This window comes from Lepidochelys kempii, chromosome 2 (assembly GCF_965140265.1).
Source record: "Lepidochelys kempii isolate rLepKem1 chromosome 2, rLepKem1.hap2, whole genome shotgun sequence".
NCBI lineage: Eukaryota > Metazoa > Chordata > Testudines > Cheloniidae > Lepidochelys > Lepidochelys kempii.
Window position 1 is genome coordinate 148,153,993 of NC_133257.1, and position 72,089 is coordinate 148,226,081.

A 72,089-nucleotide genomic window follows, 5' to 3' on the forward strand; every position below is an offset into this window, starting at 1 on the left:
TGGCCAGGGATTAGGGTTGTGGTGCTGGGGCAGAGGGTATTACTGCAGCTGGTTGCTGCCCCTTTGGCTGTGGTGAGAGGACACTGACCTATAGTTGACTTTAAGACCTATAGTTGAATTTCATGTGTCATGGCATTTTTTAATAAAAAATTATGGAGCAGTAAACCTGTTACTTTTCCTAGATTTATTGTGACTGCTTTGTGATTTGTGATTTCTTTTTAAAAAAATACTGTGACAAATTTGCAGCACTACTAATTACCCATGTATTTAACTCACTGAAGTGTGTGTGTGTTGATGGATGTTTTGAGTTGCTTCCAATTCTTATGTGATTCTGGAAAACTAGGTGCCAACTCATGCCAAGGGCCCTATGCCTTACTTGGATATTGTCAAATACATAGCTGGAATCAGTCTTGTGCACCTGTGTGTTAGTATTGTTAAAATAGATATTAGAGTTATAAAAATGTCCTGAATGTTTATTTATTGAATGCTTGTAAATTGCTGCGTGCATTAATCTCTTAGAACATCTGTATCCCATATTTTAAGGTAATATTTGAGCATTTGCATTGTAAGGCTGTATAACTGTGTAAGGTCTGGTCTACACTACAGAGTTAGGTCGATGCAAGGTAGCTTACATCAACCTAATTATGGAAGTGTCTACACTTAAATTTCACTCCTGCCAATGTAACTGCCTCCCTACGCTGACTTAATAACTCCACCTTCACGAGTGGCATAGAGCCAAGGTCGATGATGTTAGGTCAACACAATATCAGTGTAGACACTGCATTGCTTATGTCGATTGTTACTGGCTTTCTGGAGCTGTCCCACAGTGTCCCACACTGGCAGTACAATTGATACATGTGCTCCTGGTGAGGACACACACTACTGATACAAGGAGCAAAGCATAGGCAAGCACAAGTGATGTAATTTCTGCCGTGGCTGTATGCCGATGTAAGTTAGGTTGACTTCATTTTATAATGTAGACATGGCTTAAATCACCAGACAGAGGAGACACATTTATTAGTGTGAAATGTTGGCCTCCAACACAAAGTGTTATGTCCTGCCTCACAAGGAAGATCCAGCAACATCAGACAAACTATTGTGGAACATCAAAATGGACTTTCGTGCCCCCTCCTGTCCTCCGCCCCATGAAGAGGAGATGTGCAAGTGAATTCTTCCCATCAGATGAATTCACAATTTGAAGCAGAAGAGGGGAAGCGATTAAAACCTCTAACAAGGAGGAACTATATCTTTATGCTGCTATGACTATGAGAGGCAAGGATTATGAAGCATAAGCAAAAGATCCCCAGTGCTTAGCCTGGGTTAGCCCTAAAGGACACGTAGAGGTTGCTTCTTTTAAAAACTTTTTTTGAAACTTCCAATTGGAACTCATTTGTGTGTGTGTATATAATCTTGTAAATAACTTTTTCTTACACAATAAATATTTAGATAGTTTATTATAGGATTGACTACAAGTGTTGTTTTTGGTGTGAGATCTAAGGTGCACTTGACCTGGGGTAAGTGGCCCTTTGGGACTGGGACTAATCTGAATGTTGCTGTGTTCTTCAGAGTATGGGACCATCTATCACAAAGGTAAGCCTACCTGAGTGGCAAGACAGATTGGAGTATCCAAGGGGACAATCTGTGACTCCATGTTAAGGCTGTTTTAGTGCCTGAGGAGTTTACAGTTGATAATTGGTTGGTGAAATCTAAGTATAGAACTCTCAACCAATTTGGGTTTTGTGCTGTTTCCTAACAGTCTGCCCTGAGGTTGGTACCCATGCTCTTAAGCCACTGCAGGACAGCCTGACACCTTAATTTTGTGGGGAAACCTTATCTTGGTGGGGCTATGTTGCAGAGGCTGTAATATTTGTGAAGCTCATATGGAGCACAGACCATATGGAGGCTGAGAAACTGACAGTAAGTGTTAGTGGGCAAAGCAAATGAAACTTCTTTTCATTTGTGGGAGGAGGGGAGCCCACTTCAGATACTCACAATGGGCTGCATAGATGGATAGTAGGTGCAGTGTTGAAGAGAGGGAGTGGGTAATCAGTGCAGAATTAGGATCCCACAGATTAAAAATTAGGGATTTGCAGGCAGATCTTGCAAAATATCTCAGTGCAAAACCCCCAGATTCCTATCTACAGGCAGAGTGACTGAAGCTACCATTTGGAATAAGTATACTGAGTGAGTCACCTGTGGTTCCTTTAGAAACTTTTTATATTTTCAGAATTGTTCTTTGAAAATTGGTAGTGCTCAAGATGGCATATGAAACCTTAATGTTAAGGACAACCTTTTCAGAAATAGTCATTAGACACTCAGACATTATGTGCCTCAGTTTATGGGTTCCCAACTTGAGATGCATTGGACCTAATATTTTAGAGGTGACGAGCATCTTCAACTCCCATTGATTTCATTTGGATTTGTGGTTGCTCAGTGCCTCTGACTGTCAGATCCAAGTTATCCCAGGTTTTAAAACTGCGTGAAGGGAATTAAATCCAGCATGTCAGTTCCACTTAATAATAACTAAGCAGTAGAAGTTGGCTACAGATTTATGGTGGGGGAAAAAGCCTCCAAGTTTTTTGAATAGCCATGAAAGTACTGTAATGTGGCTACCTAAATTTAGTATTTTTAAATACAGTAGTTCATTTTGTGTGTGCGGTCAGTAATGATAGAAAAAACAAGACTAAACTCTAAGAGGAAGGTTTTTTTTTTCTTTCAACAGTCAGTTGTGGTAGCACTAAATTGTTTTCATCTTACACATACAGCAAATGTCCCCTTTACTATGACTTTTACTACTCTCAGCAATTAAATCCTCAGTTAGTAGCAAAATGTGCAGAATTATTGGGTTAGGTTTAAGAGAGATCCAGGGTACAGGTCTGACACTGTAAACTTGCTCTAGAATAAAAGTTGTGTGTATTCTTCTCTTCTATTTTGAAAGATACAGACATTGATTGGGATGGATTTAATCTTACCATCTGATTTCTCTTGCTTACCTAGGTTGGTATTCTGAAAAAGATGTTTCTAAAACCTTTTACATATCCAGTACCTGAAACAAGGTTTCTTCATGCAGGCCGAAGTGTATATAAACTTAAAATCAGATATGGCAACTTCCTCAGGTAAGCAAGTTTCTTACTCCTAGGTATGAACCAAACCCATACTTTCAGCCCACAACAGCATGAAGCCACAGTATGAATGTATTGTACTGCTATCTCAAAATGAGGATTTTGGAAGATTCTTCATTTACTAAGCACTAGCCCCATTTCTGAAGGTTCCAAACTGCAACAGTTCTATTTTTGGTCATGTAGGACTGGATATTTCATCTTCAAAGTTCATTAACACCAGACTGAGCATTGGCCAGAGGGAGTCACCTGAGACTATGAAATGGTCCTCCTGCTCTCTTTTCCAGAAGAGTTGAGCACACTGCCCTGTTATTATTATTGGTGGAGCTCGTACCTATTCCTGTAATAAAGATTGCCTAACACTTTTCATTATAAGGCCTTGTTTTCAGTTGCTTATAACTTTGCTAAACTTTAAACGTTTAGTCTGAATTTTTCCTGTTGAGTATCTGCCTCAGACTTTTTTGAAACTTTCATCTAAAATAGTCCAATAGCAATTTACAAGAATGAAGTCAAGGAAAAATAGGTTAATTCATGTTAAAATATTCTTACAAGTGTTTAACTGAGAAGCTCTAGTGCCTTCATGGTTTGGAGCAGGGATTTGATAGGTTGCCCTAGTGTTAAGGATGTGCTTTTTGCTGTCTCTAGATAAGTTCACTAGGAGGGTGGTGAAACACTGGAATGCATTACCTAGGGAGGTGGTAGAATCTCCTTCCTTAGAAGGTTTCAGAGTAACAGCCGTGTTAGTCTGTATTCGCAAAAAGAAAAGGAGTACTTGTGGCACCTTAGAGACTAACCAATTTATTTGAGCATGAGCTTCAGCTCACTTCATCGGATGCATACTGTGGAAACTGCAGCAGACTTTATATACCATATAAAGTGCAGCAGACTTTATATACCAATGAGCTATTACCAGCAGGATAGTGAGTTTGTGTGTGTGTTTTTTGGAGAGGGGTGAGGGGGTGAGAGAACCTGGATTTGTGCAGGAAATGGCCCAACTTGATTATCATGCACATTGTGTAGAGAGTTGTCACTTTGGATGGGCTATTACCAGCAGGAGAGTGAATTTGTGTGTGGGGGGGGTGGAGGGTGAGAAAACCTGGATTTGTGCTGGAAATGGCCCAACTTGATGATCACTTTAGATAAGCTATTACCAGCAGGACAGTGGGGTGGGAGGAGGTATTGTTTCATATCCTCTGTGTGTATATAAAGTCTGCTGCAGTTTCCATGGTATGCATCCGATGAAGTGAGCTGTAGCTCACGAAAGCTCATGCTCAAATAAATTGGTTAGTCTCTAAGGTGCCACAAGTACTCCTTTTCTTCCTTAGAAGTTTAAGGTCAAGCTTGACAAAGCCCTGGCTGGGATGATTTAATTGGGGATTGGTCCTGCTTTGAGCAGGGGGTTGGACTAGATGACCTCCTGAGGTCCCTTCAACCCTGATATTCTATGATTAAGTTACAAGCCTTTGAAAATCTATTGTTACATGCTTAAAGGTTTGCTTGCTATATTGACAGCCCTATTCCACAGGAGATTCCATTTGCACTACATGTGCTCCATCTCCTCATAGCATTATGTGCTGACTAAATCAGTTCAGTGCCATCCCCATAGAGCAACAGCATGCCTCATTCTGGGGCTGCAGGGGCCGAGAAAGACTCTTTCTGTAATTGCTCCTCTCAACTGACAGATGTTGTAGTTCCAGGCACTGGAACTGAGAACAATGAGACTGGCTCTTATACTCTCAGTGCTTCCACTGCTGTCGCCTAAGCAGCAAGGAGGAGAAATCAGTATCTTTCCTTTTAGGGCCTGATCCAAAGTACACTCAGGTTAATACGTCTTTCCATTTCAGTCAAAGGCCTTTGGATCTGGCCCTTTCTGAATTGGGATTTTAAAAATGTATTTTATTTTTAAAGTTTTTCTGTTCAAGTGATTATGCACATGGGCATGTGCCCCATGCATGCAAAATCAGATTCTGTTGGCCAGCAGTGTCTGTTTCAGTTGCAACTGTGCCATGTACGTCGTTTGACCCTCCCCCAAGACATAAAGGGGAGAGCAGGCCCAAGCATTGCTCAGTTCCTCCTTACCACCCATGACCGTGAGATGCCTGCCTTTTCACTATGGTTGGTGTTGGGGTTATTTAGGATTATTGTTAATCAGTTTATTTATTTTGTTTAGCCAACTAACTATATAAATATAGGAATTTGCATCGTTTACATTTCAGTAAGACTAGACCCCTATCATCCAGCATGCAATCTAGCAGCATGGCAGAAACTACATCTCCAGGATTCAAGACCAGTCCCTTATGTGATGCTTTGATGCCTATTAAGTGGCACCGCCAGTGCCTACTCTACCTTGGAGAGGGACATGTCCATGAGCTATGAGCTGTTTGTTTCTGAGAGCACTGAGAGTTAAAGAAGCCCACCTGAAGGTTTTCCTCCTTGAGAGATCAATGCAAGCTTGGTCAGTCTCTGTCTGTTAGTGCCTGAGGAGCCAAGACCCACTCTTGAGCTCCTGGGGCACTCTAGTTAAAGTTCATCTACCATTATTCAAGCATCTGTCTTCTGACAAGGGTAGAAAGAAGCACCATTCTAAGGATGAGTGAAGGAACAGATTATGGTCTCTGGCACCTAGGAAGCTGAGACACAAGAATCATCCGACTTCTAACTTGTCTCAGGTTCAACCTTCCAAGGGCCAGAAGACTGAAAAGGCCTCTTCTGGTGTCCTGATGCAAACCACTAAAAACACAAGTGGTGTCACTATATCTGTGGATCATGCTTCTCTTGGTACTGACCCCTCAGCACCAGGTGCCTTAATTCTGCTGGTCATATATTTGGCCTTGTGTTCCTTGGCTTCCCTTATCAATTTTCTATAATTCCTGATTTCTGGTTTATATTCATTACCATCAACTTCCCTCTTTTTTTCACTTCCCTTCTAAATAATTTATTTATATCTGCTTTCACTTCCATTCTAAACCAGGTTGTTTTTTTTTAGCCAGCAGGGCATTCTTCCTCAGTTGTGATGATATGGCTTTTTGGGTATCTAGTAAGGTGTTCTTAAATGATTTGCAATTACCATTCAAATTTTTAAGATTAAATTCTTCCTCCAACCTGATATGGCTTGTAATTGTTTTCAGCTTTGTGAAATTGGTCTTATTAAAGCAGCAAGTATATGTATTACTGGTTTGGATTTTATTCTGCTTGCCCATGGTAAATTTGATCAAATCATGATCACTTGTACCTAAGCTACTATTAATTTTTAGTTCTCTGATTAGTTCCTCTTTGTCTGTTAGGACAAGGTCTAATAAAGAATTCACTTGTGTTGGCTGCAACATGTTTTGAATTAGGAAATTGTTATCTATAATGTTTAGAAAGTCCAAGTATGTTTTTAGTACTGGAAACACAAGACCTCCAACTGAAGTTCCCCCACTATCACACTGCTTTCCCCCCCCCCTTACAAACTACATATAGGTGAATAATGAGGTAGTTAACCTATTCCCTAGTGTGATTTGGTGGTTTGTAGAAGATACTAATATCCTATCTTGTACTTTATCTGTTAAGTGATTGATCCATAAGCATTCAAGATCATTTTCATTTGAGTTATCAAACAACTTCATGATCACCCAAGAACATTAGTGAGAATATGATTCAGGCTTTTGGGACCTATGGTCTCATGCACCTAGGTGATGCTGTTTGGCTTTTTTCTCCTGTGCTCTATGGAAGGGTGGCTGAAATCAGTGTATCTACTCAGCAAGCAGCACATGGACATATTGGTCATGGTCCCACAAAAAGTTCTGTCCTCATTAAAGTAATGGAAAGACTCTCCTGAAGTACGCACCTCTTCCTACCAATGTTCTGGTAACAGATCCCCCATCCCTGACTGGAGGTCTTATCTAGATTACCTTCAAATTCAGGGCCTATGGCTCTCTGAAGAGGCTTGCAAACGTCCTAGTGTTCAGAGCCATCTGCCTGACATGCAAAGGATTCCTGCCTCTTCTCCAGCAATCCACAACACATGTGCTGACAGACAACACCACAGCTAGCAAGGTCATCTCCACTCTCTCAGGAAGCCATGTGACTATTGAATTGGCACTGTCAAGGTTCCTTCCCCACTCTGAAATCTAGGCTACAGATGTGGGGACCTGCATGAAAACCCCCCTAAGCTTATTTTTACCAGCTTAGGTTAAAACTTCCACAAGGTAAAAACTATTTTACCTTTTGCCCCGGACTTTATTGCTGCCACCACCAAGTGTCTAGCAAATATATAACAGGGAAAGAGCCCGCTTGCAAACGTTTTTCCCCACCAAAATCTTCCCAAACCCAACACCCCCTTTCCTGGGGAAGACTTGACAAAAATCCTCACCAATTTGCATAGGTGAACACAGACCCAAACCCTTGGATCCTAAGAACGAGGAAAAAGCAATCGGGTTCTTAAAAGAAGAATTTTAATTAAAGTAAAAGAATCACCTCTGTAAAATCAGGATGGTAAATACCTTACTGGGTAATCAGATTCAAAACATAGAGAATCCCTCTAGGCAAAACCTTAAGTTACAAAAAGACACAAAAACAGGAATATACATTCCATTCAGCACCACTTATTTTATCAGCCATTTAAACAAAACAGAATCTAACGCATATCTAACTAGATTGCTTATTAGTCCTTTACAGGAGTTCTGAGCTGCATTCCTGCTCTGGTCCCGGCAAAAGCCACACACAGACCAAGAGAGCCTTTGTTTCGCCCTCCCCCCAGCTTTTGAAAGTATCTTGTCGTCTCATTGGTCATTTTGGTCAGGTGCCAGCGAGGTTATCCTAGCTTCTTAACCCTTTAACAGGTGAAAGGGTTTTTCCTCTGACCAGGAGGGATTTAGAGGTGTTTACCCTTCCCTTTATATTTATGACAGGCACATTCCAAAGAAAATCACATCATTGGCTCTGCATCTTCTCTGCCTTATAAATACCTAAGCTGATCAACTCACCAGGCTTAGACAACCAGGAGTGTTCTGTCAAACAATCAAACCTAGAGAACATCTTTTGCGAGTGAGGATGCCCAGAAATAGACTTGTGCCACAGACCAGAACAAGAAGTGTCAACATTCTGTTCTGGAGAGAGTGCAAGCCCAGGCTTCCTCATAAATGCTTTTTTCATTCCTTGGATATCAGGGTTGGTGTATGCCTTTCCACTGATCTCCATGATGCCGAAGATTCTGACAAAATAGAGACAAGATGCAGGATAGACTATTGTGATAACCACAATATAGGCCAACTAGTTCTGGTATTGAGATCTGACAAACCTTTAACACAGCCCTCCATCACCCTACTAGTTCTTCCTGACAGTCTCCCAGAACAACAGTTGGATCTTGCATTAGGACCCAGCTTCCTTATAATTGAAAGACTGGATACTGGCTGGATGACAAACTAAAAGAAGCTGTTCAGCTGAAGTTTGGAATATTCTGCTCCAAAACAAGAAACCCTGAACCAGATTGACTTATGAAGCTAAACTGGAAGAGGTATTCTATTTAAGCATCTCAATACTAGTAATTTCCCTTGACATCAAACAATCTCCCTTTGAGACCTTAGCAACATGTTCCCTAACCACCTTTCTACACCACCTATCAATAAATGCCTTTCTAGTAGCCACTACATCAGCTAGAATGGTAGGGCAGATGCAGGCCCTTATGGCCCTTCATACAGCGTTTTGTAAAGACAGGGTTACGCTCGGGACACATCCCAAATTTTCGTCCAAAGTTGTTTTAACATTTCAAATGAACTAATCCATCAATCTCCCAGTTTTCTCCCCAAAACTCACTCAACAATAAGGGAAACTAAACTTCATACACTTGATGTAGCAAGGGCATTGTCAGGCAACTTTATCAGGACAGAATCATTCAGGAACACACCTAGATTGTTTGTGGCCTTTGCTGATGGAGCTAAGAGTCAAGCAGTATTATCTCAGAGGTTGTCAAAGAGGGTCTCCACCTGTATAAGAACATGCTACAAGCCAGTTAGAATAGATCTGGTTAGCCACATTAGAGCTCATTCCACTAGAGCACAAGTAGCTTCTGTTGCCAGTTTGAAAAATGCCTGTGTCTGAAATCTCCTGGGTAGCTACATGTATTTCAGTCCACACCTTTACAAGACAATATTCCTTGGTAGACACTTCCAGATTGGGTTCCTGCTTTGATAGGGCGCTCCTGCAGGCATTGTTTAAGTAGGACTCCTAGCACCTACCTCCAAGCAAACAGATAACTGTTAGTCACCAAGAGTGGAATCCATGTGGACGGACATTCACTTGAAGAACAAACAATTATTTATCCTTCAGTAACTGTGATTCTTTGATATATGTTGAATATGTGGGTTCCACGACACCTCCCGTCCTTCTCTGCTACTTTGGAGTCCTACTCCTCTCAGATTCTGTGTTGGCAAAGGAATTGAGCAATGGTTGGACCCACCCTGAATTTTATGCCCTCAGTTGGGGAGGGGTTGCTGTCTCAGTGGACATTAGTGGCCCCAAAAAAAAAAAAGCCAACCTTGTGCGCATTGGGTGCAGTCACACCAAGAGTGAAATTCTCAAGAACAATGCATCTTAAAGAACCAGAGTTAGTGTGAGGAAATAACTGTTCTTTCACTTTAAGAATTCATTTGTCTCTTGCTTCATATTTTCCATGTGAAGTCAGATTCCATATATCAATATGGAAATAATTACAGTGCTTGAAGCTCCATCTTGTCTTGTGAGGCTAAATATATTTTTTGTTTGTTTCACAGCTGTAATGATATAGACAATAATGAAACTACTACCAAGGAACTAGAGGTAGGTTATCTAAATTTTACACTGGGTGCTCCTCATATATTTTATTCATTACAGGGTAATAGTATTCTGTCAAATGAAATATTCCCAGAGAAAAACACTTTTTTGATCTGCAGATTGAGGTTGACAATAAATATCACCAGTTAAGAAACTTAAGATACTATAGTTTTCATCCAAACCACAAATGTGAGCCTGTAAATGCAAAATTTTAAGGTTCCACCTTAAATATAGAAATACACCTAATAAATACCCAATCTAAAAAATGGAAATTGTCACGTTCATGGAGCTAGCTGCACCTCTCTTCCCTTTCTGGTCTCTCAGTGAACCCACCTCAGATTCTGGGCCTTTTTTGGGGTGGAATCTCAGTTGTTTTAACCTTTGTTCAGGAACTGGTTGCTCTATTCTGTGTATATCAGCTGCTTATCCTGCAGGTCTGATGGGCTTTGGGGCATCTTCAGGAACATGTGACCAGTGATATTGACCAACAGACTCTTAAAACAAAAATGTTCCCACGCTGGAAGCCCTAGTTAAAATTACTTCAACAGTAGAAATTTGCATATACTGTTAATATTTAATATTCCTCCCTAATTTTTTAATCTTTCAGGAAGCCATTCGAGTAATCATTGGAAATCTTGATAATTTACATCCATTTGCTACAGAACGCTTGACTATATTTCCATGTATCCTTTGCTCGGTGTGATAATAAATAAATTCAGTGAGCTAATCTGTGGGAAATTGATTATATTATCGCTATGTGGAATTTATGGGCCAGATCCTCAGCTGGCATAAATGAATATTGAAGTCAATGGATCTATGCAGTTTACATTAGCTGAAGATCTGTCCCTATGTCTTCTGTTGCAGAATTATTATTTGAATGCACGCAGTGCTTTTAAATCTTTTTTAGGGTGGTGGCCCCTTTTTTGAAATCAATAATTTTCATAACTCTTTACCTTTTAAAGTAAAAACATACCTTGTAACAGTAAGATCATATAATGCAATTTTTACTAATACATTTGACCTCACAAACTTAAGGTTTTGGCCACCTAAAGTTATTCTGGAAATTTTATTTTCTTGTTTTAGAATTATAATGAAAAGTTCCATTACCTTTTTTGATCTCACTGGGGGGAGGGGCTGTCAGGTCACATCCCCAATGATTGAGAAACACTGGAGTGCACAAAAGTAAATATTAGCAACACCTAAAATTGCAGTGTTTGAGTATTTATCCATATGGATTCTGCTTCTGTTGTGCCTCTGCTTCATGCACGTGAGGTTGAATTTTCTTGGCCAGCAGCTTTGGTTGAGGCCTCACCCGTGCTTTGCGCTACCTTGTACCTTTCTTTGGAGGGCATAAAAGACAGAGCAGCCCTCAGTTTCTTCTTACCACCCATGGCAGGGAGATGGAACTTCCATAGTTACATAGCATTGAGGGCCAGAAGGGATCATCTAATCTGACCTGCATATCATTTCGTGGAATTTAATGCCCTAACACTCTTATGCTGACCCCAATGTCTTTAGTTTAACAAAAGCATTTCGGTCCTCAGGTAGTGTCGTGTGCCAGATGTTCTGCCTCTGCCTGGTTTGAAGACTCAAATCTGAGCCCCACGTACCTCCAGCCGCAAAAAAAAAAATAAAAAAAAAATTCCTACACTAATAGAAATTTGCATACATTGTTAATATCCCTCCCTAATTTTTTAAATCTTTTTGAAAGCCATTTGAATAATTATTGGAAATCTTGATAATTTACATCTGTTTGCTACAGAATACTTTTACTACATTTCCGTGTATCCTTTGCATGGTGTCAATATAAATTCAGTGAGCCCAGGTATGAGACCTTGTTTAATTTATATTATTGGTATGTGGAATTTATGGGCCAGATTCTCAGCTGGCATAAATCAATATTGAAGTCAAGAGAGCTATGCAGTGTACATCAGCTGTGGATCTGTCCCTGTGTTTGTCTTCTGTTGCAGAATTTTTATTTGAGAATTTACTCTTACGAAGAGACTTTCCTAGACTTCTCTGAAACAAACAAACAATCTCATGCCTTGCTTCCTAATTTTCTATAGAAACCAGTTGACAGATAGTCTGGCCTTTCCTATCCCATGAATGTTCTTAGGTAGGTCTTGATTAATTTTAGCTTGCTGAAACTCCTTTTATTAGCAGCCATGGTTATAGGAAGATGGCAAAAAATATGCGGTGCTGTTTCCCTCTTTTGGGAAACTTTCATTTAAAAGCCTTTCATGAATGTAGCTAAGAGCTCAATCTCATGCTTTCTGCTTTCAGAATTTAAATCCTTAGGGCAGCTGCTTGCTGTGTTTTAAGCATGCCTCTTTAGATCTTTGCTGCTTGTCCATTAAAAAAGAAAATCTTACACATCCTCTTGTCCAGTTGTGATAATATTGTGTTTGAGATGGGGTTGAAAACCTTGTGTTCAGAAACTTTCAGGATTGGGTGACCTTTTGTCTTTTGCAAGTTTGCTTTGCATTACTTCCCTTGTCTGAGATGGTTTTTCTTTGGACTGTGTGGATATTCTTGAAGTTTCAGCCTGTGATGCAGTAGCTTCCTTACTGGCAATGAACCCAGAAGACTAATTCTGATAAAACATCTCAAAGGCGACCAAGTAAACTGCAAGCTGTTTGATTGTCAAGAACTGGACTCTGCAATTTTTTGCTCACAACATTAATTTTTTTTATGAGATAGCTACCATATCTCATCCAAAACAAGAAATTCAAACTCTGAAATGTTCATTTGCAAGCTATCTGCTTTCAGCATAAATTCTGGCATGTGATTGTGTGAAGCCTTTATCTTGTCTAAAGTGTTAAAAACCTTCAACCTGATTTCTATCCTTGCAGACCATCTTATTGTGCCTAGGCATTTTAATGTAAATACAAATTTGCTTTTTCAACACACCCTAATGATTAGTAGAAGTGGAAAACAGGGTATACAACCTTTGAACAATTCCAAAAAGTAGAACAATTTGGAACAACCATTGCAGCAGCTTCTCCAACAAGATTCAGTGTGTGGGCAGCACATGGGACAAAAGATGTGTGCTGATTTACCTGTTCAATTTGATTTTGAACACCTTTTGTATCATGCAGGCATGTTATCCCAATTGTCATAGCTTTGTCCCCTGCAGTGAGCCATGTCCAAACCGTCTTTTTTCATCTTCTCTAAAATAACCTCCATAATATCCTCCCTGGTTTTGGTGTGGATATCACAGGAGTTGATTTTATTTTTCCCAGTGGGTGCTCCACCCGTTTCTCCAAACCCCACCCTTGCTTTGCCTCTTCCCGCTCTGCTCCCTCCCCAAAGGCCCTTCCCCTGAAACCTCCCTCCTGCCCGCCTGGCACTTTCTGCTCTCCTCCATCCCCTGAGCACCTCCTGCCAGCTGCCAAATAGCTGAACAGCTCTGGCTGGTGGGTGCTGAGCACCACTTTTTTTTTCCATGGGTGCTTGAGCTCCAGAGCACCCATGGAAGCAGCCCCTATGGATATCAGTGAAATCTATAAAGCTCTCAACAACCTTCTCTCTGCTTTTCAAGACCTCAGCATACCTTAACACCTGAGACATTTGTTTCATTTGGGAGATGTCTGGATGTAATCAGACAGAAGTACGTAGCTTTTGTAATCTTGTCAAAAATAGTCTGCCATACTTTTCTTGTGATCTTACCAATAAATTCATTTTGAATTTGATTTGATAAATATGTCACCGTTACAGTACCAGCTTAATATCTTGCACATGATCTTGCAACATGCTGTCATCCTTTGCAAGCCTTTCAGGTAAATGCAAAAAATTACAGTTAAAGGACTGTCTACTTTCTCACCTGCATCTTTCAAAACTAAACATCTCTCACCTAAATACAACAGAATAGCCAAGAAACAATGCAAAATATTGTGCCACACATACTTCTGCATCTGATAGCAGGGTTGAATATCTTTGTCAATTATGCTACCCATCCAATTTTAGGCTGTTGGGAAAAAATAAAATAGAAATACATTTGTTGAACCAAGAGCCTTCTTAGTATCAAGGCGCCTCTGCCTCATGGATCAGCTATAGTCCCCAGGGTTCGAATGAGGAGCACCAAATGCCTATTTTGTCTTGGTAATAGTTACATTTTATATCGCTGCTTCATTTGCAGATCCTTTTCCAAACAAACACAGAAATAGAGGGACACCAATCACAGGTTGTTCCTCTTCGAGTATTTGATCAAGGGTGCCATGGATTTGGAGAGCAGTGAGTCATACAAGGGACACTCTTTTCATAAGTCCTATTCTGCCAGTAGTCTGGTGAGCTGGGACTCTGCTCTCAGTACCTGGCAACGGGCCTCCGATCTCTTCATTTTAGGGTCATTACTCTGTTCAGGCCTCCAGGGATCAGTCTGTAATCTCTGAGGTGGTGTCTCAGTGCCATCCTTCATATCAAGGGAAATGAGATAGAACAGTCACCCTATGAGAAACTGTTAGGACTCTGTCCTTTGAAATCTGACTGACTGAGGTTGGGTTCCTCTGGCACTGGTAAATCTTTGACATAGACTGTATACCAAGCATCTCCAGCACCAGTTTTGGTTACCAACCATTCTTCAGCACTAGAACCTTCCTCGGCACTGGTACCTTTCATGTTGGTACCTGTGGCACTGATACATTCAGTAATGTCCTGCTCAATGCCATCTGTCTTTACAGCATCCTGGGACCTTACCATTACACCAGAGCCAGATTTTCCTTTACTTAACCTGGCACTAGCAGTATTTCTCAATTGAGCGCTACAGTAGACGCTTGTTTGCAGCAACACCTTGTAAGAGCAACTGCCCCTTACGAGCAACATTTCCCCTGGGAACACTTTCCCTACTGTGAATTAACAACGATCCCCATGTGGCTTAGGAACCACATAGCAAAAGGCCCCCCCAATATGTTGCTACCAATGAGCATCTAATGTACTAGTATCAGAACCCAAGCTACCTAAATTAAGTCTCCATCCACCAAGCTCCACTAGAGTCCCCAGCCCCCCTTTGACATTTAGAAGGACACTCTGGTTTTCTCAGCATCTGTTAATACCTGATAAGATGGCTTCACTGTTTAAGATTATTCCTATTTTTCCTTCCCATATATTCCTTGAAGGGAGACATTTCCCAAGTACAGCTCCATGTCACCTATATTCATATCAGAATGGGAATCTGAAAGGAAGGCTAAGAGACACTTACTTACCTAGCCTGCATAAAAGACAGACATACAACTAATATAGGTCATACTCTTCTCATATGCCTTATCCACACAGTTTGCAAGCCTACCCTTATTCACCACCTTGAAATCCTCTGACTCAATTGTCTAGACTTCAGTTATCCAGAGACCATCACATCACAGATATCCTTCCCCTTTTAGGTCTCCTAGGGCATTATTAGTGCCTTAACCTGCAGAGTGAAAAGATCTATATGTGAAGAGGGTCTAAGTGAGGAAGACCAGGAAAGAGAAGAAGCAGACCTTAAGTTTCCTGTGGTGATTTCATCCTCTTCCCCATATAAGGCTTTTAACTCCACTGTACCTTCTACTACTGATGACTTTAAGGCTTTCCAGCATTCTTTTGGAAGTTGTTAGAGAAAAATCACATTATTTTATGTCTTACATACAACATTGAGTAGATTGGCTATGCTCATTTAATAATGGAGTCCTAGAACCAGCAGATTTACTTCAAATGGCAGCCTCTATTTCTGCCACTTCTAAAAGAGCTGACCACCAAGGTTCCACCTAAGGGTTTTGAATACTTTAAAACTTTTCCCTGCTCCTGATTCACTAGTAGTTGCTAATATTCATGATAAATCAAAACAGCAAAGAGGTCTGCACAATGAATTATCAAGCATTGTTTGTGAAATGTGACTAACTACAATGCAATAAGATTTGTGAAAGCAATTGAGGTCCATTCTATCTGAAGGTCAGTTAATCACTAAGACATCACTTCAAGCTGTTTTTGTTGCAGTAGTCAGATATACCAAAATACGTGCAAGCCATTACTGAGGATCTGCTGTTTGAGGGTCCCAGTTTATTTAATTTCAAGACAGTCTGAGCTCTTCACTCCCCTAGTGATTCTAGAGTGATTCGTCTAACCTTTATACTCTGGATCAAAGGAGGAGGTGAAGTAAACAGCTCTCATCATTTTACTATCAGCAGAAATGGTCTGTGCCTCCCAGAAAAAGACCTTCTTTTCAATGGAGAAATTCAGTCTCTTGCTTGGTTATCTTCATGCAGGCAGCAAATTTGACGTAAGAGTTAAGAGCCTTGCACAGATCTCCATGGTTCTGTACTAGTTTCCTTCCTCCTGCCCCTTCACCACCACACACAGACCATTTGGCAGCTATCACTTTTTTCCCCCAGGGGCCTGAAATGGAATTACTTTGGATTGTTGGGTACTGAAATTTAAAAAAGGGCTATTTGTTCCAGCTTCAGTCCTTGCCTACCATCCTTTACTGTTGCTCCTCCTCCTCACAAGATGCGGAGATGAGGTTTTTTGCATCTTGAGGAGGTGCCCTCAAGTTCAGTACTCGTATTACTACTTTATTCTAAAAAATAAGAGGAAGGTGTCCCATTCTAGATCTCAGGTAACTCAACAAATTCATCCATTGCTTCAAGTCCAAGATAGTCATGCTGGATTCCTCCATAATTCTTTCCCCAGATCCTCCAAATTGGTTCATGGCTCTCAACTTTCAAGATGCATTCTGGAAGTTCCTCCATTTCATAGTAGGAAATACACATTACTAATAAACCCTATACAATAGTCCACTGTTTGGACTTTCCATGGACCAAGAATGTTTACCAAATATCTAGCATAGTATGGCAGCTCATCTAAGAGGACAAGGACAGTACATTTACTGATATCACAATGATTGGCTGACCCCAGGCAAATCTCGTTGACAAGTAACCAATAATTTTGTTTATTCAATTGACCTACTTACCACCCTGGGATGCAAAGTAAACTCTGAAAAATCCTGTTTTACTCCTGCTCATACAATGGAGTTCATCGGGGATTTAATAGGTCATGATGTCAAACAACTAACTCAGTTAAAGTTTTGTTAAAGTAATACAGTTAAGCAAAACTCAATAGAGAAAATAAACATACATACCAACTCTGTAACTGGAGAAATAATGGAAGTTTTACTTTAGTTCACTTCTGACTAACTTCAGTGATCTCACCTCTTATATACTAGTTTAGAAAAAAAATCCTTTGATACGCTTGATCTTATTTTGAATCAATAAACCAATGATATTTAGAACTAACTTACCCCTACTGGGACAATGACCACAATTAGATCTTAATGCTTAAACATTAATCTATAGATTAATGTTTTGCTGTTACATTGATTACATAACACACCTCCTAAACCACATGTTCCTTGTCTATAAATATCTGTAATTGATAAAATAAATAAAGGATGTTCATTTTGTCAATTACTAATTCTGTTTATGACAACATGCGTCTATAATAACAGGCATCCCTTTATATGCTATACGTTTTTACAAAAAAGAGTTTAAAATGATCTGTTGACCATGAAACTCTTTTCATGATATCTAGTTTACATAATAAGCTAAAGCATCTTTTGATAATTATCTTATCAGAGAAAAAACCTGCCCCATATCAGTTACAAGTGATCCCTATTTGGGCTAGGTTAGCTAAGACAGAGTAAAAGCAAAGTGGTTAATTAAGTACAGTCTTACTGATTGATTACAGGCGTTATTTTCCTGATCATTTCTTTAACACAAAACACTATGATCAGCTAACTTTCATCTTATACACAAAGGATTATATACACTCCTGGACACTTGGGACTTTGGCTTACCTACAAAGAATCAAAGGATTATGATAGTTTGGTTCATTTACTAACAGGGCATTCTTTAATTGAAAAATCAGTGAAAGCATAACATCCATAGGATTGATTCTGAAATATGGTGGACCTCATCATAAAGTTAGTCACCTGAGGACTTCAGCAAGAGAGTGTCTCAGATTTCTAGAGCATGTTACCTCCAATATTCTTGTGACTATACATCCCAGACTTTACATTCACCCTTGTCAGGGATGTTTGAAGTCAGTTTATTAACCCAGCAAGCACGATCTGGACTTGTAAGTGTCAGTTCCTCAGGAAATTCTATCCTTGCTACACTGGTGGATGGACCCAGAGCAAGTTTACAAAGGGATAGCTTCCTTCACCCTTTCCTGCCAAAATCTTGGTGATGGCTGTGTCCAAGTGTGACAGGGTTGGGACTCACCACCGCGGCACCTCCTGTTGGTCACTCTGGGAATTAGCTCAGTCCGAGTGGAGCACCCTCCACTGGTGGTGTCCCATCCATCTCTCGCCCTCTGTTGGCATCTGGATCTGCATTCCTCCCTTCTTGCAGGGTCCTCTTTAGGACACTACCTCTGGCAGTGCCCCCTAGTCCACACTCACCCCCTTCCAGGAGGTGTGTGTTATCAGCAGTTCTTCTCTTCGCCCCAGCCACAATGGCCAACCACACCCCAAAGTCTAACCCGTTTGGGCAGGGGTCTGGTGCAGTCCATGATGGCCACTCCTAAAGGCCAGGTGTAAGTGCAAGGGGGAAGTGGGGGACCCCGGCCCGCCCTCTAATCTGGGTCCCAACCCAGAGACCCTTTGGTGGCAGGCTTTCTGCCTGCTCTCCTTCTTCTTTCCCCTTGTCTTTCTCTCTCCCTGGGCCATTTCCCCTTTGGCCCCTTTGCACCAGCTAGGCCCTTTTCTCAGGGCCCGCAGCCTGCCAGGTACCAGGCGGGAGTTCCCTTCTGCTCCCTCCCGCCTGCGCAGCACTGCACTGTCCCTGGTGCTAGTCTCCTAGCACAGGAGACAGACCTTCACCCTCTGAAGGCCTGGGAGAGACTGCCTACCTGCCTCTTGCCTGGGCACCCTTTATATAAGGCCTAGCCTGGCCCTGATTGTCTGCCTCTTGCTCAGCCCTAATTGGCTCCCCAGAGGCCCTCTCTGGCTGCCTGTCTGCACAGCCGCTCTGGCCTGCTGTAGCCCAATCTGGCTTGGGGGTGGGGCACCGCCCCACTACACCAAGCAATGTTGTGGGGGTCACTTAGAGCATGTTCAGACACAAGGCATTTGGTGTTCAAGAGACTATTCCCTAAAAGTAAATGTTCTGGAGCTCAAAGGCCATCTGCTGAGCATGCAAAATATTCCAGTCTTTTCAAGGATCAACAGTTCAAAACATGACAAACAATACTACTGCCATGTGTTATATTAATAGGCAAGGAGGAGTAAGATCATCCCCTCTCTGTCAGGAGGGGATTAATCTGTGGAATTGGTGTGTACGGCATTCACTTACTCCCATAGCCCTACATCTGCCAGGAACTCAGAATTGCTTAGTAGACCATCTCAGCAGGAAGTACTTGAACAATCATGAATAGTCTCTCAAAGATTCAGTCTTCTAAAGAATTTTTCTCAAGTATGGTATCCCTGACATAAGCTTCTTTGTCACCAACCTGAATAAAAAGTAGCAATTGTTTTGTTCAGAGGATGTGTGACCAGGGTTCTCTACTGGGTACATTTCTGATGCTAGGGCTGGTGCAAGCATTTCCACCAGTTCCATTAATTCCCAAAGTTCTCAGGAAACTAAAGTAGGATAAGGCCTCATTAATAATATAGCACTACCATGGGCCAGGCAGTTTTAGTATTCAGACATATCTCTAATTGCCCTACCAAATCTGATGGACATCATCTCTCAGAATTGAGGCTAGATCCTGCACCCTGAATCTCCATTTCTGTATCTGACACCAAGAATGTTGGCTGGTTGAATGTTACTGACGGAAGCTGCTCATCTGAAGTGCAGGACACTTTGATACAAAGCAGAAAAGTGTCTATGAGTCCACTTATTAATCTAAGAGGGAAAGGTCCTCTATTTGGGCCAGTCAGCATCACCTGTGTGTTTTAGTGGCTACTATCTCATATTTTAGATTACTTATTCCCCTGGAAGCAATCTATTCTCTCCATTATCGCGATTAGAGTCCACTTGGCTATAATATCAGCCTGCCACCTTTCCTTTCAGGGTTACATTATATTTTCACACCCCCTAGTCACTGAGTTTTTGGAGGTCTAATTCACATTTTTCATCTAGCTCAAGAACCGCCTTTTCCTCCTCCTTAGGATCTTAATGGAGCCTCCTTTTGAATCTGCTCTTTGAATCACTACTTCATTTAGATGGCATTCCTGATGGCCATTACCTTTGCTTGGAGGGTGGGGGATGAAATTCAAGCTACTTACTCTGTATTCTGTGACAATGAACTGCCCATCAGGACCATCCTACATTTCTATCTAAGGTCACATTTTCACCTGAACCTGTCAGTTCACCTGACTGTATGTTTCCCTAAATCTCATTGAACTCCAGGGGAAGTTAACAGATTTTGGATGTTTTTGAGAGCCTTATCATATTACCTTAGTAGAACAAAATGCTTTTGCAATTTACTGAGACTCTTTTCTCCCCCAGCCTTTGGGGGTAAGTCAAGGGGGGCAGGCCATCTCTACACAGAGACTATCTAAGAGAGTACCTAATTGCATAAAGACTTGCTACTAGTTGGCTAAGCAGTTTCACCCTCTGTATTAAAGCCCACTCACCTGGAGCCCAAGCAGCTACATTTGCATGCTTGAAGAATGTTCGAATCTCAGAGATTTGTAGCGGGGGCAATGTGGAATTCAGTACATGTGTTTATCCAACACTGCTCCATGGTTGCGATTGCTAGATCTGACTTCTAGCTAATCACTAGGTGTGTGATCCACATGAACAAATACTTGAAGACCAGTTCCTCACCTTACAGTAAGGTGGTTCTTTTAGATGTTTTGTCCATGTGGATCCCATCACCCTATCTCCTTCCTCACTACTATAGAGTCCTATATAGTGTGGAAAGTCTGTGCTGGTGAAGTAACTGAGTGATGTTTAGGTCCAGTGCCTTTTTCGCCCTGGGATGAGGAGGTATGAGGACACTTCTGGCTAATATTCCATTTCGCATGACTGTGGCACATGCACAAGCATAACAGGATCCACATGGACAAACATCTTGAAGAACCAGTTATTATAAGGTAAATAACTGTTTTTAGTCACATTTTGAACAAGTCAATTCTGTACATTTGATAGTGTACTTATGAAAGGTACTTTAATTAAAAATTTAAATGTTACTTTCAATGAACATTCAAGGGTTTATTTTGATAGTCTTCATGGAGGTGCCGAGTATATTACTTTGAGTGAGGATTTCAGGACTAGGGCCTAGTAAAGAAACTGCTTGAATCTGGGGTGAAAACACAAACCACTGATAAAAGAAAAAAATGCTGATCATATAGAATTTTTCTTATAACTACACAGATAAGTTAATGTACAAGAGTATGGTACATACGTTTATAAAGGTACACTTTTGAAGCAGTGAATGGAGATTTAGCCACATGATTTTTATTCACCTTATATAATTTTAATGTTACATTTTAAAGCCTTGACTCCACTATCCAGATTTAAGTAAATGGGAGAGAGTATCAAAACTGAGATTCAAACATGGGGATACATTTCTTGCTCCATATCCTCATGTTTGCACTATGTATGTTGAACTCAATTCATTTCAGCAAAATATATTTGTTGGTAAGTTTGTAAGGTTAAGGTTAAAGAAATACTGGCAACAAATGTATACTATTATAGCGTGACACAATTGTCACATGAAACCAACTGATTTTTCCTATTCTAAGGTGGCTTTCCCATGAAATACTAATTGAGACATTTGCTGCTTTTTCTTGACCTTGTTTTCCACATAGGCACTATGTAGGAGTTGGGTGTCTAGGTCTACAACAGTTTAGTCCTGAGGGCGTTCTGTGCCAAAAAATTAAAATTCTGCTCACAATATTTTAAAATTCTGCAAATTTATTTGTCAAAGAAATGTGGAGGCTCCAGCATGGCATTGGGGAGCACAAGCCACTGGCTGAATTGAGGTGGGAAATCACTGTGCAACTACCGCCCACCCCGCCTGGCATGGACTCAGTGGTGAGGCTGCACCCAACCCTGGCACAGTGCAAGGACGGGGCCTGCCCCAGAAACACTCCAGGGCCCTGCCCCTCCATGCCAGGTGCACCAGGTAGGCTTAGCAAGGCAGGATCCAAATGTGGAGGGGCTTAGCATGGGGGGATCCAGGTGTGGGTTGAGAGGGTTCTATGTGGGGCAATCTGGGTGGAGGCGTCTCAGTGGGGGATGCACAGGGGGGTTAGGGGGTTTTGGGTGCAATGGTAATGGGACTCTGCAAAGGGGTCCAGTGTAGGTGGTTGGGCTCAGCAGGGGGTCGGTGTGTGGGATATAGAGCTCAGCAGGGGTGTGTGGGTGTAGGGGGGCTCAATGGGGGGTCCAGATTCATAGAATATCAGAGTTGGAAGGGACCTCAGGAGGTCATCTAGTCCAACCCCCTGCTCAAAGCAGGACCAATCCCCAATTTTGCCGCAGAACCCCCTAAATGGCCCCCTCAAGGATTGAACTCACAACCTTGGGTTTAGCAGGCCAATGCTCAAACCATTGAGCTATCCCTCCCCCTGAATGCTGGGGGAATAGGGCTTAGTGAGGTGGAGATCCAGGTGCAACTGGTTGGGGCTTGGTGGCGTGGGGATCTGGGTGCAGGTGGCTTGTCCAGGGGGAGTGTGGGGGGATGAGGCTCAGCAGGAGGGTCTGGGTATGAATGGGGCACATAGATGTGGGAGCAGCTCCCTGTAGAGGGATCCTTCCCACTGCAGCTGAGGAGCGATGGGTGCAGGAAGCAGGGGGGCATTGCAGAGCTTCCTGCAGCCAGGGGAGAAGTCTGGTGGTGGGTCTGACCTGATCCTGGATGCCATGCATGGGAAGAGGAAGTCCCGTCCTCCCCAGCCCAGACTAGCAGCTGAGCTGAGCTGGCACAGGGTAGGAGTCATAAGCTGGGTCTTCCCCCGTTCTGCCTCCTGCCCCACAATGTTTTACCTCTTTGCCAGCTGCCCTGGGCGCCCGAAACATACTGCTGGGGAGGATCGAATGACTGCTCTTGTGGCTTCCCTTTGCATCAGAAAGTCGTTTTTCTGTGGGAAAGCAAAGAAATCTGCCGGGGACATAAATTCTGTGCATGTGCAGTTGCGCAGAATTCCCCCAGGAGTAACAACAATGGAATCTTTAAATGCAGTGAAAGGGGAAGGTGACTATCCTTTAAGCTGCTGCCCACATTTGGCTGAGGGTATGAATAATCACATCCTTGTGTGCTTGGGGCACATGTGCCCCAAGTTACATCTGTACTTGTAGTTAGGGGTGTGATTCCCAGCTTGTGTAGACATACTTGCGATAGTTTGATAGTAGTAAAGGTCACAGTAGCATGTGCTGCAATAGTGGCATCATGGGCTAGGTGCCCTGAATATGTATCCACAGGGTCCTGGCTAGCCCATTCTGCTACTGCCTATGCTGCAGCTACACTACTATTTTTAGTGTGCCAGCTCAATGAGTGCTAGCATGAGTATCTTTATGTGATCTGGGAATCACAGCCTTATCTCCATGTGTTAATATACCTCAAAAGTGGAATCCATATGAACAATGTAACTTGAAGATCCACAGTTATTGTGAGATAAGTAAGCATTCTATCTTGTTATGACTTTTTCTGCGAGATTAAAGAACCATGTACTATGAGAAATTTCTTTTCTACCTAGGTATTTGTAGATTCTGATTATATCACCTCATAAACTTCTCTGGCATTACTTAAATAAATGAAGCTTCTTTGTCTCTCACTGTAAGGCAAATTTTCGAGACCTTAAATCATTCTTGTTAAAAATGTGTACCTTATTTCTGATGTGATTTTTTTCAGGCTTTATCTTCCAGCTATTGGTTCTTATGCATTTCTCTACTAGAATAAAGAACCTAAGATCAATGAGTCATTAGTATGATAAATATTTCTCAAAATATTTAGAAGGGGAGATCCTTTCTTCAACCATCCGCTCAAATTATTATAGGGAGGGGGAGTTCATGTAAGAGCTTTGACTTTCAGAAATTGAAGCTCCACATAAACACTTCGGAACAAGGACCCATCAGATCATCTCTTGGATTTTTATTCCTCAGATCAGAGGCAACCCTATGCAGATTTTCCTACAAAACATGGTTGCTGTGTACTGTATGAATAGGCAGGGAGAAGCTAGGTCTCCCCTACAGTCTTTGGAGGCATTGCATCTGTGAGATTGATGTATTTAGACTCATGGGACAATGTAGTGTCCTCATTCTTTGCTCTAGTGAGAAACTGTTTAGCTTTCTGAAGTTTAAAGTTTTGTAGTTAGCATATTGTTAGGTTTTCTTTGCCATTTGACACTTTCTTTTTCTAGTTTAGTATAGTGATAGAGTTTCTTTTGTTTAGGAATTCCTCTCCTGGTACAGACCCTCCCTCAATATATCCTACTGTACAAGGACATACTCCCCTGTACATGATCCAAGATTATGGAACCCAAATTGCCAGGCTTCAGAATTTACCCATCATGAGGCTCAGCCATGGGAGTCAGCAACAGACATGCCACAGAGCCTATTTCTGGGAAAGGGCTATATACCAGCATGCTGCTGTATATGCAGATCATTCTTAAGGAGGACCCAGAAGAGCAGGGAGGTGAAACTGAAGCTCCTTCTCCTAGGGAGATTGATGCAGGTAGACTGTAACACAGGCAGAGTCAGATCCTCCAAAAATCTCTCGTTATTGGGCCCTTCCAGTTACTTCAGTGCTCCAACCAGCCTTGACACCACACCAAACTCCTGTGGTACCCAACTAAATCTCATATCAGCTGCACTACAGGTGACGCCCAAGAGAGGTTGTAAAGAGCACCCCTCCAGAGACTCCAACCAGCACTGATTCCCCTGCATGGAACAGGGATGCAGAACCTTTCCTAAGATTTTGCCATGAGCAAGTCTTAAAATGAAGTCCATATGCGTTGGTACCAATGGTCACTTTTAAACCAAGGACCACATTACTTCTGATGGCAAGTTGGTCACCAACACTTTGGCACCAACTATGCTGGTACCAAAGTCATTGACCTCAGCCAGGATGGTACTGTGTAATACCATTCTGCAATTCTGTGTATCCTTGACATTGGTGCCTGCGATGCTTTCTTGACACCCAGAACAGTAAGCCACTGTGTTACCCCTTTGCCTCAGCAAGAGAGAGTTTTGCTGGAGCTTAAACTGTGTGTATCAGCTCCTTGCCACACCAGTCTGTCTGCCTCACCAGGAAACTCTTTGAGACACTGCAGTCTTAATCTTGCCTTGCAGGAAACATTCATTGAACCCCAGATCCTGAAACCCTGAAAAAGTGTTCCTCTGCAGTATCCAGTGCCTATCAGTGTACACTTGCAGAAACTACCAAGTCCACTGTCTCCAAAAGAACAGAAGATACACCAGTCTGCTGGCTCAACTGAGAATGCACACCTCACTTTAGTAGAACAGCACAGAGATTAATTTGTAATAAAACAAGAATAAGTTAATTAGTAAAGACTGGAGATCTAAAGTGATACTAAGCAGAGACAACAGAAACAGAAAATGGTTTCTTTCTAGTGTCTAAAACTTAACAGACTACAATTCTGATTTCAGGCAATTTCTCACCTCCACTCAGTTCTCAGCATCCTCAATCCACATGGTTGGGGGAGCCACCTTTCACAGAAGAGCCCTGGCCCCGTTGGCCCTAAAGTGATGTATAACACCACATTTCTTCCCTTTTGTAGTCCATAAATCTTCGAAGTGTATACCTTGAAAAGTAAGACCAGACAAAGTTCCTCTCCCCTGATCCTTGTTCTTTGGAGTGTAGGTGCCAAGCTCCTTCTTCAATTTCAGGTCAATTTGCTTTTTTGATTGGCTTGATCACTTTGTTTCCCTGAGATGCAAATGTACTTTTATTTTCCCATGCTTGTAATCAAGCCAGGCTGTTTTGTTATCTGTCTGTTAGCTTGATCCATGTAGACAGATAAATCCACATTCCTTTGTCTAGGGCAGGCTTGTTTATAAGCTGCCTCCAAAACATTTTTAAGAACATATTTCCAGCACACATATGTAACTTTTTATACACAACCTATACATACACCACACAATCGTGATCAGTTTTCAAGACACAGGCTAAATATTCTGATAACAATATTTTTGGTGTGCTCTTTGCCAGTTGGCATAAAGGGACTCTTAGGATCATAGTGCCCCGTATAACACTGAAGGACTCTACCAATGGTTCTAGGATCACCCCTATTTGATCAGCTCTGGGAAATTGTCATAAGGCTGCCTTGGTAATGACTTAAAGGCAGAGTGCAGCAGAAAGATCATTTCTGCCATTGGAGGAGGACTACCCCTTTTCTCCTTCAGAGGCCTGCAGCAGAGCCTCTGCTCCTGGGAACCTCCCTCATTTCTGTTGATGGCCCAATGGGAGTATGACATGGACCATGAACTTGAAACTCTTAAGGGAAGTGGAAGAACATCAAGGTTGCACAGAAAACCCCCATCTGGATACTCACTGATATGCTGACCTCACTATCTGTACTGGCCCAGGCCGTATTGATCCCTCTGAAGGATAGATCCATATACAAAGCAATCATCATTGTTCATGGTATCCGGAGCCAGGTCTCTCCCACTGATAATGTAAGTCTCGTTGGCCCCAAGCCAGCCCTGGCTAGTGCAGGGAGACGAGAAGTTTAGCAGAGAAGAGCATTTCAGAGCAGGACCTCAACTAGAAGCCATGCAAGTTGATGGCTGTGCTGGAGGAAAACATTCTTGGTTTAGAGGAGCAAGGTGAGATGCTACTAAGAATCAGAGAAGCTGGTAAGTTCCTAGACACCCAGCTTTGGGAAACACCTGTACCCCATGTTGAAGAAAGAATGGAACTGGCCACAAATGAATAATTCAGAGAGGAAGCCTTTGAGGAGGCCTGACAGTTCGTAAGTACTGGAGGCAAGAATTCACGGCAGCCTTCTACACAATTGGAGACATGAGGATAGGCAGACTATGACCACCGAAGAGAAGAGAAGCAGGAGGAATTCCGCACAGCTAGAAGCCCTAAGGTGGAAACCAGACGTGTCATTTACCTGATATGCCTACCACATTGTGAAAAATTGGGATGCCTGGATATCAGGAGCAAGTGTTAAATCTCCAGAAGATTTGCCCTTCCTAATGCAAATGGAGCAGTTCTTAGAGGGTGTTCCTGAGGAACTAGAAAGATACATCCTAGATGGGAAGCCCAAAACTGTAATCAAGGCTGGGGGAGATTGGAGCCAAATGGGTGGAGGTGGCAGCAAAGAAAATAACTGGTCGCAGTTGGAGCGGATACCAGAAGCGGATACCAGACCACACCCTACTACCAGGGGCAGCCCAAGGCCCCAGCTACCCCCGAAGGAACCCTCCAGCCACCTTATCATCCCGCCACACCGTCTCCAGCAATCCAGCTCACCCCAGTGACCCGTCAGCTGGACGATGTTTTAAATGTAATGAGCAGGGGCATGTAAAGGCCAACTGCCCCAAGAACCTCAACAGATGACAGTTCATTGCACCGGAATCACACCAGAGGTCCTCAGGCCCAGATACCTCCCAGATACCCTCGGAGCGGAGGGAAACTGTGAGTGTGGGCGGGAAGAAGTTTACTGCATGGAGGGACACCGGAGCACAAGTGTTGGCTATCCATGCTTCCTTAGTAAACCCCAATTTAATCAACCCAGAGATCCAAGTGACGATTCAACCTTTCAAGTCCAACTCTTTCAATTTGCCTACAACCAAGTTGCCTGTCCAGTACAAGGGCTGGTCAGGAATGTGGACTTCTGCAGTCTATGATGATTATCCCATCCCCATGCTGTTGGGGGAAGACTTGGCCAATCATGTGAAGCGAGCCAAGAGGGTGGGAATGGTCACCCGCAGCCAGGCTAAGCAAGCTGTCATGCCTAACTCTGTTCCGAAAACTTCTACCAGGACCCGATCAGAGATAATGGAACTGGACCCCATGCCATCGTCTGCAACAGCAGTAGTGGATCCAGTCACAGAGACCCAGACAGAGCCAGTCTCAGAACCAGAACCAGCGGAAAAACCAGCACCAGAACCATTGCAAGCACTGAACCCACTACTTGCAACCCCACCACCAGAGGGCCCCACCGAACCTGAACCGGCAGCAGCCGATAAACCTACACAAGAGGCTCAGCTGGAGCCTGAACCCCAACATAGTGCACCAGCGGAGAGCAGTTCACGGTCAACAGAAGCAGCCCCATCCCCTACATCGCTTCCAAAGGGACCAAGCATAGCTCCACTATCTAATGAGGAACTGATGTCTCCAGCATCAAGGGAATAGTTCCAGACCGAACAGGAAGCAGATGAAAGCCTCCAGAGAGCTTGGACGGCGGCACGGAGCAACCCACCGCCTCTCAGCTCTTCTAATCGATCCAGGTTTGTTGTAGAAAGAGGACTTTTATACAAGGAAACTCTTTCTGGTGGACACCAGGAAGACTGGCATCCACAGAGACAGTTGGTAGTTCCAACTAAGTACCGGGTCAAGCTCTTGAGCTTAGCTCACAATCATCCTAGTGGCCATGCTGGGGTGAACAGGACCAAAGACTGTTTGGGGAAGTCATTCCACTGGGAGGGAATGGGCAAGGATGTTTCTACCTATGTCCGGTCTCGTGAAGTATGCCTGTCATAAATATAAAGGGAAGGGTAAACCCCTTTACAATCCTCTCACCTGTAAAGGGTTAAGAAGCTAAAGGTAACCTCGCTGGCACCTGACCAAAATGACCAATGAGGAGACAAGATACTTTCAAAAGCTGGGAGGAGGGAGAGAAACAAAGGATCTGTGTGTCCGTTGGTATGCTGCTTTTGCTGGGGATAGAACAGGAATGGAGTCTTGGAACTTTAGTAAGTAATCTAGCTAGGTATGTGTTAGATTATGATTTCTTTAAATGGCTAAGAAAAGAATTGTGCTGAATAGAATGACTATTTCTGTCTGTGTGTCTTTTTTGTAACTTAAGGTTTTGCCTAGAGGGATTCTCTATGTTTTGAATCCAATTACCCTGTAAGGTATCTACCATCCTGATTTTACAGAGGTGATTTCTTTACTTCTATTTACTTCTATTTCTATTAAAAGTCGTCTTGTAAGAAAACTGAATGCTTTTTCATTGTTCTCAGATCCAAGGGTTTGGGTCTGTGGTCACCTATGCAAATTGGTGAGGATTTTTACCAAACCTTTCCCAGGAAGTGGGGTGTAAGGGTTGGGAGGATTTTGGGGGGAAAGACATGTCCAAACTACGTTTCCCAGTAAACCCAGTTAGAGTTTGGTGGTGGCAGTGGATGTTCCAAGGACAAAGGATAAAATTAATTTGTACCTTGGGGAAGTTTTAACCTAAGCTGGTGAAAGTAAGCTTAGGAGGTTTTCATGCAGGTCCCCACATCTGTACCCTAGAGTTGAGAGTGGGGGAGGAACCTTGACAATGCCAAAGAGTGGGAAAACCCCAAGACCAGGTCAAAGCCCCTCTCCAGCCACTCCCCATCATTGAGGTTCCATTTCAGCGAGTAGCTGTGGCTATTCTGGGTCCTTTTCCAAAAAAGACACGCAGAGGAAAGCTGACTTTCATGGATGTTGCCACCCGATGTCATGAAATACTGACTTTCATGGATGTTGCCACCTGATGGCCGGAAGCAGGAGCTCTAAGCAACACCAGGGCTAAAAGTGTGTGCCAGGCACTAACAGACATTTTTGCCAGGGTAAGTTGGCCCTCCGGCATCCTCACAGATGCAGGAACTAATTTCCTGGCAGGAACTATGGAAAGCCTTTGGGAAGCTCATGGGGTAAATCACTTGGTTGCCACTCCTCCACCATGCCATTTGTTTGATGGTGGTAAGAAGTTTAATGGAACTTTGGGGGCCATGATACATAAATTCTTAAATGAGCACTCCAATGATTGGGACCTAGTGTTGCAGCAGTTTTGCTGTTTGCCTACAGAGCTGTACCACATCCTAGTTTAGGGTTTTCACCATTAGAACTTGTATATGGCTGCGAGGTTAAGGGACCATTACAGTTGGTGAAGCAGCAATGGGAGGGACTTACACCTTCTCCAGGAGCTAATATTCTGGACTTTGTAACCAACCTATAAAACACCCTCCGTAACTCTAGCCCTTACAAAAGAAAACCTAAAGGATGCTCAAAAAGAGCAAAAAGCCTGGTATGATAAACATGCCAGAGAGCGTTCCTTCAAAGTCGGGGACCAGGTCATGGTCTTAAAGGCGCTCCAGGCCCATAAAATGGAAGCATCGTGAGAAGAGCCATTCATGGTCCAGGAGCGCCTGTGAGCTGTTAATTATCTCATAGCATTCCCCACCTCCAACCGAAAGCCTAAGGTATACCATATTAATTTTCTAAAGCCCTTTTATTCCAGAGAATTAAAGGTTTGTCAATTTACAGCCCAGGGAGGAGAGGACGCTGAGTGGCCTGAAGGTGTCTACTATGAAGGGAAAAGTGCTGGTGGCATGGAAGAGGTGAACCTCTCCAGGACCCTTGGACATATGCAGCGACAGCACATCCAGGAGCTGTGCACTAGCTACTCGCCGACGTTCTCAGCCATCCCAGGACTGACTGAACGGGCATACCACTCCATTGACACAGGTAATGCTCACCCAATTAAAGTCCAACCTTACCGGGTGTCTCCTCAAGCTAAAGCTGCTATAGAACGGGAGATCCAGGATATGCTACAGATGGGGGTAATCCGCCCCTTTGGCAGTGTGTGGGCATCTCCAGTGGTTCTAGTTCCCAAACCTGATGGGGAGATACGTTTTTGCATGGACTACCATAAGCTAAATGCTGTAACTCGTCCAGAGAAGTATCGAATGCCACGCACAGATGAGCTATTGGAGAAACTGGGATGGGCCCAGTTCATCGCTACCTTGGACTGAACCAAGGAGTACTGGCAGGTATCGCTAGATGAATCTGCCAAGGAATGGTCAGCCTTCGCCACACATGTCGGGCTGTATGAATTTAATGTACTCCCTTTCGGGCTGCGGAATGCATCCGCCATCTTCCAAAGACTTGTAGATGGTCTCCTAGCGGGATTAGGAGAATATGCAGTCGCCTACCTTGACGATGTGGCCATATTTTCGGATTCCTGGGCAGAACACCTGGAACATCTACAAAAAGTCTTCGAGAGCATAAGGGAGGCAGGACTAACTGTTAAGGCTAAGAAGTGTCAAATAGGCCTAAACAGAGTGACTTATTTGGACACGAGGTGGGTCAAGGAACTATCAGTCCCCTACAGGCCGAAATGGATGCTATCCAAAAGTGGCCTGTCTCAAAGTCAAAGAAACAGGTTCAATCCTTAGGCTTGGTCAGTTATTACAGGCGATTTGTACCGCAATACAGCCAAATCGCCGCCCCACTGATAGACCTAACCAAAAAGAAACAGCCAAATGCCGTTCAGTGGACCGAAGAGTGTCAGAAGGCCTTTAACCAGCTTAAAAGCGACACTCATGTCTGACCCTGTGCTAAGGGCCCCAGACTTTGACAAACCGTTTCCAGTAATCACAGATGTGTCTGAGCATGGTGTGGGAGCGGTTTTAATGCAGGAAGGACCGGATCAAGAATTCCACCCTGTAGTGTTTCTCAGCAAGAGGCTGTCTGAGAGGGAAAGCAACTGGTCAGTCAGTGAAAAAGAATGTCACGCCATTGTCTATGCTCTGGAAAAGTTATGCCCATATGTTTGGGGACGGTGTTTCCACCTGCAAACCGACCATGCTGCGCTACAGTGGCTTCATACTGCCATGGAAAATAACAAAAAAAATTATTCAGTGGAGTTTAGCTCTCCAAGATTTTGATTTCGACATCCAACACATCTCAGGAGCTTCTAATAAAGTGGCTGATGCACTCTCCTGTGAAAGTTTCCCAGAATCAACTGGTTAAAATTGTCCTTGAGATGTGGAAAATATTGTTAGTCTTTATATACTTGGTAGTATATTTAGAGGTGCATGTGTCTTATTAACTCTGTTTTCTCTTAGCGGTCCAGGAAGAGATCCCAGCCAGTGTTTCACCCTATCTGTGATTTGGGGGGCATGCTATAAATATAAAGGGAAGGGTAAATACCATTAAAATCCCTCCTGGCCAGAGGCAAAACCCTTTCACCTGTAAAGGATTAAGAAGCTAGGATAACCTCGCTGGCACCTGACCAAAATGACCAATGAGGAGACAAGATACTTTCAAAAGCTGGGGGGAGGGAGAAACAAAGCCTCTCTCTCTGTCTGTGTGATGCTTTTGCCAGGGACAGAACAGGAATGGAGTCTTAGAACTTAGTAAGTAATCTAGCTAGGTATGCGTTAGATTCTGATTTCTTTAAATGGCAGAGAAAGTAGGCGGTGCTGAATGGAATGTATATTCCTGTTTTTGTGTCTTTTTGTAACTTAAGGTTTTGCCTAGAGGGATTCTCTATGATTTGAATCTAATTACCCTTTAAGGTATTTACCATCCTGATTTTACAGAGGTGATGTTTTTTACTTCTATAAAAATTCTTCTTTTAAGAAACTGAATGGTTTTTCATTGTTCTTAAGATCCAAGGGTTTGGGTCTGTGGTCACCTGTGCAAATTGGTGAGGATTTTTATCAAGCCTTCTGCAGGAAAGGGGGGTGTAACGTTTGGGAGGATTTTGGGGGGAAAGACGTTTCCAAACGGAGTCTTTCCTAATAATACTGGTTAGATGTTAGGTGATGGCAGTGAAAATCCAAGGACAAAAGGTAAAATAGTTTGTACCTTGGGGAAGTTTTAACCTAAGCTGGTAAAAGGAAGCTTAGTGAGTTTTCATGCAGGTCCCCACATCTGTAGCCTAGAGTTCAGAGTGGGGAAGGAACCTTGACAACTACCGTTGCATGAGATCTACTCATCAGGCGAAGAGAAGAGATTTACTTGTATGGGGTTGGTGGTGCAGAGGAATGGGGGGCAGAAGGAAGGGGAATTTGGGTGTACACTCGTCCTGCTCGATGCTTCTCTAGAATGCAAAGCAGCTGCAAACCCAATTTAACTGGCCAATATGCTCTAGCTGCTTTGTCCTAGTCCAGAGCAGTGTAAAGAAGCTAGAAAGTACTGGTGAATGTGATTTGAAAAGTTAAATTAAAAAATATATATATTTAAGGCACCTAAACAGATTTAATTTTGCTTTATAGTGATATCATGTAATAACCATACAACTATAATAACACATAATTTGTGATCACAAATTAGATGAGTTAAGGTTGAGTATATTTAAAGGCACATTACATCCTTCCCATCCCGTCCTGTCCTGCTAGAGGACAGCTTTAAGGTTGTTTTGATGCCCTGACTGTTCATTTCCATACCTTAAAATATCTAGGTTTCTTTTAAGTTTAATTTTCAACTCTGAATTCCCTGGATATATTGTGTATTTGGTGGATAGTTATAACAGCCATGTATGTTATTCAGATTGTTTCCCCTTCTTCTCACATCAGTGCCCTGGTCTGACACCAGTGTCATCTCTTTGCCAAGTGGTGGTAGGTAGGGCTTTCCAGTTGGTTGCCCAGTGGAGGAGAAATCAGCGATACAGAATCTAGATATATTTGAAGCATAACTTGTTTTATTTACATAGATACCAGTTCTGGAACAGAGATATTCACGCACAGCATGAAGGGCAATTCTTTCCTTCAGCAGTCCTAGCCAAATGCCAACGCCTGTTCCCAGAGAGCAATTCTGCCTCAAGAATTGATTCTAATCCAAGAACAAGACAGAGAGCCAACTCTCCTACTGCTCACACAGCTCCCTCTCCAAGGACCACTGCCTCTACATAGACGCTTGCATAATCTAAATCTAACAACATTATAGCATGTCTTCCCAAGACTGAATATTTACTCTCATGCTAAGAAAAGAAAACCATAGACGACTGTGCAACAGCTCCATGTGAAAAACAACTGCTGTAATATATAGTCTTCACCTTAACTCCATTTTAATGTAGTTTGTCTGAAAATAGAATATTATAATCTATACTAAACAATATAAACTAAATAATTACCCTTATTTTTCACTTACCAATGTTTAGCTAGTTCCTAAAGATCGAGGTATTTTTTTCATGCTTTGTGTGTATATAAAAAGATCTTCTACACTTTCCACAGTATGCATCCGATGAAGTGAGCTGTAGCTCACGAAAGCTTATGCTCAAATAAATTGGTTAGTCTCTAAGGTGCCACAAGTACTCCTTTTCTTTTTGCGAATACAGACTAACACGGCTGTTACTCTGAAACTCCTCCAGTATGTAGTCTTTATAGCAGGGGCAGGCAAACTATGGCCTGTGAGCCACATCTGGCCCATCAGACCATTTAATCCGGTCTTCAGCTCCCGCCGGGGAGCAGAATTGGGGTTTGCCCTGCTCAAGCCGGGGAGTGGGGTCGGGGGCTTGCCCTGCTCCATGCAGCTTCCAGGAAGCAGCTGGCACGACTGTCCGTCTGGCTCGACCCCCACCCCCCTGGCTCCTACATAGTATGAGGAGGCATGGCCAGGCAGCTCTGCACACCACCCCATCCACAGGTGCTGCCCCCACAGTTCTCATTGGTCACGGTTCCTGGCTGATGGGACCTGCAGGAATGGCGCCTGCGGATGGGGCAGCATGCAGAGCTGCCTGGCTGCGCCTCAGAGCCGGAAGGGCACATGCTTCCGGGAGCTGCCTCCACCCTTGAGTCCCCCCCACCCACGACCCAGTCCCCTGCCAGAGCCCTGATCTCTCTCCTGCCCTCCGAACCCCTTGATCCCAGCCCAGAGCCACCCCTTGTACCCCAAGCTCCTCATCCCTGGCCCCACCCCACAGCCCTCACACCCCTCTCCTGTACTCTAACCTCTTGCCCCAGCCTTGATCTCTCTCCCGTCCTCCAAACCCCTCAGTCCCAGCCTGGTGCCCCCTCCTGAACCCTAAACCCTTCATCCGCAGCCCCACTCCAGAGCCCTCCCCCCCCCCATATCCCAACCCAGAGCTCCCTCCTGCCGCCTGAACTCCTCATTTCTAGCCCCATCCCAGAGCCCTCACCCCCTCGCACGCTTCTACCCCCAATTTCGTGAACATTCATGGCCCACCATACAATTTCCATACCCTGATGTGGGCCTTAGGCCAAAAAGTTTGTCCACCCCTGCTTTATAGGCTAGACTTCAAATTCCAAAAGACTGCTTTCACCCAAGCAGACTATATGCCAATTTCTCAGTTTTAGCATGTAGTATGTAAATCCCACATCGACTCTAAATTGCTTGTTTAATTCCATGAAATTAAGCTGTGCTGCAGTAAATATATTTTAAAATTAAGTAATGGAGTTCTTTCCTAAATATTTACTGTATTATATATTACAGGAAAAGAAGTAAATATGGATGCTTGTTACTTTGTAAGTAATGCTTTCTTTGAGTTTTATGGTACATGGGCCAGAGAAGGGAATGTAGAAAAACATACTGCTTGGAAGTATTACATTGCAGCCCCGCCACCCCAACAACTCCATATCTCTCCCCTTTTAGGTCCCAGTCCAACAAGACATTTCAGCATGTGTTTACCTTTAAGCAAAGGAGGCCTGATCCAAAACCCATTGTCTTCAATGGTCAGATATTCCGGGTTGTAATCCAGACCAGTGAGGGGCTGTGTTGCCCCTGCTCTGCAACCTCGGGTGCCTCACAAAGCTTTGCTCTGATAGCTTCCAACTTGGGTTGCTCACAATCAGCCTGCCAGCAAGTCACACCCTGAGTGTCTGTGTATAGCCACAGCCCTGGTCCAACAACTCTGACTCCAGCAGCTTGTCAGCAGCACACCATCCACATTCTGGCTTCCAGCAGCTTTGGTTACTACTTGCAGGTTGACAGCAACATACTCCTAGAACCAAATTTCCCCTCCTCCCCTGCAAATATATGTTCTGCACTGTCCAGCCCTCTCTTGGACAGTTCAGGTATTTTCTGTCTGTTGCCCCTCAGTATCTAACAGTTTGCTACTTTAAATGTAGTTACCCATGCATTTCAGTGTAGACACACCATTGGATTAAAGGATAAAACAAATTTATTTAACTACAAAGATATGGGTTTTAAATGAGTACAAGTATAAGGCACTAAAGCCAGAAATGTTTGCAAGAGAAATAAAGATAAAATGCTTTTTAGTACTAAAACTTAACAAACTAGACTTGATTCAAGGTGCAGTCCCTTACCATATGCTCCCAGTAGCTTTGCTGACCAAATTCTCAGGCCAGGATCTTCTCCCAAAGTCCAAGGGCTGTTTCTTTTGTTGTCTTTGGTGAAAGAGAGAGAGGTGGATAGGGAGAGTTACATTGGGGTATTTTTGCACTTCCCTGTTCTAGTCCAGTCCCCTTTTGAAATGCATTTTCCTGAGGGTTACCACTAGATAAACTTAATTCCTGCTGTGAGGACAGAGACAAGGAGTTCAGTGGTGAAAAAGGTTCAATGCCGCTGTTTGCTAAAATGCAGATCCATTTTTTCCTGCTCCCCCTTTTCTGCCAAAGAATAGCCTCTTGACAAGTGATTGCCCATCAACTTTGATAACTGACAAGAGGTGTAAGCTTGTCTTTCGTGTTTGAGAAACTAGTTTACTCAGACTTGCCTGGTAAACACATCAGACCTAATTTCAATTTGTTTATAACTTTACATATAATGTTGCCACATACATTTCACGATGACATTATTGACCAGTGAGTTATTAATTTTAAATGGTATCTTACAAGGCATATTTTGTACAAAGATTAATACACAAGTCCAAAATTGACTCTAAATTGGTCTGTTAAATGGTTTTCCTCCATAAGTTGAATCTGCCTTTCAGTAAATATTTTTAAAATAATGAAGTTCTTTCCTAAATACTAAGTATGTTGTACATTAGAGGAAAACATTAAGCTAATTCTGAAGTGCTTTGTAGGAGTGGGGCCTTAGGCCCAGATTTTTAAAGGTACTTAGGTGCCTAAAGATGCAGAAACATGCCTAGTGGGATTTTCAGAAGTATTTAGGCACCTAACTCATGTTGAAATCAATGCACATGTGCTTTTGAAAATCCCATTAGGTGCCTATCTGCATCTTTAGGCAACTGAAAGACTTCAAAAATCAGGCCCTTACTCTCTGTTCCCACCACCTCTAAAATCCCATATCATAGCAAAATTCCATATCATAGCAACTCTCTGTGTTAAGCAGTTTTGAACATGGTTGTCTGGAGTGTCTTGTCTTTTTTGTTTGGCTAGAGAGCTTAATATTTTGACCATTAATGGTTACTGGGTTTCCATCATGTTATATTTTGAAAGTTCTGTGAAATAATATAAGTATACAATCACTCAGTTGATGTTTAAATTTAAATTAATATTTCTATTTAAAAATAGAGAGCCAGGCATTTATAAAAGATAAATACAAACTGACTCAGTAAAAGTAAAATGATTAGCTTATATTTATATTTTTCTTGGAAAATGAGTTTTTATATTAAAAATAAAAAGAACAGAAACATTTAAAGTTTGATATATTTTAAAGGTCAAGGATAGAATTGAAATGATAGAAAATGTTGAAACAGAAGCAACAGTGAAGTGGAGAAGAGTGGAAGACCCAACAGAAATTTCATATGCAAAGCCATGTATGGATAGGTTAGTTGACTAAAAAAGCTTGTTAGTATTCCTCAAGTGTTAACATTTTACAGTTTTAATATATCATTAGACTTCCCATGATTCCATTGTTGTGCAGTCTGTTGTTCCAGTTGGTTTTTAACCTTCCACCTGCATTTCATTGGATGTATCTGTATTTAGGGCAAGATTGTTACTTCCTTTATGTTTCCTTGCAGGAGAGTAAGGGGGACATAAGGCTCCTCTTTTATTCCTCTGCACTAGCTACCCATATTATAAGTAGCACTCCAGAGGGGAGAAGGAGCCACTACTGCCCCTTCTAACCAGTCAGCACAGCTGAGTTGGTGCAGAAGGACAAGCATTCTTCACTATGTAAAGGACTGGTAAAGATTACTTTTTCGAGAGCTGTACCTGTGGGTGCTCCACTCTAGGTGTTGGTGCGTCCCTTCGCCTTCTCTCGGAGATTTTTACAGCAGTACTTGTACCAGTCACGCACGCGCAGAACTTGCCCCCCTCTGCCCTCCGAGTGTATCTTTATAGTACAGGTGTGCGACCAGTCTCCTCAATTCCTTCTCTACCATCCCTGGCCTGAGATGGAGCTCAGCAGATTTGTTAGAAAACTTTTTCTCCCTTGTTACTCTTACCCTTTTAGATAGTTAATTTGTTACCAATAGTGTTAGTTATTAATGTTACCAGTACTGTGTGTTAGTTTCTCTCTTAAATAAAAGAAAAGAAAAGAAAAAAAAGTCTTAGTTCCTGTCAGCGCAGCCGCTTCCGATGTGCCTGGCTCCCCAGGCTTTAAGCGCTGCTCTAATTGTAAGGATGCCATCCCTCTGTCAGATGGCCATTCAAAATGAATAAAATGTTTGGGGGAGTCCCACATCCCCCCAAAATGTCCCCACTGCACCAAACCTAAGTCTAGGGCACGAAAGGATAGGGAGTTGAGGCTAAAGCTGCTCCTGCTGCAAAAATCCTTAGGTCCTGATTCTGGCTCTGCTCCACACCACAGCCCCCCACCTTTAAGAAGATGAAGAAAACTTCAAAAAAAAAATCACCTTCTGTCACCCGCAAAGCGAACTTCACGGGACAAGGCTTCTCCCAGCAGGTTTACTGCCTCCTCCCAGCGCTTCCCTGGCTGAGCAATTTTGATCTGCCGGGCTCCTCCAGCACCACGCAAAACCCGCCTGTGGCTGCGGTGATAGCACAAAGCTCCAGTGCCGAGGCTTCAGGCTTCCAGTTGCCTGCCTCTCAGATGACACCTTTCGGCACCGCGGTGAAAGCGGTGCCAATACATGTGGATGTGCATGACCCCCCACAGGCTATCACTGGTCTACCAGCACCAACACCTGCTGAGCAGGCTGGCAGCCAAACAACTTTAAAGACATAGGTGCAGAGGAACTTTTCATCGCAGCAAATTCCTCTCGCACAGCCCTCACCACACAGGTGCTTCAGCACTCCAATTTATGCAGTCAAGTGACCTGCTTGTGTCACTCATTCTGCAGTCACCCTTACTGAATGCCTACTTCTCGCCAAATGCTCAGCCAGGGTCCAAAAAGCCTTCCTTCAGTGAGGAGGAAGCTGGTTTCTAGGAGGATTATTCACCATATGAAGTCTCTCATACTCAGACTCCAATTAATAGAGGTCATAGAAACATCACCTCGTCCTACTCTCAGGATCCTGCCCCATGGTGTGTAAACCCATGGATGGCACCACCTATGCCCTTCCTACCACAGTGGCAATATTGGGCCCCGTGGCATCCTATCCTTGAGACCACACTCACTATGGCACCTCAACCAGGCCCGACACTGGCCTGGCACCACAAGCTCATGAACCTGCCACTGATGCTGGTCACCAGACAGCACCATCCCAAGTGCAGAATCAGGCATGACCTGTCTCTAACCCAGTAGACCCAGTTTTATGCCTGACGAAGCCCTGCTTCCTCCTCCCCTGTCATCTTCAGATGACTTTTCAAAATTTCAAGACCTTTTCAAAAGAGTGGCCAGTGAATTAAGAATTAATCTGGAGGAGGTTCCTGAATAGCAGCATGAGTTAACGGACATCCTGCAGCCGCCTTCTTCTTCCAGGATTGCATTGCCGATCAACCCAGCCCTTCTGGAACCCGCCAAAGCCATCTGGCAGATTCCTGCTGCAAGCTTACCTACCTGCAAATGAACGGACCGCAAGTACTTCATCCCTTCTAAAGGCTCTGAATTTCTTTTCACTCATCCAGTGCCTAATTCGCCGGTAGTTGATGCAGTCAACCAAAAGAATAAGCACCAGTATCCCCACTCCACCCCAGCCAATAAAGACAGTAAATGTTTAGATCTGCTTGGATGTAAAGTATACTCATCTTCCACCCTACAATTTCAAATTGCTAATTATATGGCCGTTCTGGCAAAATATGATCACAAAAATTACAACAAATTCATGGACTTTATTGAGGACATTTCAGAAGCAAAGAAACCACAATTCACTGCTTTAATCTCTGAGGAACAAATCCTATCACATACTGCTTTGCAAGCGGCCCTCGATGTGGCCAATACGGCAGCAAGATCCACCATTACAGCAGTAGTCATGTGCTGACATTCGTGGCTCTCTTCTTCATTTCCTCGAGAGGTCCAGACTACTATTGAAGATCTTCCATTCGATGGTGACAAACTCTTTGCCTCCACAACGAACGACGTCCTTCACTCAATGAAGGATTCAAGAGCAACTCTCCGGTCTTTAGGAATACAAACCTTTATGACCAGAATGCGACAATATAGATACCAATCTTACCAATGTCCACACTACCCAACATATACCCAGCACTTCCAGAGATCACACGACCAACATCAGCAACAATGCCAGAGACCCAGATAATAGCATCGCTGCCCCAATTCCATGGCAGTGTCTCAACCCCCTCTGACTAACAAGCAGATTTGAACCCTTGGTTGAGGGTTTCGAAAACAATGTTCCCACTTCAATGCTTACACCGCCTGTCCCTACTTTTGGACACCGCCTACAACCATTCTTCCATCAATGGCACAACATTACCACCGACAAGTGGGTTTTAGAGGTCATCACACTTAGCTATTCCATCCCCTTCCTATCCATGCCTCCTACCCACCCATCCTCCCCGTCCCTCTTCAGGGACCCCTCTCACGAGCAACTGCTCCTGCAAGAAGTACATCTCCTTCTATTGGGAGCAGTGGAGTTTGTGCCCGAAAGACACTGAGGGAAGGGGTTTTACTCCCATTATTTCTTAACAGAAAAGAAAACTGGGGGATGGCAACCGATCCTCAACCTCAGGCGGCTCAACAATTTTATCAAGAAGCAAAAGTTCCAAATGGTTACCCTCGCCACCATAATCCCAGCACTGGAGCAGGGCTATTGGTTTTCAGCCATCTACCTACAGGACGCCTGTTTTCATGTGACAATACAGCCAGCCCACAGACGCACCCTCGGCTCGACACATTTTCAATACAGGGTACTACCCTTTGGCCTATCCACTGCCCCCCGTGTTTTTTCCAAGCTCCTGGCCGTAGTTACTGCCCACCTCAGGAAGCAAGGAGTCATAATATTTCCTTACCTAGACGACTGCCTCCTCAAAGCCTCAATGCTCGACGAAGTGCTTCGATTCATTCAACTCACCGTCAATTGTTTCCTATCCCTCAGCTTACAAATAAACAACGACAAATCCACATTAATTCCTACCCAGCACCTGGAGTTCATTGGAGCACACCTCGATTCCCAGACGGGAATAACATCTCTCCCGTCCGGTCACTTTAACACCATAAAGCAGCTGGCAACAAAACTTCGTAACAGTCCTCAAGTCACCGCTCGAGACTGTTTACAACTACTAGGTCACATGGCCTTGTGCACTTTCGTGGTCCAAAATGCATGACTCTACATGAGGTGCTTCCAAGCTTGGTTGGCCACGGTTCACAGACCCAATGTGCATGCCCTAAACAAACCCCCTATCCATACCTTTCTGAGTCAAAGACTGTCTCCTATGGTCGACAGTTCCCTCCAACCTCTGCTCTGGAGTCCCCTTTCTCCAGGAGGTTCCAACCATAATAATGACTACCGACGCACCCCTCACAGGGTGGGGTGCTCACATGTTACATCACACAACCCCGGGGGCTATGGTCTCCAACGAAAACCTCCCTGCACATAAACATCCTGGAACTTCAAGCTATAAGCAATGCCTGCCATCACTTCCTCCCATTAATCCAGAATCAACATGTACGGATGATGACAGACAACATCGCCTGTATGTTCTATGTAAACAGGCAGGGAGGAGCTTGCTCTCATTTGGTTTGCACAGAAGCTATGAAACTCTGGAACTGGTGCCTTGTGAACAATATCCGGATATCAGCCGCCTACCTTCCCAGGGCTATGAATACTACAGCGGACGAATTAAGCAGACGCTTTCCCTGGGACCACAAATGGGAGATAAATGAAATGATCATCACCAATGTATTCCGCATTTGGGGCTACCCAACCATAGACCTCTTTGCAACTGCGCAAAACACGAAATGCCCGAATTTTGCTCCAGAGCAGGACTGGGCAAACACTCCCTGGGAGATGCATTTATGATTCCATGGCACCGGAACTTACTCTATGCTTTTCCTCGATCCCGATTCTCCGCAGAGTTCTGACAAAAATATGAACAGATCGTGCCAAGGTGATCCTGATTGCCCTGGCATGGCCTAGACAACTGTGGTTCCCATTCCTCACCAGGATGTCAACTCGACCACCAATCTCATTGTCCCTCGTTCCGAACCTCCTATTGCAGCAACACAGCCAATTTCTCCACCCCAACCTGTCCATGCTTCACCTCAAAGCTTGGTTCCTACATGGTTCTCCCAAAATGAGTTAGCATGCTCTGATAAAGTTCAAAGAGTGCTCTTACATAGGTGGTGCGAGTAGATTGGTTTCGGCTATCTCCAAAAGTGGAAGCGATTTATACAATGGTGCTTAACTAAATAACTGCCTCCTATGTATGCACCTCTTCCTCTTATACTTGACTACCCGTTGGACCTCAAACAATCTGGCCTTTCTTTTAGCTCCATCAAAGTCCACCTAGCTGCTATTACAACTTTCCACAATAAAATTGACAGTACCTCTGTGTCTGCTCATCCGATCACTAAACGTTTTCTCAAAGGACTTCAATCCCTATACTCAGACGTTAGACCTCCTACCCCTCCTACCCCTTCACTTAGTATTATCTTGCTTAACTCAACAACCATTCAAACCCCTAGCCACTTGCTCCTTCTTACACCTTTCTATGGCAATCACTTCTGCCAGACGGGCAGGAGAAATAGCAGCTCTTGTGGCAGACCCACTGTATACCATATTTTTAAGGACAAAGTTACCCTTCGATAACACCCCAAATTTCTTCCAAAGGTCCATTCGTCATTCCACATGAATGAACTGATCCACCTGCCGACCTTTCCCAAACCACATGCGAACTCTTTTGAATCCACAATGCACACCCTAGATGTACACAGGGCTTTGTCCTTCTATTTGGATAGAACAAAGCTGTAAAGGTTCCTCCCCCACTCTGAACTCTAAGGTACAGATGTGGGGACCTGCATGAAAACCTCCTAAGCTTACTTTCACCAGCTTAGGTTAAAACTTCCCCAAGGTACAAATTAATTTTATCCTTTGTCCCTGGATCTCCACTGCCACCACCAAACTCTAACTGGGTTTACTGGGAAATGTAGTTTGGACACGTCTTTCCCCCCAAAATCCTCCCAACCCTTGCACCCCACTTCCTGGGAAAGGTTTGGTAAAAATCCTCACCAATTTGCATAGGTGACCACAGACCCAAACCCTTGGATCTGAGAACAATGAAAAAGCATTCAGTTTTCTTACAAGAAGACTTTTAATAGAAGTAAAGATAGATACCTTACAGGGTAATTAGATTCAAAACATAGAGAATCCCTCTAGGCAAAACCTTAAGTTACAAAAAAGACACACAGACAGGAATAGTTATTCTATTCAGCACAGTTCCTTTCTCAGCCATTTAAAGAAATCATAATCTAACACATACCTAGCTAGATTACTTACTAAAGTTCTAAGACTCCATTCCTGTTCTATCCCCGGCAAAAGCAGCATACAGACAGACCCAGACCTTTTGTTTTTTCCCCTTCCTCCCAGCTTTTGAAAGTATCTTGTCTCCTCATTGGTCATTTTGGTCAGGTGCCAGCGAGGTTACCTTTAGCTTCTTAACCCTTTACAGGTGAGAGGATTTTTCTTCTGGCCAGGAGGGATATTAAAGGGGTTTACTCTTCCCTTTATATTTATGACAAAAACCCTTTTGGAATTCTTCTAGACTCTTTGTCTCCATCGCGGAGCAATCCAGAGGGACACCTATAGACTTTCAACCCAGAGACTTTCAAAATGGATTTCTGACTGTATCCAACTCTGTTATCAGATACGAAAAGTTACGCCTCCAGCAGACATTAGAACTCACTCCACTAGATCGATGGCTACCTCCGTGGCTTTTCTACGCAAATTTCCCCTGACTGACATCTGTAAAGCAGCCACTTGGTCTTCTGAACACACTTTTGTTAAGCACTATGCCTTTACTCAGAGTCCCCTCTCAGATACGCAATTAGGCAGAGCTGTTTTATCTACTGCATTTCTATCCAGTCCAAAGTTCCTACCTCCGTGAGATACACCACTTTTAAGTCACCTAGAGTGGAGCACCCACAGGGACTTGAAGAAGAAGAGGAGGTTACTCACCCTGTGCACAAACTGACATTCTTTGAGATGAGTGTCCCTGTGGGTGCTCCACTACCCATCCTCCTCCCCTCTACTTCGGAGTTGTGGTAGCCTCCATTGTAGAGAAAGAACTGAAGAGACCAGTTACGCATGTGTACTATAAAGGTACACTCAGAGCGGCGGGGCAAGCTCTGTGCATTCGTGACCAGTATGAGTACTGCTGTAAAAATCTCAGGGCGAAGGCTCAGGGACGCACCAACACCTAGAATGGAGCACCACAGGGACACTCATCTCGAAGAACGTCACTTACTGCACAGGGTAAGTAACCTCCTCTTCTCTGCCAGAGCCAGGAAGAAATTAGGGACATATTGTGGCTCTGAGTTCTAGTCTGCTTCATGGTCTGCTTCTGGGGCAGCACAACTAAACGCTGCCACCTACTGAAGGATTATGGCAAATCTCCAATTTGAATTTATGGTTTTCGAAGTACTTTGGGATCTTTCAAGGTGTGTGTGTGTGTGTGTATGTAAAATATTACCACAGCTCCACATTTCTAAGTCAGGAAAATTCACACTCTATTTGGGATGAAAAAAATAACCAGTAACCTTTGTTCTTCGTCAAGTGATTACACGAGTCCATTCCACTTCAGGTGTGTGTGCAACCAGTGCAATGAAGCTGGAGAGATTTTTCTGATAGCAGTACCTGTAGGGTGGCATACATGCTGTCTGCGCACACATGCTGCCAGCTCATGATATAAAGGGGCAGAAAACCAATTATTAGAGATTCTGCGAAGAGTATAAAGCCCAGACCAGGGATATATATGTGGTGCTTTAAAAGGGCCAATTTCACAAAGTTGAAGACAATTATGAGCCAAATGAGCTAGGAAGAAGAATTAGAAAAATGTGAATGATGATTGTGAATTGTTTAAGAACACTTTAGTAGATCCCCAAAAGGCCACAATCGAGCAAGAAGGCAGTATTGATTTTTTAAAAAAAAAGTCTGGTTTCAAGGGGAAGCAAAAACAGCAATACAAATAAAATATTACAAATCAAAGAAAGGGAAAGCTGATAGTCATAAATATAAATCTGAAGTTAAGAATCGTAAAAAATTGATAATGGAAGTGAAGGCCCACAAGGAGAAATCTATGGCTAGTCGAGTTAAGGACAATTAGAAGGAATTTTAAAGTACATTAGGAACAAAAAGAATCCTGAAAATGGTATTGGTCCATTACTAGATGGAAATGGTAGAATTATCAATAATAATGCAGAAAAGGCAGACGTGTTCTGGTTTTGGGGAAAAAAACAGATGATATAGTCAGATCATATGATAACACTCTTTCCGTTTCCCTAGTATCCTTGGAGAATGTTAAACAGCAGCTACTGAAGTTAGACATCTTTAAAATTACAGGTCTACATAACATGCATACGAGAGTTTTAAAAGAGCTGGCTGACCAGCTTGCTGGACCCTTAACGATGATTTTCAATAAATGTTGGAACACTGAGAAAGTTCCAGAACACTGGAAAAAAGCTAATGTTATGTTAATATTTAAAAAGGGTAAACAGAATGACCTGGATAATTATAGGCCTGCCAATCTGACATTGACCCCGGCCAAATAATGGAATGTCTGATATGGGACTCGATTAATAAAGAATTAAAGAGGGTAATATAATTAATGCCAGTCAACATGGGTTTATGGAAAATAGATCATGCCAAACTTATTTGATATCTTTTTTGATGAGATTGCAAGTGTGGTTGATAAAGGCAATAGTGTTGATATAATCTACTTAGACGACATTTGACTATGTACAACATGAAATTTTGATTAAAAAACTAGAAAGATATAAAATTAACATGGCACACATTAAATGGATTAAGAGATGGCTAACTGATAGCTCTCAAAATGTAACTAAACAGAGAATCATCAAGTGTTGTGTTTCCACTGGGTTCCCAGAGGGATTGGGTTTTGGCCCTATGCTGTTCAGAATTTTTATCAATGACTTGGCAGAAAACATAAAATCATAATTAATACGATTTACAGATTACCCAAAAATTGGGAGAATGATAAACAAATAAGAGGGCAGGATCATTGGTTCGGAGTGATCTGGATTTCTTAGTGTGCAAGCAAACAATATATGGCTAAATATAAATGTATATATCTTGGAACTAAGAACATTGGCCATACTTACAGGATGGGGACTCTATCCTGGGAAGCAGAGATTCTGAAACAGATTTGAGGGTCATGTTGTATAATCAGCAACACATGAGTTCCCCATGCAACGCTGTAGCCAAACGGGCTGAAATGCAGTCTTTGGATGCATAAACTGGGGAATCTCAAGTAGAAACAGAGAGGTTATATTATCTCTGTATTTGGCACTGGTACAACTGTTGCTGGAATACTGTGTCCAGTTCTGGTGCCCGCAGTTCAAGAAGGATGTTAATTAATAGGAAGCAGTCCAGAGAAGAACCACAAGAATAACTGAAGGATTAGAAAACATGCCTTATTGTAATGGATTGAGCTCTTTGAATCTATTTTACTTAAAAAAGAGAAGGATAAAGGGTGAATTGATTACAATATATAAAGTATCAGCTTTTGGATGTTTTTCTAAAAGATATGCTCTAAGAATTAGTTTGAGGAAGTTCTGTGCCCATGATATACAGGAGGTCAGACTAGATGATCACAATGGTCCCTTGTGGCCTTGGAATCTGTGAATTTATATCAGACAATTTATTGCTGTCATGGAAAGACAAACTACTATATACTTTTGTCCTCCCATTCCTCTGAGTAATATGCAAATTCAGGCACAATCATGACATTATAATCCTGATAGCATCAGCCTGGCCTCATCAGCATTGGGTCTTAGATCTCATGAGTCTCTCTATCTGGGATCCCATAACTCAACCTCAGACCTCAAACATAATTTCACAAAACCACAATCAGTAGTCCAGAGAATCAGTGGTCACATCCCAAACCATCCAGCATGCAGCTGATAGCATTGAATGCTCAGTGGTTATAGTACCAGGAAACCTCAGAGGTTCACAAAAACAACAAGGAGTCCAGTGGCACCTTAAAGACTAACAGATTTATTTGGGCATAAGCTTCTGTGGGTAAAAAACCCCACTTCAGAATGTTCTCTTAAACAGGAGAAAACCATCCACTAGATACACTTACCTGATGGAATGGAGGAGTTTCTCTATGTGGTGTCAGAAGTGGGGCATTCCTCCCTCACAGTTTTCACTTCACCTTATTTTCTATTATTTACTGTACCTACAAGAAAAAGGTCTCTACCAGTTCCCTAAGAGTTCACTTGGTTGCTGTTTCTGCTTTCCGTCCTCTTATAGAAGGGAAGTCTGTTTTTCTAAACCCTTGACTGTGCGATTTTTTTGAAGGGTTTGGAGAGACTTTTTTCAACCTGTGAGGGAGCCTATGTCTCCATGGCATTTAAATCTAGTTTTGTTGGCTCTAATGGGTCCATTTATTGAGCCTATGGCTTTGTGTTCTTTTTATGTCTCTCCATGAAAGTGGCATTCCTGGTGGCAAGTACTTTGGCCAGGAGAATAGCAGAACTACTTGCATTAATTGCTGACCCTTCAAACTGACAATTTTAAAATCAAAATAAGATGTTTTTCTTAAAGCTAAACTTCAGGTATTATTTTTGGGAAGTTCCATGGCCTGTGATAGATAGGAGGTCAGACTAGATGATCACAGTGGTCCTTTCTGGCTTTAGAATCTATGAATATGATTTTGTATAATCCTTTCTTTGGCATCCTTATCCTTCATTTCTGACTGAAGTAGTGTCACACTTCCATCTTAATCAGGTTATCTACTTGTCAACCTTTCTTCTGAGCTTCACTGTCATAAGAACGAGGCAGGCTACATATTTTGGATGTTGGCAGCTCACTGGCTTTTTACATGTAGAGGACTAAACAAATGGTCTCCTTAGCTATTCATTTGCTTCACTGACAAAATGAAGGGTCATCCAGTCTCTTCACAAATAATATTTCCCTGGATTTCATCTTGTATTCTGTTATACAATAGCATGCATTGCTAAGGTTTCTCTGCTTGAGAGAGTTTCAGCACATTCTACAAGAGTGCAAGCAGCATTAGCTGTATTCTTGGTTCAGACATCCATCCAGTGCCATTTGTAGAGCTGCAACCTGGTCATCAGTACACATTTTCACTGGACATTTGCTGTCTCCCAAGCCTCAAGAGATGATGCTAGATTTGGGAGAGCTGTGTTGCAGTCCTTGTTCAGGCAGATGCTAAAACCCTCCACCTTGTCAAACTGTAAGTCACCTGAAGTGGAATGGATATGTAAATCATGCAAGGAAGAAAAAACTTACCTATTCTGTAACTGTTGTTCTTTGAGATGTTTTGCATATGTCCATTCCATGACCTACCCTCCTCCTCTTTTACATTGGAATCTAACTTGCTGGATTCTGGTGAGAAGGAACTGAGCGGGAGAGTTGGGGCAACACCATCTCTTTATACCATAGGCTAGCAGCATGAGTATGTGGAGGGTGCATGAGTTGCCCCAATGGGTACTACAATGGGGAAAAGCTCCAGCTTCAGTTCACTGGGGGCACACACCCTTGAAGTGGAATGGATATGTGCAACACATCTCTAAGAACCACAGTTACAGAACAAATAGCTATTTTTTGAAACCTCAAACTGAATTTTTTATTTTGCCATGGCCTCTACACTTTCTGGTTTCAGCTGGATCTTGAAGCAGAAGTGCCAAAATAGCAAGCAAGCAGTTGTAATTCTTTCTTGTAGTATAGATTTGGTCCAGATTTGGAAGCTAAAAGAATTACAGTTCTTTTAAAAACCCATTTCCATGAGCGCCTCAATTCAGCAAAGCACTTAAGTGAGTGCATAACTTTAAGCTTGCTTAAATCCATCCCTGTTCAGTGTAAGTCCCATTTACTTCAATGAAACTTAAGACCATACTGAAGTGCTTTGCTGAACTGGGACCCAGATATCCTGCCCTTGCATATTCATGAATTTTGAATATTATTTAGAATAGCATCTGAACCATTTGAGTTTCATCAGTTACTAATTATAGAATCATAGAGTATCAGGAGTGGAAGGGTCCTCAGGAGGTCATCTTGTCCAACCCCCTGATCAAAGCAGGACCAATCCCCAACTAAATCATCCTGGCCAGGGCTTTGTCAAGCCTGACCTTAAAAACCTCTAAGGAAGGAGATTCCACCACCTCCCTAGGTAACCCATTCAGTGCTTCACCACCGTCTTAGTGAAAAAGTTTTTCCTAACATCCAACCTAAACCTCCCCCACTGCAACTTCAGACCATTACTCCTCGTTCTGTCATAACTATAATATAATAACTAATGCATATTTATTTTGCTATCCACAATCATCCTGCTTCCCAGATTTTGCCTTCTGATTGTATCAGATTATTTTTTCCTAGATGTTTTAACTTACGTTTTCCCAAAGTGACTCTCATATTCTTCTCACTCTTCTAATATTATTAGGTGTCTTTATATTATTTTTCTGTCTTCACTGATGTTTGCAATTCCTCCTAATTTAGTATCATTTGCAAATTTCATTATCTTTCTCTTTACTCCTTATTCCACATGATTGATATATATTTTAAATAAGACAATAATTTGTACCTCAAGACAGCAGATTTTTACCTGGTACTGATCACAGTACTGTGCAACTAAGAAACTTTTACCTTCAGTACTGGGCCCATCTGATAGAGAGGTCTAACAAACATCATATCAGGTCACTTTTAAATGCCTCATATTTTCCAGATGAGGCCATTGTCTCCATATCATCATCTCTGGTACCTGACGACAATTACAGAACAAGCTTATGAAAAGGGTAGAGAGCTCTCTGGGTGTACAACTGGAACAGGTGAAAGATGATCCACATAAGTTAGCGGATTTTGCACTCTTCAGAGCCTTTAAATAAATGAAGTAATCTTGGAGCCTACCAGAATCCTTTGGCAATCCTTACTCTTTGCCACCCACAGCCAAAAGCATGGATTAAAGATATGAAGACCCTTCCCAGGGGAATGACTATTTTTATTCACACCCAGGCCCAGGATATCTGGTAGTGGTGGCTGTGAATGAGAAGGTGAGACAAAATGAATTTAAACCTACTCACAAAAAGATGCAAAAATATTTGATTCATTTGGAAGAAGGGTTTATTCATCATTAGGGCTACAGTTTAGAATTGCAAACTATCAAGCTTTCTTGGGTCATTATGATTTTTCTAACTAGGACACAGTGTCGAAGTTTGTTGAAAAATTACCAGTTGATACTACTGTGGAATACAGGGCACTTATGAATGTGAGTTGCCATGTGGCAAGATTGTCCCTTCAAATAGCTTTACATGATGATTCAGCAGCATGTGTGAGGTGACTGCAGTCACTATGCCACATACTTGTTGGCTGCAATCTTCTGGTATACAAACAACTTCAAGAAACTATTGAGGATTTACCCCTTGAAGGGCCAAACTTATTTTCAGGGAAGACAGATGAAGCTCTGCATTCTCTTGAAGACCTTAGGGCAACCCTAAAGTTGTTGAATATTTATACTCCAGGGCCTAAGAGAAAGCAGTTCCGACCTCAGTTCCAGCAGAGGTATCCATTCTATTCACTGAGGCAGCCAGAACAACCAAAGAAGGAGTCTTCAACCATCATTTCCACTGCCGCCTCCTCCTTCAATCTTGGCCTACCTCTAAACTGACTCATTTAAGTAGTCCATTTGACTCTTTAGTTGAGGCCAGCATACTGTTCATTCTGATTTTTCTCCCTTTGGCAGCAGGTATCCCACTTCCTACACACTTGGATCCACATTACCTTACAACAGATAGATTGATTGCACTGTAAAACTGAGGTGTACACTACAGTTTACCTCGATTCCCCCTTCCCTATCACTTCCTCCATCCCCCTCCATTTTCAGGGACCATTCTCATTCAAGAATTTCAGTCTCTTTTACAGGAGGAAGTACCTCCTCAAACATTAGTGGAAGCAATTCTATTCCTGATATTTTTGTCATTCCAAAGTCCAAGAGGGCCTCAGACTATTGTGTACTGGCAAGACCTCAACAAATATATAAAAAAAGATAAAGTTCCACATGGTTACCCTTGCATTCCATCTCTAGATCCTTACGACTAGTACACTGCCCTCAGTTTAAATGATGTCTGCTTCCATATGTAAAAGCGGCAAAGAGTTCTGTGGCACCTTACAGACTCTCAGATGTATTGGAGCATAAGCTTTCGTGGGTGAATACCCACTTCGTCGGATGCATGTAGTGGAAATTTCCAGAGGCAGGTAGAAATATGCAAGCAAGAATCAGGTTAGGGATAATGAGGTTAGCTCAATCAGGGAGGATGAAGCCCTCTTCTAGCAGTTGAGGTGTGAACACCATGGGAGGAGAAACTGCTTTTGTAGTTGTCTAGCCATTCACAGTCTTTGTTTAATCCTGAGCTGATGGTGTCAAATTTGCAAATGAACTGAAGCTCAGCAGTTTCTCTTTGAAGTCTGGTCCTGACGTTTTTTTGCTACAGGAAGGCTACCTTTAAATCTGCTATTGTGTGTCCAGGGATATTGAAGTGTTCTCCTACAGGTTTTTGTATATTGCCATTCCTAATATCTGATTTGTGTCCATTTGTCCTTTTACTTAGGGACTGTCCAGTTTGGCCGATGTACATAGCAGAGGGGCATTGCTGGCACATGATGGTGTACATTACATTGGTGGACGTGCAGGTGAATGAACCAGTGATGGTGTGGCTGATTTGGTTAGGTCCTGTGACGGTGTTGCTGATGTAGATATGTGGACAGAGTTGGCATCGAGGTTTGTTGCATGGATTGGTTCCTGAGTTAGAGTTATTATGGTGCGGTGTGTAGTTGCTGGTGAGAAGGCTGATAAAGGAGGTGCTGTTGTCATCATGAACAGGTCTGACTACCAAAAGGAGGCTGCCAGACAACTCTCCAATAGCTTATGCTCCAATATGTCTGTTAGTCTATAAGGTTCCACAGGACTCTTTGCTACTTTTACAGATCCAGACTAACCTGGCTACCCCTCTGATACTTGCTTTCATACGGCCATTCACCTGGATCATAGATTTCTAAAGTTTGTTGAAGCAAGTGTTCATTATCAATTTATAATCCTCCCCTTCAGCTCCTTGAGTCTTCACCAAGTTCATGACAGTGGTTGCAGCACATTATCAGGAAGGTGGGCATCAAGTTTTATCCACATCTGGATGATTGGTTGGTTTGGAGCTGATCCAGCTGTGAAATGGAAATAGCTATCAAGAAGATCCAGTCCCTTTTCCATTCACTGGGCCGGTTGATCAACGAGTACAAGTCAGTTTTTCTCCCTGTGCCGAGAATCAAATTCATAGGATTGGTTCTCAACTCCATCACAGCAAGAGCGTATTTACCTCAAGCCAGGTTTCAGACAATTTGAGGTTTGTGCAAAGATTTCATGGTGCATCCTCATACAACAGTAAGGAATTGCCTGATACTTCTGGGACACATGGTAGCTTGCATGTATGTGACTCAGCATGCCAGACTTCATTTTAGAGTCATGCAGAGATGGTTGAAGTCTGTCTACCATCCTTCATGTCACTGCTGGATAAGCTGACTCATGTGCTTGCAAGTGCCTTGTCCTCCCTGGATTGGTGGATGTGTAATGTGTGCAAAGAGATTTCTTTTTCCCGCAACCTTACCCTTCCTGGCTTTGGTCACAGGTGCCTCCTGTCTCAGATGGGGAGCTTCCCTAGGAGACTCCCAGATTCAGGGGCTGTGGTCAGCAGTGTTTGGGGCTTTGAGCAATCCATCTACCATGCAGAGTGTTCCTTTTGCACATTAAAGGATGTGCCATGCAGGTACTCACTGATGGCACTGCTGCTATATTATAGTATATTGAACAGGAAGGAAGGTACCAGATCAGACCCTGTCATATTAATTTAGATGGAATATATGGGCCCGGAGGGTCAAAGGTATTAATATGAACCTGAAACTGTCCAACATTAAACAGTTTTAAACAAGGTTCAAGTTTTGGTAAACAGAGACCACAATCTGCTTAGTATTGTGGCAAACACACTATTGAAATCTTTTTAACCTTTTATTAAAGTCACAGAAAAGAAAGAAAAACAATTAAAGCATTTGAAATGTAAAACATTAAATAAGATTTTTATTTTATCTGCATCACTTGTTCCCTTTCCCTGTAGCTGTAGAGAGTCTTTAGAAGGAACTTATTTGACAATCACTCAGGGCTTGGCTACACTTGTGAGTTAGAGCACATTAAAGGAGTCCCAGGCGCACTAGCTCACTACCTGTCCACACTGGCAAGGCATGTAGAGTGCTCTGACTCCGTGGCTACAGCGCTCCTGGTACTCCACTTCGGCAAGTGAAATAACGTTTGGTGCACCCCTGCTGGAGCGCCGCAGCACCAGTGTGGATGCCCTGGTCTGTTAGTGTGCTCTGATTGGCCTCCAGAAGTGTCCCACAATGCCTGTTCTAGCCACTCTGGTCATCATTTTGAACTCTACTGCCCTGCCCTCAGGTGACCAACCATCAGACCCACCCTTTAAATTCTCTGGGAATTTTGAAAATCCCCTTCCTGTTTGCTTAGCCAGGCATGGAGTGCTCTCAGCAAATCTTTCCAGGTGACCATGCCTCCACACACCAGGCGATCCCCAGTATGGAGCAAAGGTGAGGTGCTGGACCTCATCAGTGTTTGGGGGAGGAAGCTGTCCAGTCCCAGCTGTGCTCCAGCCACAGGAATTATGATACTTTTGGGCAGCTATCAAGGGACATGATTGAAAGGAGCCATGACTGGGATGCATTGCAGTGCAGGATTAAAATGAAGGAGCTGTGGAATGCCTACTGCAAAGCCCGCAAGGCAAAAAGGTGCTGACCCTGCGATCTGCCATTCTCCAAAGAGCTGGACGCGATACTTGGGGGCAACCCCACCTCCATTCTGAGGACCACCATAGACACTTCAGAGCCCAGTGCAACAAGGCAGGAGGAGGAGGAGGAGTAAAGCAGGAGTGAGGGTGCTGAGGTAGAGGAAGACAACCCGGAATCCCTAGATGCCTGGAGCTAGGCGCTGTTCTCAAGCCAGGAGGAAGGTAGCTAGTTGCGGTGGCTGGTGCCTGGGGAAGGACAAACACCAGAGGAGGTTCCTGGTAAGCAGCTTTTATTTTGGGAAGGAAGTTATTTGGTGCAGGCTCTTGGGCGAGAAGGGTTAGGGCAGCATGCATGCCTAGATGCGGAATAGGGTGTTGATGTGCTCTCTCACATCGCGGTAATCGGCATCAATGATCTCTTCAAAGGTCTCATCCAGAACTTGGGCAACGCGCTTGCACAGGTTTCCCGGGAGAGCCACTGTGGTAATTGTCCCAGTAAGGCTAACTTGTCCGCATCACTGTGCCATGAGGGGTGCGGGGGGGGGGGCATTGCTGCAGAATGGCAAGTTGCGTATGGGCCAGGGTGGAAGCCGCATAGCAGAAGAATACCCTTCCTTGCTTCCCAGGTCACCCTCAGCAGCAAGATATCTTCCAGGACAAACGCCTGTAGAAAATGTGGGGACAGTGTTCAGTATAATGGCCCACTGCCGCTGTTGGCTCTCCCCAAAGTGCAGAAACCCAGAGGACAGTACAGCCATGAAACAATCAGTCATGCTTGACCCTGTGCTTACTCACCATTTTGGGGCTCCCGTGGGTTATGTGCGCTTACTTTGGGATGGGCAAATGATGCTATTGTGTAGACTGTGCTTGCCCTTAAGTATGGGGGAATCATTGCTCTGTCTGGTGTGAACAATGCTGCCTCTGTTAAGTGTTTCATTTTGCCTTTTCAGATGCAACCTTGAGATCTCAGCTGTCCATGTCATCACTGGCCGAAAGACTCCAAAGATTCAGACAGAGGCCACATAGAAGCAAGGAAGGCATGTTGCATGAAGTAATGCAGCATTCAAGTAATGAAAATCAAAAAGTGCAGGAGTGGTGGGACAGTGAAAGGAGGATCCGCCAGCAGAATGAGAAGCGCCGGCACAAAAGCATGGTGCTCCAGCAGCAAAGCACGGATTGCCTGGTGAGCATAATGGAGTGCCAAGCGGACTCTATGCAGGTGCTCGTAGCCATGTAGGTGGAGCACTACCGTGCCCACCCCCTTCTGCAGCCCTTGTCCCAAAACTCTTTCCTTTGTGCCCCCATGTCACCTCCAAACCACTTTCTCCAACATCTGGGTTCTTACCGCCACCAGCTACCTCCAACACCTGTAGCTTCACCGCCTAGCCCTGAAAACTACGACTCTTACCCACTGCACTCAGCCCCCATCACCAGGCAGTATAGACACCCTGAAGCATAGCACTTATTGCACAGCACTCCAGACAGGAAGGCTGAGTATGATAACACGACATACACAAATCTGTGATTGTACCGTTCCCCACCACACCCCATCCCCTTTCCCTTTCTGTTTCCCAAGCAGTTGTGTTTCTTTTCAATAAATGGATTTTTTAGCTTTGAAAACATTCTTTATTATTGCATAAAGTAAAAGATATCTTAGCCCAGGAAAGAAACAGGCACTGCAAGTCAGCGTAGCAAACACAGATTCCTACTAACATTGGAAACACTGCACTTCACTCCCGTGCAGGGCACCAGACATTACTGGAGACTTTCAGCTTCAAATTGCTCCCTCAAAGCATCCCTAATCCTTACAGCCTCTTGCTGGGCCCCTCTTCTAGCCCTGCTCTCTGGCTGTTCAAATTCAGCCTCCAGGTATTGAACCTCCGAGTTCCATGCCTGAGTGAATTGTTCACCCTTCCCTTCACAAACGTTATGGAGGGTACAGAATGTGGGTATAACCGCGGGGATGCTGTCATCGGCCAGGTCCAGCTTCCCATACAGAGAGCACCATTGGCCCTTTAAACAGGTAAAAGCACACTCCACAGTCATTCTGCACTGGCTCAGCCTGTTGTTGAACCGCTCCTTGCTGCTGTCAAGGCTCCCTGTGTAGGGTTTCATGAGCCATGGCATTAAAGAGTAAGTGGTTTCTCCAAGGATCACAGTGGGCATTTCGACTTCCCCTATGGTGATCTTCTGCTCTGGGAAAAAAGTCCCAGCTTGCAGCTTCCTGAACAGGCCAGTGTTTCAAAAGATGTGTGCCTCATGCACCTCTATTCGACATTGTCTCTATTGTCATAGACATTGCCTCTATTGTCATTATTGACATTGCCTCTAATGTCATTCGACATTGCCTCTATTGTCCCCCTCTATTCGACATTGGTGAGGCCTCATCTGGAGTACTGTGTCCAGTTTTGGGCCCCACACTACTAGAAGGATGCGGATAAATTGGAGAGAGTCCAGCGAAGGGCAACAAAAATGATTAGGGGTCTGGAACACATGAGTTATGAGGAGAGGCTGAGGGAGCTGGGATTGTTTAGTCTGCGGAAGAGAAGAATGAGGGGGGATTTGATAGCTGCTTTCAACTACCTGAGAGGTGGTTCCAGAGAGGATGGTTCTAGATTATTCTCAGTGGTGGAAGAGGACAGGACAAGGAGTAATGGTCTCAAGTTGCAGTGGGGGAGGTTTAGGTTGGATATTAGGAAAAACTTTTTCATTAGGAGGGTGGTGAAACACTAGAATGCGTTGCCTAGGGAGGTGGTGGAATCTCCTTCCTTAGAAGTTTTTAAGGTCAGGCTTGACAAAGCCCTGGCTGGGATGATTTAATTGGGGATGGGTCCTGCTTTTGAGCAGGGGGTTGGACTAGATGACCCTGATATTCTATGATTCTACGATTCCAGGCCAGCCTGCGTTAACGTCAATGAAATGCCCACGGTGATCCACAAGCGCCTGGAGAACTATAGAGAAATACCCCTTCCGATTAACTTACTCAGAGGCTAGGTGGGCTAGTGCCAGAATTGGAATATGCATGTCATCTATTGCCACGCCACAGTTAGGGAAACCCATTTGTGCAAAGCTCTCCACAATCTCATGCACGTTACCCAGAGTCATGGTTCTTCTGAGCAGGATGCAATTAATGGCCCTACAAACTTGCATCAACCCGATTCCAACTGTCGACTTCCCCACTCCAAACTGGTTAGCGACCGATTGGTAACTGTCTGGAGTTGCCAGCTGTCAAGGTTCCTTCCTCACTCTGAACTCTAGGGTACAGATGTGGGGACCTGCATGAAAGACCCCCTAAGCTTACTCTTTACAAGTTTAGGTTAAACGCTGCCACCACCACCGTGTTACACAAAGAACAGGGGAAGTGCCCACTTGGAAACATCTCCCCCACAAAATGTCCCCCCAAGCACTGCACCCCCTTTCGTGGGGAAGGCTTGATAAAAATCCTCACCAATTTGCATAGGTGAACACAGACCCAAACCCTTGGATCTTAAGAACAATGAAAAAGCAATCAGGATCTTAAAAGAAGAATTTTATTTAAAGAAAAAGTAAAAGAATCACCTCTGTAAAATCAGGATAATAAATGCTTTACAGGGTAATCAGATTGAAAACATAGAGAATCCCTCTAGTGAAAACCTTAAGTTACAAAAAGACACAAAAACAGGAATATGCATCCCATTCAGCTCCACTTATTTTATCAGCCATTTAAACAAAACAGAATCTAACGCATATCTAACTAGATTGCTTACTGACTTTTTACGGGAGTTCTGACCTGCATTCCTGCTCCGGTCCCGGCAAAAACATCACGCACACAGAGAGAGAACCCTTTGTGTCCCCCCCCTCCAGCTTTGAAAGTATCTTGTCTCCTCATTGGTCATTTTGGTCAGGTGCCAGCGAGGTTATCTTAGCTTCTTAACCCTTTCCAGGTGAAAGGGTTTTTCCTCTGGCCAGGAGGGATTTAAAGGTGTTTACCTTTCCCTTTATATTTATGACACCAGCTTCCAGATTGCAATAGCCACCTGCTTCTCCACCATCAGGGCAGCTCTCAATCTCATGTCCTTGTGCCAAGGGTGGGGGCAAGCTCATCACACAGTCCCATGGAAGTGGCTCTTCTCATCCAAAAGTTCTGCAGCCACTGCTCATCATCCCAGACTTTCATGACTATGTGATCCCACCACTCAGTGCTTGTTTCCCGAGCCCAAAAGCAGCATTCCATGGTGGTGAGCATGTCAGTGAGTGCCACAAGCAAACTCGTGTCATATGTGTTACTCGTGTCATATGTGTTACTCGAGTCGATATCGTCAGAGCCCTTACTGTCGCTTTGGATCATAAGGAATAAGTCGACTGCCAAATGTGCCGTGCTGGCGAGACTCTTCAGCATACTCCTCAGCAGTTTGGGCTCCATTCCCACAGACTGAAAGGGAAGACAGAGCGTGCAGTACAAAAAACATTGAAAGATGTCACCAAATGTGTACAGAAGCACAGGGATTGCTGGGATGCTAACCGATGCATCATGGGGCATTGGGACAGGACCCAGAATGCCTTGCACCCCCTGCCCACAAGCCATAGCACCAGAATGGGAAGAGGTGCTCTGTGGGATAGCTGCCCATAATGCATCGCTCCCAATGCCGCTGCAAGTGCCGCAAATGCCAGTGCGCTTGCAGCTGTCTGTGTGGACAGACTGCAGCACTTTCCCTACTGCGCTCTCTGAAGGTGAGTTTAACTCAAAGTGCTCTACATCTGCAAGTGTAGCCATGCCCTTAGATGGTAATTAATTGTCCTTTTTGAGAAAAAGTGAGTTGACATGGGCAGGAGCTGCTGTTGCTGTTAAAGTCTGATTCCATTTCCTAGAAGACACAGACACAGACACACACACACACACACACACGGAGAGAGAGAAGAAAAGCAAAGACAAAAGCAGCTTCTGTATCTGGTGTTGACTTTCACTTGCAACCTCACTGCTGGAGAAATACAGGCATGGCACATGGTTTTATTAGCCACTTTGAGACCTGGAAAACTTGTACCAGCATCAGTCTGTTTAGGGCATTGCTTTTAGTTGCCTTTCTGGTCACAGGATTACAACAGTGTTGCAAGAAAATACTCAATGTAGCTGGCTAAGCCACAGGAAAAAAGAAAGGGATAGGAAAGAGAAGAAATTAGTTGAGGAAGGGAAAACACACACCTGGGAGGAGGGTGACAAAGTTGCATCCCAGGTGCTATTCACGATTTAGCCTTAGCCAATGGAGGTGGCAGTGTCATATGTATTTCGCTCTCTGGTCCTTTCTGGGCAGGGCATTTCTCAGGATTAGGATGAAGATGGTCCAGGGTCCCAGAAAATGCTGGGAGTGGCAGCCATGATGGTGAAGCTCTCTCCTTCCCCTTCTTTCAGTCAGCCAGTGTTGTAGCCATTGTGACAGAGCTCCTTCTCTGCCTCAGTGAGTTTCATGCTTCCACTTCCTCTCTACCTCCGAATTTCCCAACGCCCCTGGGCTTGCTGTCCATACCTTGCCTTCTGGCCTCCCTGCTGGGGGAGCAGGAGGGGAGCCTCTTAGTCTCTGGTAGCCCCTCCGGGTGTGGTGGCAACAAGCCAGGCACTCATTTCAGTCTTTCCGCTCCGGCTGTTCACCCTGTTGGGTAGGGTTTCCCCTGCCCTTCGCCTCTGTACCTGTGGGGTTTTCCTTCTGGTGCTTGTCAGTGTCTTCACTGCTCAGCTTTCCAGTTGCGTGCTTTCCTCCCAAAATGTCGATCACATGCTCCTATCTGGCTGGAGAGGAGGCATTTAACAGGTTCTGGCAAGCCCCAATTAATCTAGAGTAACCTCTGATCAGTTACCAAGGGAAAAGGGACCTGCTTATCCTGGGGCTAATATACCTGCCTTCCACCACAAATCGTATAAATCTTTCATCTTTTACTAGAGATTTCCATAGAGAGGAACATTTCTGAGTTTCTACCCAATTTTTTGAGGCTTCACCACTCTCCTCTAGCCATGTGGCCTGACCCTGTCGCACCAGCTTTGCCTCCCACAATCTCTTTATGAGGGCCTTAAAGTGCAACTTTTGTCAAAAAAGCAAACAGAATGTTAGGAACCATTAGAAAAGGGATAGATAATAGGACAGAAAATATCACAATGCCACTATATAAATCCATGGTATGCCCACACCTTGGATACTGTGTGCAGTTCTGGTCACTCTGTCTCAAAAAAGATCTATTAGAATTGGAAAAGGTACAGAGAAGGGCAACAAAAATGATTACAAGTATTGAATAGCTTCGAAGTGAGGAGAGGTTAAAAAGACTGGGAATTTTCAATTTGGAAAAGAGATGACTGGGGGGGATATGATAGAGGTCTATAAAATCATGAATGGTGTGAAAGAAGTGTTATTTACTCCTTCACATAACAAAAGAACCGGGGGTCACCCAAGGAAATTAATAGGTGGCAGCAGGTTTAAAACAAATAAAAGGAAGTACTTCTTTACCCAACACACAGTCAACTTGTGGAACTCATTGCCAGGGGATGTTGTGAAGGCCAAAAGAATTAGATAAATTGATGGAGGATAGGTCCATCAATGACTATTAGCCAAGATGGTCAGGGATTCAAGCCCATGCTCTGGGTGTCCCTAGCCTCTGACTGCCAGAAGCTGTGAGTGGATGAGAGGAGATGGATGACTTGTTAATTGCCTGTTCTGTTCATTCCCTCTGAAGCACCTGGCATTGGCCATTGTTGGAAGACAGGATACTGGGCTAGATGGACCATTCATCTCATCCAGTATGGTCGTGCTTATGAGTTATGGGCAGAATAGCACAGCCTCTTATTATTTTGCTTGTCAGTTGCGCCTAATTTCCGACACACTAATTTTGGTTAATTGATTTCTGGTCCCACATTTCTCCTGTTTATTGTGTATAATCTTAGTACAATCCTTGAATGATAGCAGTAGCCCTGCCCATTGGCACTCGGGGCATAACACACAGAAGTCTCACACCTCTGAATGGACACCAGCCAGTAGAACTGCATAGCCATTCTGTCAAGTGTCATTTCTCTCCCCAGGTGGCCCCCATGTGGTATTACCTGGGCCAGCTGGAGCACCTGCTTTTGGAACTTTCTTGGCTCTTAGCAGCAGCATTCTATCCTCCCCAATCTTGGAATCCCTCATGGCCTGATATGCCTTTTCTCAACCAGCTCAAAATGGGACCACTGTTTCAATAACTGAGAGTCTAGTACTGTGTTCATAGAATATCAGGGTTGGAAGGGACCTCAGGAGGTCATCTCAGTCTAACCACCTGCTCAAAGCAAGACCAATCCCCAATTTTTGCCCTAGGTCCCTAAATGGCCCCCTCAAGGATTGAACTCACAAACCTGGGTTTAGCAGGACAATGCTCAAATCACTGAGCTATCCCTCCCCCAGGCGAGCTGTTCTAAAACCTGACCCCCAGTTTGGTTACTGAGGGGTGGAGTCAGACCCTTACTGTTCTGATTAGGCCCTGGTGTATGGTCATTCATTTGTAAGGAGGTCCTTCACCCAGGACTTCATCCTCCTCTCAAGCACTATCCTCATGGTGTCCTTTCCTAGCCACCACAACTATCTCCTGCCTTCCAGGGTATTTTGGCCTTTGCCTCCATTAAGGATATGCCACCCTGTCTCAGAACAACCTCCATTTTCTCTCCAGGATGACTGGATAGGCCAAATCTTTGGCCACTCTGGCCTGCACCATCTTGGAGTGGTTTTGCACAGTCAACCTCACCTCTCTCATTGAGTAGGGTCATATGTCTCTGTGGATACACTGGAGGTATATTGTACCTCTGTGCTTTCCTGCCCACCCCACCAGTTGTTCCCTGACCAGGGTCTTGTTTCAGCCAGAGTCTATCAGACTTTGTACAGTTACTCCATCCACCTGTATGGGAATGAACATTTTCCCTGGGCCTCTCTTCTGAGCCTGACTGTCTGCTGTCGATGCTTGCTTGTAATTACAGTCCATGAACTGGTAGTCATGCTGGAAATGGCCATGTTGCCCACAGCTGAAGCAAGCCCTTGTAGTTGAATGTTAATCCATTAATTCTCCTGAGGGGATAACATTGCCCCACTAGGCTTGGATCTCTCCTATGAGGCTGAGGGTGGGCTTCTGGACCAGTCTCAGTGTGAATGTACTCCCCTTACAGGGGTTTGATGCCCCAGTTCCTCAGGATCCCTCCAGGTGGATTCAGAGATTGGTAGTGCATGGGCCCCAGGGGTACACTGGTCCAACCTTTGGTGTTTTTGCTTCAGGCTCGAGGGACATCAGATAGTTCTCCATCAGGGCAACAGCCTCTGCGAGAGTTTTGGGTTGGTGCCTCATCACTTATTCATGCCCCCCCCATGGGGAGGATCTGCATGAAGTTCTCCCATGATGACCTTCTCTGGCACCTGAACACCTGTGCAGCTCTCTGGCTGGAGCCATCTCCAGCAATGTTCTTTCAGACTTGAGGTGATGGCCCAGGGCCAAGCACCAAGCAAGAATTTCTTATGGCAGGACCATTGCTGGTAGGTTTCAGGAGAGGTGTTCTAGGCATCTAGGATGGCTGTCTTGACTTGGATGTAGTCCTGGCTGGCCATCCTGTCAAGGTCTCAATACATGACCTGGGCCAGGCCTATCAATTAGGGGGCCAATAGTGCCCAGCTTTCCATGACCATTGAACTTCCGTGTTGACCCTCTTGAATGTGATGGGGGTCATCTGCGGACCCCTTCTTAGCTTCACCAGGATGGATGGCTTTAGGATGGAACCTCCCACTCATGTGGTGAGACTTGCTGCTACAGGTGGTTGTAGGAGCATTATTATCTGCTGGATGAGCCACGACTGCTGCTTCTGCTGCTGCAATACTATTTCTTTAATCAGCTACTGTTGTTGCTGCTGTTGATGCTCTGCCTGCCATTGATGCTGGGAAGCAACCTGCTGCAGGGGTTGGTTCTGGAGCTGCTGTTGCTGGTTTTCCAGGACTCACATCAGCAACTTCTCAAAATCTTTTTTCCCCTTCTCTCTCTCTTTGTTCTCTGGCTTACTTTCATACCTGGGATTCTAAGATGCCCGCATTCTTTACCACTTTTGATTAGGTGGTTGGAGGGCTGGGTAGCCTAGTGATTAGTACACCTGACCTCTGGCCCCTTGGCTGTCTGTCAGGGTAGTAGAGATGCCTGAATCATGACCATAAATTGGGAATCTTTTGGCCTTCACCAGCATCTGGGAAACAACCCTTAAGGGGAAGTGGTAGGGGGACCCAGGCCCTCCCTCTCCCAGCCCATGTCCTGTGGGAAGCAACACTGGCAGGGTCCTCTGTGCTGACAGTCTAAGTCCGCTGCCCTGGGATACTTCCTACCTATGTGCTCCTTCAGTTTGGGGCATAGCCTCTATAGTCCAAACACTCACTCATTTGAAAAAGAATGCAAATGAACAGAGCCCTACAGGACCTACTGGTTCTCAAAGTGAATGGGGGTTGGAGAAAGCACTGCCTATGAGCCTTACCTGCTCTGTGGTCTCATCTTCTGTCTGTAGAAGGATTAATCTTTCCTGCAGCCCGACCACTACCCTTTGCCTTTCCTTTTAACCTATTCCTCCAGTTGGACTATGCTCTGCACGCCCAGAGGGGCCCAGGTAGCCCTGCCCAGTATTGACTTTTAACCCCTTCAAGTTCAGTATGGGGTATATACCCCACCATAGAAGGTATGGACAAATGATCAAGTTGCAACCCTACAAATGTCATTGATGGGCACCAGACCCAAGAAACAGCTTAGAATGTGTAGAATGTGCTGAAACTCTTCCTGGTGGAGGAACTTCAGTGATATCATAGCACAGTAAAATACAGGAAGAGATCTAGGGGGATATCCTCTGTGAGGAGGCAGCCTGCCTTTTAATTCTGTCAGTGAAGGAGATGAACAATTGATGGGATGTTATCAAGTGGTTAGTCCTGTCCAGGTAAAAACCTAATGCCCGGTGGATGTCACACATATAGAATCTGTCCTCATCTTTGTCAGAGTGAGGCTTCAGAAAAAGTTTGATAAGCATATAGACTGATTTAGGTGAAAATCTGTCACCACTGTAGTGAGAAATGTAGTATGTGAATGTAGTAGACTGTTCTTATAAAACACCATATATGAGAGGTTAGAACTAAAGCCTGCAATTCTGCCACTTTTTTGGCAGAAGTAATCGCCACCAGAAATGCTTCTTTTATCAAGAGATGAGAAAGTGAGCACATAGCCACAGATTCAAGAGTGGGGCCCACCAGAGCCAGCAGAACCAAATTTATATTCCATGAAGTTGTGGGATCTCTTAAAGCTGGGAAGAGTCTGCCTAACCCTTTAAAATCTAATCATGATAGGTTGGAAAAAAAAAAAACAAGGACTGAACAAGGGTAGTACAACTATAGTGAGAAGCTGCATTCACTGTGAAGGTAGGCCTACATCAAGGATCAGTAGGGGAGAGGCTTTATGGAACATGCTTTTCACCAATGACATTATGGTGTGCCATGAAGATAAATACATACTGGAAAATGACCTAGAACTATGGAGGTCTGCATTAGAGAAAAATGGTTTACTAATCAGCCAACAAGAAACACACAACACATGTGATACTTCATTGAGAGAAATAACAAGAAGCGAGTAAAACTAGATCATGTAGAGTTAATGTCTCTGCAACAATTTAAATATCTCAGTTCAATACTGAGTCATGATGTGGATGGTAGAAGCTGCAGAAAGAGTGCTTGGATAAATGGAGGAGGTTGACAGGAATTCTCTATGGTAAGAAAATGTCAAGTAAACTGAAGAGCAAAGTGTATAAGACCATAATTAAGCCAGCCATGATGTGTGGGTCAGAATGATGGCCAATGAAGAAAAAGTACTTCATACTGGTAAAATGAAAATGCTCATGTGGACCATGGGTAAGGCAAGAGCTGATAGGCTATGCAATGAAATGGTATGAGCCATTATGTAGGTAGCCCTTATCTGGGAAAAGCTGAGGGAGTATTGACTGAGATGACTGGATCACGTGAGATGACAAGATACGGGATACATTGGCCGGAGAGTAAAATAGCTAATAGTCATGGGGAAAAGACCATGAGGAAGACCTAGAAAGAGGTGGTTTGAGACACTGAAGGAGAACATGAAGAATGTAGGTGTCAGCTTGCAAGGTGCACTTGTCAAATATGCTTGGAGATTAACAACAAGAGCTGTTCACACACTTGATATGACAAGTCAAAAGCATAGAAGAAGAGGTAATCCAGAATAAACGGTGTGGAAATCTGTGAAGGAGGTGTCCTTTTCTTCTAGAACCATGCAGAATAATCTTCTCCATTTCATTAAAGTAAATATATCTGGTGGATGGCTTTCTGCTATTTAAAAGAATGCTTTGAACCATTAGGGAACACTTCACTTCCTGAGAAGATAGCCGCTGAGCATCCATAACAGATGTAGGATGAGGGTCAGGATGTGTCATCTGGTCATAGGTCTGTGATGCTATGTTCAAAACCTGAAGCAGAGATATGGGATCCCAAATGAAAAGATTTAAAAGGTCCAAGAACCAACACTGATGATGAGGCCAGGCTGGTGTTATCAGAATTAGCATGGTGTGAGCCTGTCTGAGTTTGCATGAACTTCTTCAAACCAGAAGAATGGTGGAGAAAGCATATAGAAGTTTGGTCTTCCAGTGCAGTAGAAAGGTCTCTGATATGCATCCTGGGCTGTGATCTTCTTTGGAACATGCTTCCTTTTGTCAAGTAGACAAGACGTCTATTTCTTCCATTCTCTGGATCTGAAAAATATACCTTACTATGTACATTCTGAGAGACCATTCATGATCTCTGCTGAATGTTGAGATGGTCTGACACAGTTCTGAACCCCTGGGAAGTGAGAAGCCTTGAGTATGATCAAATTCTTTGCAAAGAAACTATGGTGGTCCTTTGCCTGTTGACAGAGCGTTGTTGTGATAATAGAACCTACAAATTCTGGACCGTCTCCCTCAGATGAGAGAAGAACAGGATTCCAGAGCAACTAGCATGGTGTGATGCATTATCCCGCTCAGAAAGAAGTTGAAGATCCTGGGGAGATTTGCAAGGGAAAAACCTGCATAACCAAGAGCAGGCTTATTGTAAGGAGGCCCATCTGCATGAGTTCCAGCAAGGAGACTGAGCATTGCTTCTGCTGCCAGTGTCGGAATCCAAGCTATTCACCTGATGACAGTGTCATTTTGAGGTATTGAGACATGTTGGGGAGGATGATTATAAGATCTGGCAACCTGCAAAGGAGAAGCAGACTATTGGACTATGAGTCTCAAACCCAGGACCACAAGTTGTCTCATAAGAGCTGGTAAGCTCCAACCTGCTACCCACTAACAGTTGCTAAGGCAGAAGCGGAACCCCTAGAGACTACTCCAGTCCTGGAACCTGATTGACAGAAGGCTGGGGCAGTCCTGTTTGGTCCACAGCTTCTATATAAACCTAGTACAGGAATAGGAATTTGTCCATGCAATTGGGATCCACCTTGCTCTGGGCTGAGTGCCTTGGGGCTCTGTTCCTACTCCCCTGGCTTGACTTTCTGGTAGCCTGACTCTGCTCTCAAGGTTGTCTCCTGCTTCTGGTTTCCTGGTAACCTGACCCTGCCTGCCTTCCAACACTCGACTCTCAGTTTGCCCTCTGACCTCCTGGTATCAGACTTGGCTTGACTCCTTGTTTGACCACTAGATCAGACCGCCCACATCCTGATCCTGACACAGACCAAAGTATATCACATCAACTTACTGAATGCGTGGAAGGGCCAGGAGGGTCTCCTTATCACTCCACTACCCCCCAGCCCCAAACTCAGCCCTCAGACTTCTGTGCTGCAAAATCATAACCTTGCACTTGTAGGGAAACATCTGTGGCCTGAGTGAGATCAGAAAATTTGTTAGCTGGTTGCCTCATTCCCAGAGGTATTCTTGGCAATGCCTGGGCAAATACATCTGGTGTTCCAGCATATTGACACTGCACCCAGATGGAGGTGTGCAAGAGCCCGCATCCTCTTCCAAATAAGATGTGGGAGACAGTGAACCAGGTGCTCTAGTCCATGTTAGATGTAGGGGAGGTAGAAGAGTTGCACGGCAAGTGAAGAAGCCCAATTATGCTCATGTTCAAACAGGATGGATCAAGCTGGTTCTGCATCAGTTTCGACAAGGTGAATGCAATTTTGTAATTTAATGCATGCCAAGGCCAACGAACTACTAGAAAGACTGGGGGTGGCCACTCTCAACAAAGGAGTGTCCTTGATGCCCAAATCTAAACAGAAGACTGTCTTCTCCACTCCATTCAGGTTATACCAGTTTGAAAACCAGGGCTCCATGGAGCTTCTGCCAACTGCCAGCAGTCAATTAATAGAGTGTTGTAGCTCTATGGGTCATACGCAACTGTCTACAATGATATCATCATATATAACGATGAGTGGGATGGCCATATAAGGCACATTACTGCAATCCTACAGGCTCCTACGGAGACAGGGTTGATGGCCAGACCAACCAAGTGCTGCCTGGCCACCCAGGAAGTCACCTACCTAAAGTATACAATGGGAGGGGGACAGTCACAACCCCTGGTGGACAAAGTCCAAACTTTAGTGGACTGCCCTGTCCCTTCCATCAAACAACAAGTTTGCCATTTCGTGGGATTAGGGGGGTACTATGGGTGATTCATTCCAAACGTCACTACCATTGGTGCCCCTTTAAAGGATTCTACAACCCAAAAATCCATTGGATGAAAAACTGCAACAAGCCATTCAGAACACTGAAAGACCAGTTGAGCCAGGAACTGGTGCTGTTCCACCCAGAATTCACAAAGCCATTTATTGTACAAACCAGTGTATCCAACATTGTGCTTGGAGCAGTGTTGTCTCAAGAATTTGGAAGAAGAGAACATCCCATCTTCTTTCTCAATAAAAAGTTTTTTTCCCAGGGGAGGTGCCATACTAGTCATTGAGAAGGAGGCCCTGCAATGAAATGGGCTGTTGATGCACTGCAATATTATTTATGGGGGTAGTCCTTCCACCTAGTTACTGACCATGTGCCACTCTAGTGGCTGAACTCTATGAAAGATCACAACCTGTGCCTGGAATAATAGGGCAGAGCTACCCTAACTCTCCCTCAGTTCCTTCTCACCAGAATCCAGTAAATTAGACTCCTATGTAGAGGGGAAGGAGGGTGAGTTGTGGAATGGACATGAGCAACGCATCTCAAAGAACAATAGTTACAGAACAGGTGTCAAGGTTCCTTCCCCACTCTGAACTCTAGGGTACAGATGAAAGACCCCCTAAACTTATTCTTACCAGCTTAGGTTAAAAACTTATCAAGGTACAAACTTTGCCTTGTCCTTGAACCCTATGCTGCCACCCCCAAGCGTGTTAAACAAAGAACAGGGAAAGAGCCCACTTGCAGATGTCTTCCCCCCCAAATATCCCCCCAAGCCCTACACCCTTCTTTCCTGGGGAAGGCTTGATAAAAATCCTCACCAATTTGCATAGGTAAACACAGACCCAAACCCTTGGATCTTAAGAACAATGAAAAAGCAATCAGGATCTTAAAAGAAGAATTTTATTTAAAGAAAAAGTAAAAGAATCACCTCTGTAAAATCAGGATGGTAAATGACTTACAGGGTAATCAGACTGAAAACATAGAGAATCCCTTTAGGCAAAACCTTAAGTTACAAAAAAACACAAAACCAGGAATATACATTCCATTCAGCACAGCTTATTTACCAGCCATTTAACAAAAGAAAATCTAATGCATTTCTAGCTAGATTATTTACTAACTTTTTACAGGAGTTCTGAAGAGCATTCCTGATCTGTTCCCGGCAAAAGCATCACACAGACAGACAGACCCATTGTCCGTCCCCCCCCTCCAGCTTTGAAAGTATCTTGTCTCCTTATTGGTCATTTTGGTCAGGTGCCAGCGAGGTTATCTTAGCTTCTTAACCCTTACAGGTGAAAGGGTTTTGCCTCTGGCCAGGAGGGATTTTATAGTTCTGTATACAGAAAGGTGGTTACCTTTCCCTTTATATTTATGACACCCCACAAATCACAGATAGGGTGGAACACTGGCTGGGATCTCTTCCTGGACCGCTAAGAGAAAACAGAGTTAATAAGACACATGCACCTCTAAATATACTACCAAGTATATAAAGACTAACAATATTTTCCACATCTCAAGGACAATTTTAACCAGTTGATTCTGGGAAACTTTCATGGGAGAGTGCATCAGCCACTTTGTTAAAAGTTCCTGACATGTGTTGTATGTCAAAATCAAAATCTTGGAGAGCTAAACTCCACCGAATAAGTTTTTTGTTATTTCCTGTGGCAGTATGAAGCCACTGTAGCGCAGCATGGTTGGTTTGCAGGTGGAAACGCTGTCCCCAAACGTATGGGCGTAGCTTTTCCAGAGCGTAGACAATGATGTAACATTCTTTTTCACTGACTGACCAGTTGCTTTCCCTCTCAGACAGCTTCTTGCTGAGAAACACTGCAGGATGGAATTCTTGATCCGGTCCTTCCTTCATTAAAACTGCTCCCACACCACACTCAGACACATCTGTGGTTGCTAGGAACGGTTTGTCAAAGTCTGGGGCCCTTAACACAGGGTCAGACATGAGTGTTGCTTTAAGCTGGTTAAAGGCCTAAGAGGGTTTAGACCTGTTTCTTTGACTTTGGGACAGGCCACTTTTGGATAGCATCCACTTTGGCCTGTAGGGGGTTGATAGTTCCTTGACCCACCTGGTGTCCAAGGTAAGTCACTCTGTTTAGGCCTATTTGACACTTCTTAGCCTTAACAGTTAGTCCTGCCTCCCTTATGCTCTCGAAGACTTTTTGTAGATGTTCCAGGTGTTCCGCCCAGGAATCCGAAAATATGGCCACATCGTCAAGGTAGGCGACTGCATAGTCTCCCAATCCTGCTAGGAGACCATCTACAAGTCTTTGGAAGATGGTGGGTGCATTCTGCAGCCCGAAAGGGAGTACATTAAATTCATACATCCCGATATCTGTGGTGAAGGCTGACCTTCCCTTGGCAGATTCATCTAGCGGTACCTGCCAGTACCCCTTGGTTAAGTCCAAGGTAGAGATGAACTGGGCCCATCCCAGTTTCTCCAGTAGTTCTTCTGTGTGTGGCATTGGATAGTTGTCTGGGCGAGTTACAGCATTTAGCTTACGGTAGTCCATGCAAAAATGTATCTCCCCATCGGGTTTGGGAACTAGAACCACTGGAGATGCCCATGCATTGCCACAGGGACGGATTACCCCCATCTGTAGCATATCCTGGATCTCCCATTCTATAGCAGTTTTAGCCTGAGGGAGACACCTGGTAAGTTTGGACTTTAATTGGGTGAGCATTACCTGTGTCAATAGAGTCGTATGCCCATTCAGTCAGTCTTGGGGTGGCTGAGAACGTCGGCGCATAGCTAGTGCACAGCTCCTGGATGTGCTGTCGCTGCATATGCCCAAGGGTCGGGGAGAGGTTCACCTCTTCCATGCCACCATCACTTTTCCCTTCGTAGTAGACACCATAGAATCGTAGAATCATAGAATATCAGGGTTGGAAGGGACCTCAGGAGGTCATCTAGTCCAACCCCCTGCTCAAAAGCAGGACCCATCCCCAATTAAATCATCCCAGCCAGGGCTTTGTCAAGCCTGACCTTAAAAACTTCTAAGGAAGGAGATTCCACCACCTCCCTAGGCAACGCATTCTAGTGTTTCACCACCCTCCTAATGAAAAAGTTTTTCCTAATATCCAACCTAAACCTCCCCCACTGCAACTTGAGACCATTACTCCTTGTCCTGTCCTCTTCCACTACTGAGAATAGTCTAGAACCATCCTCTCTGGAACTACCTCTCAGGTAGTTGAAAGTAGCTATCAAATCTCCCCTCATTCTTCTCTTCTGCAGACTAAACAATCCCAGTTTCCTCAGCCTCTCCTCATGAGTCATGTGTTCCAGACCCCTAATCATTTTTGTTGCCCTTCGCAGGACTCTCTCCAATTTATCCGCATCCTTCTTGTAGTGTGGGGCCCAAAACTGGACACAGTACTCCAGATGAGGCCTCACCAATGTCGAATAGAGGGGAACGATCACGTCCCTCGATCTGCTCGCTATGCCCCTACTTATACATCCCAAAATGCCATTGGCCTTCTTGGCAACAAGGGCACACTGCTGGCTCATATCCAGCTTCTCGTCCACTGTCACCCCTAGGTCCTTTTCCGCAGAACTGCTGCCTAGCCATTCGGTCCCTAGTCTGTAGCGGTGCATTGGGTTCTTCTGTCCTAAGTACAGGACCCTGCACTTATCCTTATTGAACCTCATCAGATTTCTTTTGGCCCAATCCTCCAATTTGTCTAGGTCCCTCTGTATCCTGTCCCTGCCCTCCAGCGTATCTACCACTCCTCCCAGTTTAGTATCATCCGCAAATTTGCTGAGAGTGCAATCCACACCATCCTCCAGATCATTTATGAAGATATTGAACAAAACCGGCCCCAGGACCGACCCCTGGGGCACTCCACTTGATGCCAGCTGCCAACTAGACATGGAGCCATTGATCACTACCCGTTGAGTCCGACAATCTAGCCAACTTTCTACCCACCTTATAGTGCATTCATCCAGCCCATACTTCCTTAACTTGCTGACAAGAATACTGTGGGAGACCATGTCAAAAGCTTTGCTAAAGTCAAGATACAATACATCCATTGCTTTCCCTTCATTCACAGAACCAGTAATCTCATCATAAAAGGTGATTAGATTAGTCAGGCATGACCTTCCCTTGGTGAATCCATGCTGGCTGTTCCTGATCACTTTCCTCTCATGCAAGTGCTTCAGGATTGATTCTTTGAGGACCTGCTCCATGATTTTTCCAGGGACTGAGGTGAGGCTGACTGGCCTGTAGTTCCCAGGATCCTCCTCCTTCCCTTTTTTAAAGATTGGCACTACATTAGCCTTTTTCCAGTCATCCGGGACTTCCCCCGTTCGCCACGAGTTTTCAAAGATAATGGCCAATGGCTCTGCAATCACAGC

The 72,089-nt window shown here is 43.9% G+C and overlaps 1 protein-coding gene and 1 non-coding gene across 2 annotated transcripts; both read left to right on the plus strand.

The window, feature by feature from the left end:
* Window positions 1-3,015: 3,015 nt before the first annotated feature.
* On the plus strand, window positions 3,016-40,051 carry LOC140906139 (uncharacterized). Its single transcript, XM_073329643.1, has 5 exons — window positions 3,016-3,116; window positions 9,872-9,917; window positions 10,519-10,594; window positions 21,401-21,526; window positions 39,699-40,051. The coding sequence occupies exons 1-5, from the start codon at window positions 3,016-3,018 to the stop codon at window positions 40,049-40,051; spliced, it is 702 nt and encodes a 233-aa protein (XP_073185744.1).
* Window positions 40,052-59,927: 19,876 nt separating this feature from the next.
* Window positions 59,928-60,046, plus strand: LOC140907980 (U5 spliceosomal RNA). Its single transcript, XR_012157691.1, has one exon. It is a non-coding gene; the product is annotated as a U5 spliceosomal RNA (small nuclear RNA).
* The last annotated feature ends 12,043 nt before the right edge of the window (window positions 60,047-72,089 follow it).

Coding starts and splice junctions, on each gene's coding strand:
- LOC140906139 (XM_073329643.1), top strand. CDS start 3,016: ATGTTTCTAAAACCTTTTACATATCCAGTACCTGAAACAAGGTTTCTT. Junction 10,595..21,400: donor ACGCTTGACTATATTTCCAT/GTATCCTTTGCT, acceptor TCCACTATCCAG/ATTTAAGTAAATGGGAGAGA. Junction 21,527..39,698: donor TCAGCAAAATATATTTGTTG/GTAAGTTTGTAA, acceptor TCACTCATCCAG/TGCCTAATTCGCCGGTAGTT.